The sequence below is a fragment of the Cyphomyrmex costatus genome, unplaced genomic scaffold (assembly GCF_001594065.2).
Source record: "Cyphomyrmex costatus isolate MS0001 unplaced genomic scaffold, Ccosl1.0 scaffold189, whole genome shotgun sequence".
NCBI lineage: Eukaryota > Metazoa > Arthropoda > Insecta > Hymenoptera > Formicidae > Cyphomyrmex > Cyphomyrmex costatus.
This window is the reverse complement of record NW_017275921.1, coordinates 565,954-638,042: the sequence shown is the minus strand read 5'-3', so window position 1 is coordinate 638,042 and position 72,089 is coordinate 565,954. Positions and strand designations below refer to the sequence as shown.

Here is a 72,089-nt window from a genome sequence, read left to right as displayed (position 1 = left end):
TGGTTTTTAAAATTTTAGATTAATTTTTGAATTGAGACCACAAAATTTTGAAGTCTTCGAATTGCGCATCCACGCGAATGTGACACCTGGTATATTTTTATAGATTTCTCTATCAGGAAAATTCTAATGTCACTTTTTTATTTGAATATAGGTATTAAATATTTGGAAAAGTAAACTTTTAAATTTTTTAAATAAATTATACTGAAACGGAACGATATGATCGGATGATTTTTCTTAAGCCAACCCAATAAGAACGCGGAATTAAATTAAATTCAGATGATGATTTACTTTATTTGTTACTCTTGCTTATCCGGCTTTAATCATTCATATTTTACGTTTCATTGTCACGTGCTTGTATTCATGCTAAGCGACATCCGCTTAATGCTCTCGTTTAACGTATTCCGCATTCAATTATTGAGTTTAAGCTTGTCCGCGTCAACATTTTTGTTTCATCTTTGGAAACGCTGAAAGTCGTCCTTTTCGGAGTTACTTTACGATTATGACAGCGCATATAAGACGGGCACAGCCGTAAGACTGTAACAACAGGGGATAAAAAACGGGTGGACATAAAGTAGGCAGTGGGAGACAAGGAACGATTTCCGAGTCTCGGCCTCTGCCTCTACCGCGGACTCGCGTACGTGGAAACCCAGGCGATTAAAAAAATATGACGAGCATTCATTTCCACGATCATAAAATCATTAGCATAAGAATTCCTCTACCTGCTCTCTGGGACGGTCGGTGGTGAGGAGGCGCCTCCCAACACTCGATTTTCGTCGTGTTTTTAGTCGCCGTTCTGGGCTGATTTATAAACATATAATGTGACGAGGGTGTGGTCCCGCTACTACATAATGATAGGCCATCGTTAATTACGTTTGGTTAAGTCATTTATGAGCGCTTCGGGCCGACAGCCCTCTCGCGAAAGTGCTGCGCGAAAAATCTCCGACCCGCCGGCCCACGTTGCAATAAATTAGCGAAAGGTTAAAATGTTCGCTGCGCTTATCGAATTTTAGATAAAAGAAGACCGTGCTTTTATTGTCCTCTAATAAGTATGATAATTCTTGCACGTCATTAGTGCTGGTTTCTAATTCGGTCTTTATAATATATTATCAATCTTTTTTACAGATTAGAGACTTTGTCCTTTGGCCCTTACGTCACGAAACAACGGATCCAGATGCTGATTCAAAGGTACGAATCTTTAATACCCTTTGTAAGAACTCTTTTTATTCTTTTTAATTTCAAAAGGACTGTATTAAAGAAATGACATATATTAAGTTAAGGAATAAAAGTTATAAGGATAAGGAACGTTGCTCTATATTTACTATAATAAAAACAGCTTCTAAGAGTGGAGAGAGCACGTTTGTTTTTTTTATTTTAATTGGAAATATTAATACTCATCAAAGCAAGGAACGTCTACTTATCGATTATTTTCCTGTACACAAAAGCGATTAACTGCTAAATATTTCAGCGTGAGAGCATTGTTCTCTCCCCATCCGTAGGAATTTCTTAGAGTCTCGTAGATGCCTTTTTGTAACAGGAGAAATGATAAAATATCCTTAGCCCGCGCCTTTCTTTCGAGTCGTGTGGAGAGATCAAATACCGTGGCTAGACTCCCACAGTCTAAATGGTGAGGCGAGTTGAAATATCGCGCCAGGCCTCCCTATATGTTAATCTCTGCATTAGCATAATACCGTGATTCTTCAAGGATCATTTGGAAATGCAAATAAATAATTTATAATAATAAGAGCGGACGTCCTGTTGTGGCAGCCACACATTGAAACGTCAGTGTCGTTTTTGTGTGTAGTTGTGTTGGACAGGTCGATCCAGACGTCTAAGTCACTTGCTTTCCACTATCAATAAAGGTCAGCACGTTTTTTCGTTTCTACACGTAGAATATATCGCTGACAAAAAGATTCTTATTTGAAATCTCCGAGACTGCACGTTTTAATATGTATAACTCAAATTGCAAATGTATACGAAAGTGAAATATCGTCCTATATATCTTTGTGGCTTTACAAATATATAAATTTTCTTTGATTTAATATACAACATAACGTGTTTATTGACGAAAGAAAGTAAGAAAAGTTTCGTTAAATTAATATACAGTGATATATTTTGTATAAACAATAAATTTCTAGAACATATTAGGGTTAGAAATATTATGCTTCTATATATGTAAACAATATAATCAATTAATACAGTTAAATAAATTTTTAATAAACTATTTGAGGAAGGTTGGAAGGATCTTATTTTTTATCGACAGCAGGGATTTCTTTGCAATGTACCGTGATGTTAATACGTGAATATGCAAACACAATTTAATAAGCGATACACCCAGACGCGAGTAAAGCTCGCGCCATAGCCGGAAAAGGCAAATAAACTCGAGAACTGGCAAGCGGTCCACCTACGAGACTGTGAATCCCATCGACCTTCCGCGGGACGTACGGATTGACTTTATGATTTTCTGTGCCACGCCACCGGGACCTGCATCTCGGCCATATCATCCTACTTTACGATCTCTAACCAGCCTCGAATTTACGCGGACATTTATAACCGGGCCACGTGAATTCGGTTTCCACTTCGACTCGCGCGTCGAGGATCGAAAAAAGAGAAGGAAACGCGACTTTTACAGGATATAAATAATAAAATGCACGTGTGTATGCGTGGCCCTCTCTGGCGCAGGTGCGCTCGTGTGACGGTTGCTTGATGTGTTACGTGTTAATATACCGAAATGCGCCATTCGCTGAATCCAGTCAGGTCTCTCGGAGTCTAGCTCCTTGGGGGTATCGAGGAAGATGATTTCTGAACGAACGGACGACGTTTTACGAAATTACGTATATTATGGTGATCGTGCAGTCAACGTGTTTGTCTCGTGCGATCGAATCAGGGATTGCTTTTCTTCATTTTATTTCTCTTTTTTATTTTTTCTTTATATAGACAGAAAAAAAACAGACTTAAGTACTTATGACTTTTTAATGTAAAAATTTTGAGAAGAAAATTATGTTCAAATATATGTAGCTCTCTACATAGATCATTTTATAAATTTTTCCGTTTATGCATTGATTTATTTTACGATAGGTTGATTTTGTTGCAATCTATTTTCTTTAATCAGTCCTACGCTCGCGTTATTATTAACGCATCGTGACGAATCTAGCTATGCTTCATCTATCTGTTATCTGGTAAGAATTGTCCTACGAGAATCCAAGATAGGGTCGAGGGGTGTGAGAGAAACGAATAGAAGGAGCGTGCAAGCGACACAGAGAGGGTGGAGAAGGTAAAACCGAAGGACGCGAGGGAGTTACCTACCTACCTAGTGGTGGTAACAGTGGAAGTAGTGGATGGATATAATGTGTGGAAGGAAGAGAAATGGAATCTTTCTCTTTCTCTCACAGAGGAGCCGGGCAAGATGGTAGGTGACTAAGGACGAAGGGGGTGCAGTGGGGGAGACGCGGTGACAAATGAGAGCGACTACAAATTGCGCTCTCCGGCTCTCGTTCTCATTCGATTCTCGTTTCGTCCTTTCTCTCTTTCTCTCTCCTTCTGCTCTCCCGCTGCCTCTCATTCACCGGATCGGAGCGGACGGGTAAACGCTCGCTTGGCCCTCCTCTTTCGCGCCTCTTCCACTCTCGCGGACTCTCTCCATTTATCCTCCTTCGCGATAATACTTCACGCTCACGGATAACGAAAAGTACTCTCTCAGCAGGTTCGCGGACCAACTTCAATTATCGGTGATGACGAGCGCGACGTGCGACGCGCCGTATCTTGTGGGCTTTTACGTACCGAATATTTTGTTAAGCCTTCGCGCCAACTATTTTTGCAAGTGAGACAAATTGTTACATATACGTAATTAATCTCAGAGCGTGCGTCTCTTTTTATCGCGCGAAAACTCGTTCGGAGTTCCATTCTCGCGCGTTAATCTCGCTCGTCGACGTTACGTGCTTCAACGTCCCCGAGATGTGTTCTCGCAGCGAGGAAAGTAAAAAAAAAAAAGAATAAAAATGCGCAAGTACTCGCGACGCTCTGTTACAGCCGGAATGTGCAGCAGTCGGCCGCGACTTGTGTGTTTACTTCGGTAAGGACTCCGGCACCGACGACGGTCAGGCCTGGGATGTTATATCGTGGTAGGGGCCAAAGAGTAGAGAAGAATCGATGGTATCCTCGGTGAGCACTCACGTCGTGCCTCGTTGCCGTTGTAATAACCCCCGTAGATCATACCGGCACACGTACACGCCCACGTAGCTGTCCTATGTACACTACGCGTCGTATACATCTTAACATTTACCAAACCGGCATTTTTTAATTCAAAGCGTTGCGTCTAGTTGCAATGAAATCTGCGTATTTTTAAAATAATATGACGAACTAGGATTATGCAAATCCTTAATATACGTAATAGATATCCTTTTTAGGCTCAGTTTCACAATTTATGGTTAACTCTTAACGAGGTTTAACTTATTCTTTATCTCTTTCTAGAAAATAATTCTGTTTCATCAAATTATTTGACAGCTGGTAAAATATTATATAAATCATACTTTGAAAGTCACGGAATTTTGTACCGGCAGCTATATACAGGAAAGAGTTGACAAGATATGATATATTATACTTGTGTGTGTGTGTGTGTGTGTGAGTGGTGTGTCTCAGATTTCAATTTAATCTAATGAGATATGACAAATTAAAAAGATATTTTATAACTTTATCTGGACATAGAGAAAGCGTTAAGAACTTAAACATTATTCATTAATTTTTTAATTTTGTGTTTAAAATATAGTAAAAAATGTTAGCCATTAATTATCGCTTGCATCGTCTACTTTTTTTATTATGAATAATGCACAAATGTATGTATAGATGGAAAACATTTGTTTAAAAATAATCTTATCTTGTGAAAAGATTCTGTGAAAAGCATTTGTGACGTCTAGTGTACTTAACGCACACTGGTGCGGCTGAGCATTATTCATTGAACAGAGGCTCACGAACGATCCAGCTCCGGAACACGCCCGACACACTTCCACTACTTCACAGTAGAAGAGTAGAACAGCCTTTAACCCTTTGACAGCGATCGTTACATCTGTCTCGCGCGGATAGTGATGACATTAATATTTTCACGCGTTTAATTAAGATATCGAGGCCACTTGCTTCAATTTTTCACAGATATTTCTGTTGCTAATCACCTTGCACGAGTGACTGTAAAATAAATAAAACATCGAATACTTTTAAATGGGATATCGATGGCACAGTAATAACATAGGTACTTTCCAATTAGATATTATATCTAATTACTGATTTATTATGTACGTTAAAAATCTTACATTGTTACATCGAAAATTGTTCTCATAGTATAACATTATAATCGTTTCCCTTTAAAAAGAAATTGTAGAAAAACAAGTTTTATACGTTTTGATATAAAATCATTTGGTTTATCTATTAATGCTATCTAATTAATAGTTAATAGAAGGTTTGTGCACATATATACGATGTTAGAAGCTTTTATTAATACACATGATGTATTAATAAATTATTATGCCTTGGATAAACAAATGATATGACGAAAATTAAAAGTAGTAAAATGCTGCTAATTAATATCCATTAAATAACGGTACATAATCTTGGTACTTGGTATAAAATTTATTAAAGCAACGTAGATAAATTATTTTGCTCTATCATAAATATTATAAAAACAAAATACGAATCGGAAAACGCTCTAATTTGTCAAATAATTTATTTAGCTTTTTTTTTGAGTATGTAATTAATACATGAAAAATGTGCAATTGATAGAAATTTTTTCTCATTGATTCACATGAGTTAGAATTCCACTTAAACGATTAATCGTTTTTTTTTTTTTTTTTTTTAAATAAAGCGGCACTGTAGTAGAAATAAATATATTTTTTTATAATTTATCTCTAATGCTGTACTCTATTGATAAATTACGTGCGAGTGCATATTTATCAATAGCACTGTACAGAATCTACATTCTATGATGCCATCGAAACCGGTAATTTTCCGATAAACGTTTGAATACTACAGAAATTCCTCTTTAGCAAATAATTAACTAGAATTTATAATATATTTCATTGAAATTGTCATCGGTACTCTTGATTAATTACTCGACCATTGACATGAGACTTTGATTGCGCGACTCGATTACATTATCGTATGGTTTGGATTTAAAATTCTACTCGTTGCTAAAGTTTCCGTAAGCACGCAGACTCGCGAAACGATCGTTAAGGCGAGTCGCGCGCCGGCACGAAGTTGTACGTGATTTATCAATGGCTTTATGGAGGATTTACAACCCAGACAGGACCGGTAATGGGAGCCAATCGGTTGAGCCTTTTAATCCTCTTACATCGTTTTACACCGCTTCTGCGGAAGTGCGTCAACGATAGTATTCACGAGCTGCGACTCGATGGATTCTTTTTAATCTAACCGATTTTCACGCCTTCGACTGCGAGAACGTAAATGATAAAGCCAGTTTACCGTTGCATTTTCCAGAATCTGGAATCATCACACGCTATGCTCATTAAGTAATTACTGAGAAACAGTTTTAATATATGACAGTTGCAATACGGAGTTATTTTATGAATCAAATCTCAAAGTCATAAAATCTCATAAAATCATTAGATGCCATGTAGTACAAGAGCTTGTGTGGATTAACGGGTTATATAATTCTTGTCTTTTGCTCGCGAGATTCGTCGACTATTACAGCTGGAAGATACATAAAGGACATGGAAGAAGAGTTATCTAACAGCTTCTACAGAGAAGAGACTGTAATACCGACGGAAATACGTCACGCATTTCGTGCGTTTAATTATTCAGCTATTAATTTAAAGAATTTAATGTAAGCGCTTTTTAGCGGCCGCGCGTACTTCAGCACGCACGTGCGCAAGTCGCGCGGTTCGTCGCGGCACGCGACGCGCATACGTGCCTGTAATACGTGAACACGCGTATATGCGAGCGGAGGAATGTATGTTCTTTATAAATTGGCACGTGTATATGAGAGAAGATATAGGATGCCGGCGTCGCTCCGCATCTTCCGTGACTGTCGGACATTAATTATACGTCGTGCCTTTTTAATACGAATCTCGCTTTTATGAGGGGAGGCAGAAAAAAGACAGACGGGGGCAGCAAGACAAAAGCACCTACCGAGAACAGGAATTATATTATACTTTTCGTATCTACCCTTTTGCTTCGTCGCTTTCGTTTCTACCATCTTGGCATTGCGCATCTACGCTTGTCGCTCGTTGTACATCACAAATTGGGATAAGAAAACGAATGTATATAATACGCAAAGATTAGCATATCCGAAAATCATCGATCATATGAATTCACGCGAGGACACCTGGTCGGACCTCCCTCAGTATCTCGTCTTATCTCTGGTAATCTTCCCGGAGTCCCGTGTCATCTCAATCCTCGACCTGAAGAATTCCGGGGTCTCGTACGGGTTTAGCTAATAAAATCATCTGCATCGGGCCTGGAAATTATCTGACGAATTCATCTGCTTATCGAGCAATAAAACGCCACGGTCGTCCCGATGCCGATGGTATCTCCTCCACTTTTTCTCTTCTCTCTCTTTCTCGCGTAGGTGCCTAGACACGTCGTGGCGCCAACCGAACCCTTCCTGTATATATGTCCCTTTTCTTGTCCACTTTTTTTACCCGTTCAATACGCCCCACGAGATGCTCCTTAAATTCGGGGCCAGTTTAATAAGAATCTTATATCCCCACTATACAATATCTATAATTCACTGAAGAAACGATTTTTATAATCTTGCCTAGGAATCTTGGAAGACCCGACGCATACGCGATTCGTATTCTCTGTCTGCCATCATTCGTATCATACGAAAGGGCGGAGGGAAGAGGGTGCGTATCAAATTAAAAAAGTAAGAACTTCATTCATTTGTCAAAGAAATTTGTTGTTTGAATCGATTCCGTATACGTAATTATTTCATATTTTTAATGAAATTATTTTTACCAGTTATAATAAAACTGATTTCTCTCAAATATTGGTATCGATATTGATATTTACAAATTGAAAAGAAAGATACCGATTATGTATAAAGAACGTACGCATGTAGGATTATTCAGTATCTGAAATAAATAAGATTGCATCTCAATATACTATCTTGTCAATATATTTCAGATTTGCAAAACAAATATAATATGATACAATTCCATACAAGTTCAAATGTGATATTTCTTTTCTCCGCCGATATAATAAGCGCATTTACATAACGAAAATAATTATTACAATAATGTTACTTGCTTATCTACGCTTCAAAATTTACAGGATATCACACATAATAAAAATCGTAAATATTTTACATTGAACACCTACGCCGTCGAGGTTCGATCTTCACATTTAACTTTATGTACAAGGTTTCGCCAAGTCTTGCAAAATATTTATATCTCGCACTTGCCAAAATAAAGCGCGATTAATCGATTTCATTTTCTCTTTCCTCGCTAATATAATGATGCAAGAATAGCAGGTATAACGTTGCTCATAGTAAGTGCTGAATATAATTTGAGGCTAATTTCTGGCTGATAGTAAATTTGTCATAGTAACTTTATATTGCCTCATGAAATTTAGAACGAATTTCTGATTGGTCATTCGATTGCGCATCTACGAGGATGTTATACCTGATATTCTTACATCATAACTAATACTACGAATATGTTCAAGAGTTATTAGATTCGAGAGTATACAAGAAGCCTATATGAGAAGTTGTTTATAATCGAACAAAAGACTTGCATTGATTACTTGGCGATTAATAAATTGAGGCACGAGCGTGGCTTGTATATTCTCTGTTTGATCTGTTATTTCATCTAGCACATTCCACTGATCATATTTGTTTGAAAATTAAATTTATATTGAAAACAACAAAAAAGATCTTGCATTTTCATATATTCGAATGCATAGAATGGTATCTACATTTTGTGAGGACTGGTAAGACCGTAAGTATATCACAAATAATGTTTTGTTATATTAAAGAAATTTACTTATAAATTTCTTTAAAAATTTTATGTGTGATTTAAGATATAAATTATAAGTCATTTAGTTATAAAATAAAATAAAATAAAGAGGTCCAATATTTACAATACAAAAAAATTAAAATGCTCAAATTAAGGAAAGTTTGTAAGTAATTTGAGCTTTTATTTTTTATTTTTTAAATTTAATTATATTTTTATAATTAAAAAAATTGTTTTTGAAAAGTAAATTCGATTAAGTAAATATAAAATAAATTTCGATATTTTAAAATATATGAAGAATTTCTAATAATAATGAACAATTGATATAAATATTACATATAAAAAATATAATCACAGCAATAAAATAAAAAGAGGTACAATAATATGAATTTTTTTTGTACATAACGCGCAGGAAAATTTTTTTGAAGCTTTTCTTACTCAAGTATAGCAATCTTAAAAATAATTTATATTTAGATGACCAGAATTCAGCGGAAAAATATTTTAATCTTCAGTCTTTCATGTTTCGAATCAGCAGCTGTCAAAATAGCAGCTCATCATAATTTACTATCAATGAAAAAACTAATTATCTTATTCATAAAGGGAATTGATAAATTATCGCGATAAATCAATGAAATGAATACGGAATTTTGAGATGCTGTACTTAATTATTTAATTATTAGATATTTGTACAAATGAAATTATTCCTGCCGCTTTTCAATTTTTCTAATTTTGTTAAATTGAGTATTCTCTGCAGAATCGGACTACTTCATATTTTAACAAAATGAATAAAGAGAATAAATGACATAAATAAGCAAAAAGAGTCTTATTCAGTCAAAATGAATCTTAGTGTCTAATAATAACTTTGCGTAAGTCTATATACAAGGAAAGAAAAAAAATAAAGATGATTTATTAGCGTTGTAGACACACGTGAATCTCATTCATTTTGATCGATTTTATATAACAATCCAAAGTAATGTCCACCGTGTTTGAAGGTGCTATATAAAATTATTATCGCAGATATTGCATTCTCCAATGTCTAATGATTTTTTGAACGTATAGAGATCGATCCAGTGCGGATCATTGGTAACCTAAGCTGTGAAATTGTTTTTCTCTCTTACTTGGCACAAGCAGTGCATAGCAAACGAAATTCTGGTTTATATCTGAACAATTCTTGTATAAGCAAATATATTACGAGTTTTGTTAACATCAAGAAACACGGTCATATCTCGTATTGATATCTCGTTTAGAATTGAGTATAAATTAACTTAAAATTATTATGTTGCAATAATTCTATATTATTTCATTAAATGAATCGTGTTTCTAATGGATTTAAGTGATAGCTTGGGTTTCTATTATATCACGCAGATATTTTCATTTTTATTCTACATGTATCTATGAACAGTGATATTACAGTATAAAGTCTAAATCAGTAAATTTATATTTTTCATTATGCAACATGAACTGTATAATTTTGTATGGAATAGTTTCGAAAAGCATTATAGAGACCACAGGTATTCTGTTTCAAAGGACATTTTACGATCAGCGATACGATAATTATTTTAATTTAAATTTTTTTAATCCAAAAATTTGAAAATCATTTCAACTATCTATCTGTTATTTCATTATATGTTTTTTTTTTAAATAAAATTCTCTTAATATTCTGCGTATAAAATAACTATGTTATGATAACACATAAAATGTTAAGAAAATGTTTCATGAAATATTACAATTAATTTTGCTTAATTTTACAAATTAAGCAACACACATGATTTTGCATGATAACTGCATACGTATAATATTATAATAATATTTTTTATCATATTGTTATAATAATTGTATGTTTTATGCACTTAATATTTGAAAAACTATCTTATTTTTCAATTAATTTAGATTAATAATTATATATGCAGAATATCAGAAAGAATCGATTAATTGAAAAATTAGATAAATTTATTAAAAATAATGCAATTATTTCATATAATATTGCCTAGAACAGAAAAATATACTAATCACAAAATGTCCTTTTCGCGCAAAAAACTACATTATGTAAAACGTTTTTTGTTTAATTATCATACACTTTATAAATACTTCGATTGATTGATCGATCAAATCATATATAATTTGGCTTATATCACTCAAAAAATTTGTCCATTCGAACTTTTTTAAATTTATGTAAGATTCACCTCGATGATATTAGTGATGTATACACTCTATAAAATATGGGTGCAGATTTGACACTATGTTAATATTAAATCATTTAAACCATGATGTTAAATCTGCGTCATATCGATAATCAACACCAACACGGTGCTGGTATTAAGTCGACACATTTTTAGAGCGAATGTGTAATTTTTTTTTAACCATTCTAAATATCCATGAGCCTCTTTATATAATGTGCCAATGAAGTCCGATTAGTATATCATTTATATAATGAGTACGGAATTTCGTCGTAGGCATATTCTTGAGTATTTCCTCGAAGGATTTATCTTTGATAAATCGACAGATGATTGTCATTTGTATTTTCTTTGACGAAACTAAAATTCCTCAGTAGGAAATCTTATTCAACATCATCGGATTGAGGTGAGTGGATAGGAACGGAGATTTTAGAAAGACTCTCTTGGTCACACTTCGACCTTTCGATATTTCCTAATAAGCGGCTGCTTGATGGTGTATCAACGGATTGAAATGATGACCAAGATGATGCGGCGGCGGCCCAGGTAGGGGCCCTGGTTGAGGCCCAACTGTCGGTGGCTGACAAACGTACCACTCCGCCACCTCCGACGCTCCGCGGGTCGACGGATCGTGGGTTCGATTCGTAGGAGGAAGATTGGTTGTTCTTGTCGGGACAACCGGAGGTGGTTGGGGCGATTCCGTGTTACCAGTCACCGACAGGCTACCCCCGCTGCTGCTGCTCTCTTCTCCCTCGCTTTCGTATCCTCCTCCTACTTTACCCTCGGGTAATGACATTCCATGTACCTGAAAAGAGAACGTCGAAAAGGATATCGCATTAGACAACGACTGTAACGACGAATTTTGTCACCAGTTTTTTGTGTTACCATTTTAAAAAAGATGTTTATATATCTGAAGTATATAATAAATACGATTTACTAGAGATTTGTATGAAGTTGCATTGAAATATAATCAAGTGTATTGTTGAATTTATACATACTGAAAAAAAAGAGTGATAATAATTACCAAATTTTAAATGAAATAGTTCCACTCAAATGTTCGGTTAATATAACTAAAAATAATTTTACTCTTTTAAATATTTAGTGAGTACTACTAGATAATATAATAATATAACCAATCGTTTGGTGATACTAAATATTTATAGGAGAATTAAATTATTTTTGTATTAATTGAATATTCGATTGAAATTCTTTTTTAATACCAATTTAAATTCGGATCAATCAATAGGTTTTTCTCTAGCATTGTAAATAAATAGCTTATATATAAATTCTTTTAATTTTAAATGCTATTTTACGATCGTTAAAATTTACTTATTATCATTTTCTCTGAAGATAACTTTCGTGTAATATACAGAACATATTTTTGATTTATACGGTACGTTTTGGAGATTTATAACATCGGAGAATTCGAAGTCGATCGTTGAGATCGAGACGGAGATCACAAGGATCAGTGGAGAGAGTAGCACAAGAAGTCCAGAACGAAAGCAACGGGGATCAAAGATCCGTTTCCATCTCTCTGGTCCTTCTTTCATAATTCAGTGAGCAAATCTCTACGACTGCCTTCCGCGAATCACGTCTGCGAAAACCGTAGAGTAGCAAAAGCATTCCCGGTGAAGCTGACCTATCACGCGTGTATCTCGGAAGTTGAATTTTGCGCAGTTTTCTACCTCTCTCCTTCTGCCTTTTGTGCTGAGTGCTGAGATAATTTCTTATTAAGATTCCGCGATCGTCCGTGCGAAAAAATCACTGTAGTCTTAGGAATGGCACACAGTTTTGTTTCATTATTTATGCAGTCAACATCTGAACGAATAAACACACGAAACAGAAATGTATTTTTTTTTATATATACAAAATGTGATTGAAATTGATCGCGATTGATCACCGACCGAAAAAAATGCATATTTTTACTGTTGTCTTTTTTATGTTTAATTCAATATTAATCCATTTAGCAATTTTTAGGTATAAAAGGTGTTCCATATTAATCATAATATTAATTTATCTATCTATAAAGGTTCGATCAATAATCAATCATAAAATTAATGATTTAAACTGAATAATTATAATATTCCGTATTATTGGTTTCATGATTTTTCCAACTCAAGTAGATTCTCGTTTTATTTATTATTACTTATAGATCTTCGTAATTTTATCAGATTTATTTTAATTTTGAAGTTAAAAACAATTTGAAATAATGATAAATTTTAATATAATAAATTCGATTATATATATATATATATATGTATATTGTAAAAAATCATCAATTTAAAAAATCATTTTAAAATTTAAAAGGACTTTAATACGTTAAATCCACGCCGGTCCCTACAGACCAGCACCGGTTTTTTTACTTATGTCATGCTGGTTCCAAAAACTTTCGGAAATATTTGATAGATCTGCTGTAGAGAACAACATTTTACTATCTTTTGTGTAACTGACATTCGTTAATCCTGATATTACTTTGCTTCTCGTTCTTTTACTTTAGCTCACGTGGCATGGCGTTTAAAGTATTTTGTTATTTTTCTTTTGATAATGTTTTATCAGATCACAATAAAGTAAGCAAAAATATTAAAAAAAAATACTAATTTTCAATTTTAAATGTTATTTCAAATATAATTTAGGATAAAAATATGTTGCAGAAATAAAACTGAAAAAACAAATTTACGATTTCATCTCTCCTCTTTAAAAAAATGCATATTAAAAAACTTCTCTACTTCTTTTTTATTGACAGATATTTAAATTTTCGTAAGATTTTGCTCAAGCGTTTTTGAATACATGAACGGTAATGTACATCGTATAATGAGATTATATTATATTTTTTCAAACTGAAATAATTGCTATAGAAAAATAATTCCAGAAGATATTTTTTTATCCAATAATTATCTAATTAATAATTGGATAAGTATTTAATTTTTTATTCTCCTTACACAGTATGTATCGGTTTGTTTTTTATTCTTTCCTATAATACGTTATTTATAAACAAATTTGATGGTTTTTCAAAAACTTTAATATACTAAGTTCATTTTGTAAAATAAAAAAATGTTAAATACTTACATTTTGGATATATCGGATATTTTAATATTTATATATATTATATATATAAATATCATAATATTTTCGAACCTTGCTATCAAAATAATTGGGTATAATTGTAAACTTTTATTCTTTTTGTACTAACACATTCTTTTTTTCGACTTGACGTTATTTCGTAATGTGTCGAAAGTCGAATTCACGACTTACGAAACGCAGGCAACCCGAATGTGTAAACGATAGGTTTGAATTCCTAGTAGTGCATTCTCATCTGCTTGCCAAGCTAGTTTCATTAACTCGATTGGGAGACGTACCTTCATGTGTTTGCGTAGAGAACTAGGGTGGGTATAAGACTTGTCACATCCCGCGATTCGACAATTGTAAGGCTTGTCTGAAGTATGAACATGGCTGTGCTTCTTTCGATCGCTACTATTCGCGAACCTCCTCTCACAGCCACTGAACTCACACCTAAAAGGTTTCTCGCCTGAAAAAAGAAATTGTGATAACATAGAGTCAATAATATTCCAGTTAAACGTATAATACTTTGCAATGCGATTATTGCGTAATAAAAAAAAAAAACACAGAAAAAGGAAGAATCAAATAATTGGCTTAAAATTTTCAAGATTTCTCGCAAATAGCACAGAATAATATCAAGAATAATTGGAGTTAATCACGAATAATCAGACGCTCATCGTGTTACGAACGCATTAGGAAGACGGAATTCACAATTACGTAGGTGTTAGTAATTATAGAGCGATTACGCAAACGCGCTGCAGAGAGTCTCATCTTGATCCCTGTATATCTTGATGAGTGGCGGCGGAACTCCTCTCGATGGCTTCTCTTAGCTTAGGGTGTGAGAGGGGAAGAGAGAGATATCGAAAGATAAGGTCCCCTGCACACGAATGGCCGCCGTTGTCGGGGGCGCAGCGAGATCGCGTGGCGTGACTCTTATTTATTTCCAACGGAAGTTGACTGGAATATATTTTACCGTGTCGGTCCACACCCCCGTATTCTACTCCCTTTTCCGGAGCTTCCTCCTGGCGCTGCGCTCTCGAGGAGAGAGCAGAGACGCGCGAACAGGAAGCGCGAACTTGGCGGATTTTTTATGGGAAAAATGGCGGCTCTCACCCGCGTTCTCACCCTTGGACGAGTTGCGGGGACGAATCGCGGCTAGAATTGGGAATATGTGTTACCGAAACGCATAAAAAACCGAAATGAGTGCTGAGGGGAATGGTTTCGTAAACGGGGTCGAGTTCGCTTATTTTCCTTTCTTTCTTTAGAACATTCTAATGTAAAAAAAAAAAACGTATCAAAAATGCTGAAAATATTTTAAAAAATGTTAAAAAATATAAAATATAGTATACACAAATTTTAAATCTTTGGTTACTTTTATTTTATTTCATACAAATTTTGCAAATGAATGGGACAGATAATTACTACCTACTGAATGAATGGACTCTCTCAAAGCGACGGCAGAAGCCTCGCTTACTTTGCGTTAAAGACGATTTGTTTACGTAGCATAAAGCTACAGCTGATCGTTGAGTAAGTGGCCTTGTATTTCTATAGAAGCTCATTAAATTTTCGAAAGACATCGTTATTCATCTTACGTGCGAATCGTACGATAAGACGCGTATTATTGTTGAAGGGACATATCATCACGATACTAGAGATTAAATTTAACTTATTCTGACGTCGCTGGCCCAGGCATCTGTGGCATCATACGCAAGCAGGCGTCTTAAATATTTATGAAGTTGCGGAGATAACGGTCCCACGTACCGGCGTCACTTCTTATCTCGCGACGCTGCAACTTTGTTTCTTTATTCGCCACCGGAAAGATTTCAATTGTCGGACTTTACGACATTTTCGTTATCTTGATCGCAAAGGCGTATTTACCATTTTGATATTGTATTTTACGATATACAAGATATTTCGTTTTTTTTTTTGCAACGTGAATACCTATTTATGAATCGACTTATACGTATTCAAACAATTTAAACTTCGTTCGACTCTTTTATGATTTGCGCGAGCAAAACGACGCCAAGCGTATTCACATCTCAATCTGCCTCCCTCCTCCGTTCTACGAACGAGTTGACTTGATTTCAACTTTTTGTGGCTTGTCTCCACCTATCGATTCACACCTTCTCGAGGCACCCTTTCGAGCCGATCGAAAGGGGCACGTTCGCTCGCACGGCCAATATGCGCCATCGTCGTCTGGTTAGCAGCTCGCATAAAAGGAGCTCGTTTGGCGATGGGGAGAGGGCCAGAGTGTCGTGGCACTCCTATCCAAAACAGAACGATTAATAACTTTTCAAATCTGTCCCCGGCAGGGTCGTGAGTCGGGGTACCGCGCTTCGGTAGCGCGCGCGTTGGCAAATAAATAGCAGATAAATAAAAGCGCGCGTCTCTCCTACGTCGTGCATTCTGTCGTGCGCGCAGGGTTGCGTGTGCAGATGGCAACAATATGCCGTGAAATATTGCCAGTGGTCGATGTGTGCCACCGCCGCGATACGCACACAGACGCGCGTATATTCATGTGTGTACCATGCGTGCGCCGGTGTCAGCGCGAGACCATGATCGCTAGTGGTTGAATATAGGGTGTCTCAAAAATGCGACCTTTAGCTGCTGTAACAGATCCAGAGTTGCTACTAAAAACCAAAAAATTTATATATATAATTCCCGTATTATAATTAAGGTTAAAGGGAATTTTTTTCTTTCGTGAAATACATATTTTATTCAATATACGAATTAGGTGGACGATGAATATCTTATTGAAATTTACATAAGTTTTGATTCTAATTTGGTATTTAAATAATTTTGTCCAAAGTGCTCAATTCAATATCTCGAAACTCTACATAGAAACTAGCAACAGTTATACGAGTATATATAAAGAATTTGTCATTAAGATTACAGAACAGTTTTACTGGAGTGTCTATAAAAATTTAGCTAGATACAGATTTGAAAATCTCGTTGAATAATTTCGAGACAACCTATGTATAGGATAATGCAAGTTTCCGTGCACATTTCGTTCACTGTACTTATGTACATTTAGAAGATAATCGCCTTCGTGTGCGTGTCGCCACGCACACGCATATAATACTTGCATCCGCATATACAATCACACAATACATTTGCGTGTTTGAGGTATGCATACATATGCACGACACGTGTTGTTGCAGAAGGGTCTGACTGTGTCGGTCGTCGTGTTCGCATCCTTGGGCATACATATCTATCTATGCGTGTGTGTGTGTGTGTGTGTGTGTGTGCGTGTGTGTGTGTATATATGTGTTTGAAATTCATGGTGCACCAGGTTACACCGTGGTATGGCACAGCCAAAAGGGGAACACAGTCGAGGCAGTTCCTGAAGGGCAGTACAGGCATCGTGTTATGACTTTCAGAATGGAGAGGCACAATGGCCCAGATCCGCGCCGGATAAAATAGTTATTATAATCGTTTTGGCTATGGCTGAAATCGAAGAACGATACACGCGCGAGCTTGTACGTGTATGTGTAATACACCGGCGACGTCATGAAGGAATGTGCGGGTTCGATGGCTAGATTTAGATCGTGAGTCCGTACTATTATCTATTGGGGGACGAAGCATCTAAACAGAAAATGCACTTATCTCTTATTATTCATTAACTTATAAAAATATTGATTTTAATATACAAATTCAAATAAATTCACACCTATGCCATGTATAATTTTAAGAATAAGTTGTATAGGGCCTGCGTAAATTTTGAATAATCAAAGATGCTGTTGTTATATATTGATTTTTAATCATACGTTCTTTTTAATAATCTTTTACCCATCATAACATTATTTCTATTATTCTTATCTAATAGTGAAATTTTTATTTTTAAAATGTTTGTAAATTATTGCTATTTCTAAGTTTCCAAACATCTTAAATCTCGTAAAGTTTTGTAAAGTATCCAAACGGTCGCACTTCCGCTAAGAATTAGAAGCTAGAGTAAGAAATTTTCGTCTTGCATAATGGTCGAAATCGCGATCGGAAGTGTTCCATCGGTTCGAAAAGGTGACTGGAATCCCAGCTTTTCTTGCACCTTCGAGGAAGACTCATTGATTCCATTTTTCGGGAAAATCAGTCGAGTGATATATGGGCGTACGCCATTGTCCGTGGGCCCGAACTTACAACCTCACCATCTTCTTTCCATCTTTCTCTCGTCATCTCCCTTCTATACATGGATCTCGCGCGGATAATGGATGATTTTTCGCGGCCATTGTATTCGTGAAGGACACCAGTCTTGGGACCACCGGACATTGTTGCGAACCTTACCGGATCGAGAAAACTATCCTCTCCACCTTTACGGTAACCTTTCAACCTCCCTTCTCTTCTACGCATTCCCGTTTTCATTTTTAGAGGCCCCTCAAGTGGATAATTTTCTTGTTATACGTTCGGCATTAGAAAATTCCGAAGGTTCTCCTGTGAAATGTATATCGATTTCAGTCATCGCGATCGACTAAGGAGATACAAAAGTCACGGTAGAATCGCTGATCTCACCGCGATTTAGGATCTCTAAATATTGGATCTACTCGTGAGCTCAAGGCACCTCATGTTGCACAAATAATAATCTACGATGGGTAGAATCGGCTTTTTTTTTTTACGGCGCGCAAATTGTTGTTTATTCTCCGTCGAACAATTCGAGAGAGAGGGATTCGGAGATTGGTGATTTTTTTCCACGTTAGGAAAGAATTGAAAACGAGGAAACGAATTGAATTGCGAGTGATTTAATGATCGATGGATGGATACACGAACAATACATTCAAGAGGAATTAAAATCCCGAAATTCACCATGGGAGGGTGATTTCATCAGTGGCGCTCGGAAAATGAAATCAGTCGTTGTGCACGTTAGTCATTGTCCAACGTTTATTCGGATTGGAAGAGGTTCAAAAAATATTGTTCCATTTGCGCACTTCCGAGATTGCAGAACTGAACATTGATTCAATCTCTGGTCGCTTCTGCCGTTGCGGGTCATTCCGGGAGTTCAGATGGCGGCATGTTTGCGTAGCACCTGCTATGTTTGGTATATTCACAGATTTGTTTGCGATACTATGATCACAACGGGACAAGAGCCCGAATCTGTATTATCGAGGAAAAAGCGTTTCCTCTTTCCGCACGAGCGCCCGGCTGCGAATGCAAGAAGGATGAAATAGGGAGCGAAGTAGACAGACAGACGTTTGGGGTTTTCCTGCGAAAACGCAACTGGACTTTTTTTGCCAAAGATGATCGCGCGCGCGCGCGCGAGGAAGAGCAAAGAACGAGGGGAGGAGATCAGCCTAAGGGAGAAGAGCACAGGAAAAAAAGAACCGCAGATCCGTGGGTAAACGTAACTACCGGTTGATGCGCCGATCATTCCGCCATGTTGGCTTTGAAAGGGAGAGCGCCATCGGCAGATGTTTCTTTGCTGAAGTAATTCGAGTGTCTACTCGTTCCCTCTCTTCTCTATCGTCTCTCTTTTTCTCTCATTCGCGCGCTTGCTCCAATGCTATCTTTTTCACTCGTGCCCCACGAGGCCCTCCATGATACATCCACCTTCCGACGTCTATTGGAAAGCATGTTAGGCTTACTACCTCCAGATCGCGTTAGGATAAGATAATAGTTGACCCAAATAACGTTCTGACGATGTGCTACGCAGAATCTCGTTCCCATCTAAGCTGTTTCGGAATTTATCACACCGTTTCACATTTTGTTTGCGTATTGGATTCTTGCGAGCATGATGTCAGAAATTTGCATTTTCCACTTTTCGGTCCATAATATATTTGTGTAGTTGCTAATAAAAACATTTATCTCTCAGTGGCAGGAAATATTTAGTGATTAAATATCTAGCAACCAGAAGCTGTCCGGTTTCTTCAGCGCGACATTTGTCGGTTCTTACCGAGAATCGCCAGTCAACCGGACACTTCTCATCCTTGATCCGGTTCCTCGTGCATCCTTGCAGTCGCTATCTCGACATTCTGTCGCGGCTCCTTGAAAATTCGGTAGCCCAAGAACGTCCTCGCACGTAGATGCAGTTTAGAGTCGTATATATTCTCGCCGGTTATCTGAGCCCGGGGATGCTACCGTCGCTGGACCCTCTCACGGACGCGCGTTGAGCCGTACGCACACGCGCAACCTCTAGAATGCGGGGGACTGGTGTCGCGCCGGGGTTTACACGACGTTTATACGTGTTTATGTAAACGCCGCCAGGTCCAGCGCTCGCACACGTGTTGCTGCCGCTGCGGTTGCTGCTGTCGCTGACAACCAATCTCTCTCCCAGCTTCCCTCACCGAGCTCGCTCGTCGTGCGACCTCCACGATCTGACCACCTCTCTCCTCCTTTCCTTCCTTCTGTCTCTTTCACTCTCATCTGTTGTAATCCGGGGTAGAGAGATCAAGCTCAGAGATTTTCAGAAACTACCGGCATAAAAGATAGGGGCGCCACGGACTCGGTATGCCCGGTTGTCCGTCTAGAGTTACCAGGGTCGGTATCCGGCCGACCTATCATTTCCAAGGAAACCGGTACGAGGACAATCGGTACAGTTCTCACAGAATTCTTTGCGGTATTTTTGTTGGTTGAGCTTTGGGACGACGCGACCGGTGGATGATTGCCAGATTATATCGGATAATCCGATGACCGTTTCGTGCAGCTAATTATCCTGGCATTTATATTAAAAGTTTCTTTTTTCTTAAATAATTTTCAAAAATTATAGTGTGACCATTTGTGACGCTATTGATTAAGTCGACGAATTACAATTGATTACAATTTTATCGTGCATCTCATTTGAAAATGAAAGAAAGGGAGATCGTGAAATTTTTTTAGACAATCCGACCCTGGACGTGCGGAGAGATTTTTCGCATATATCGTACCCACTCGTGGCATTTTTCAAAAGTTAACTTGTGTACATATAGTTATCACAGTATAGAATATCTTTTGCATTTATCTAACTCATAATTGTATATCTTCACTACGTAATAACCATTACTCTACGTTTTACGCGTCTCTGAAAATCATTTGACCACACTTAAAACTTGCTCGTTTCGGTTTAGATTGTGAAATTAAGATTGCAGTATGCATATATTGTACTTCCTCGACGAGGCAATGAAATAGAAAGTTTGTGTCGATCCAGCAAATATGAAATATGTTCAAAGCTCTTGATTTTATTACTTTAGTTTAATTTAATATTTAATTCTTTCAAGATATCTTTTCGAAAAGTGATACTGAAGATAATCAGAATTTTTACATTTATAACTGGCACACTTTTTAATATTACAACATAATACAGAACTACGTTGCATAGTTTTCTGTGCTGTAATTTCACTTAACTGAAAGTAGCATATCGATAAGATTCTGACTTGCATGTTTTTCTAAACGCAAGTTACACCATCGTTCGAGGACCCTTAAGAGGGATCAAAGATTCTCATTGAGGCGAAAAGTACACAAGCGCTCTTATGCCTTACTTCGAGGGCTACTGAAAGTCTCGTCAACTTTTACGTAGTGGCACTCTCCGGAGAAAACGTGCAAACAGACGCCTAGTCCGGCGTGCTTCAGCACGGTTCGAGATTTTTAAAGGAAAACCAAAATAGGTCCCGGTGGGCTTACGCATGGGACAGAACTCAGCGGTGCATTGTTGTAGCTTTGTGCACCGGTGCTAAACGGCACCGCAAAAGGCAGGAAGGAAAAGGAAGGAATGTACGTGTGGATGCACGTAGACGCGACAGAGGGCTTGTTAGAGATCCATTGTCCGATCTGGGAGCTTTTCCACGTCGAATCCGCCGATGAACCCTAAAGGCGCTTTCCACGACAGCCTCGAATTGCCGAGAGATCGTCTGCGTTTGTAATATTTTCACGACAGTCGACGAAACAGGAAAGCGGAGGAGTGTCAAGGGAAAGGTAAAGATGGAAAGGGAAAGAAAATGTTTGGTCGAAAGGAAACGTCGGGGATTAACATTTTTGGGTATCGAGAATCGGCACGAATTGTGTTTCGAGTAGCACTATATATACACTGCTATTTTTAGGTACCGCCCCTTCTATCTTCGCCTCTTCTTTTTCTTGTCCAATAGTATTCAGGTTATTCGTGCCTTTAGACCATTCTTTGCGATATCCCGTGCTCCTTTGTATCTTGTATTTAATATACCGCTTTTTCCTCTTTCGGGCACACCTCACTCCTTAAGGATCGATTTTTGTGGGTATAAATCGAAGAAGTGTTTCGATTACATTGTTTTGTGTAACTTTCACTTAGTGCGCCTTTCATAGAAAGACAAATCATGAACAAGTTTCAGTTTCTTACAAGGAAAGTAGCTTTCTAGAAAAATTTCGATCTGCTTTCGTCTGCATTCTCATGTCTCACCCTTTCCTCCTTTCTTTCGTGGATAGTCCTGCCAAGTACCCTTGCAGGCGTCGAGAAGGAAGTTCATGATTTACGTACGGACAGGATTAAGTGGGGAAACCTCGCGCGACGGATACTTGAGAGAATATAAGGATGAGGGGATAGCAGAGGAAAGGGAGAATACTGGGGAAAGAGCAAGTAAGAAGATACATTAACCTTGCTACAATAATAACAAGTAATCTTGGAGGAATTTCATTAGACATCACACAGAAAAAAGATCTTTTTTCGATCACATAAAAAATTCTTTTCCGTTTAGAGATTATTTCGTTTATTAAACGAATGCGAAATATTGATAAAATTAACGCCGGTATTCTTAGCCAATCATGATTTGACGAAGAAGCACAGTTTTATTCTTTGATTTATTAATATATATTTAACTTTTTTTACAAGGATTGGTATCCAAATGTTCTTTAATTTATAAAATATTGATTCATGAATCATGTGTTCGACAATCTTAGATCAATGAATCGTAGATTTTAATTGGTATTTATTCATGTGATAAACTCTATGTACATAGAGTATATTTTACGAATATTTATCATGTCGTTATCATTCCTTCTAATTATCCGCAATCATATAATAGTTATAGTCCATAACAATTCTTAAATAATTATTGAATAATTATATTTTGGGTAGATATATTATATATATTTTTAAGATAATTATTACATTTGAGATTATGTATATTATATAAATGTCGAACAGAAAAACTCATTAATTATGGTCAAGATCTTACTTAATGAATCTGATTATTCGAGCTAATAATTGAAGATTAGGGACTATGAATTGTAAATAATAATATATTTTTTAAATACAAATTCGTAAAATAAAGATCTGTAAAATATTAATCTAAAATATAAATGTGCAGAAGATTCAACACAAAAATAAAGAAACAAAAATTCTCATATTTTTAGAATACTATATTTCTGTTAAGAGATAGTGATTTTCTTTTAATTTTATTATTGCGTGTAATGTCGTTTATTTAGTTTCGACATGAAGCTACGTTGCAAATTGAATAAATCGTTGTATCAGTCAATGTATCAAAGATTAACGTAGCGTTAATCTTTTTATCAACATAATAAGTTTGTGTTAAAGAATACCATTATAGGGTTGCAAAATCATTGAGGAAATCACGCGTACACGATCGTGATTTATCGTGCGATAACCAGGGCGGTTTAAACAATGTTACGCGAGTACAAGGAATGCCGAGTTAAACGCACTTTAGTCACGGTTAATTTGGTTAGCCGACGTTTAGTCATTAATAGACGCTGGTGCGGGATCGATCGGTATTTATTGATGGCCGATGATTCGACGGTTTCTCGCGTCGATACACTATGTATCATCGATGGATCTTTCATCTCCAGCTCTCCTCTCGCGGGACGGAACGTCCCGAGAGAAGATCGAGAGAGAGAGAGAAAGAGATATCTCTCTCTCTCTCTCTCTCTCTCTCTCTCGGGCACGACGGAGCACTCTCTTTGAAACTCGCTCTCGTGTGTGGGCCAGTTTTAGGCTTATTAATGAACCAAAATCTCTCTTTCTCTCTCTCTCTCGTCTAGCGATTAGACGTGAGGCGTGGCGGAAAGATCGCTAAATCAGATCAGGTCAAAGTGAGTCGCAGGTATGTTACGCTTCGGCTATTGGACGGATATATATGACGACATTGCAGCTCTTCTCAAAGTATCTAATTTTTAAAGTTGAAGTGTCGTACGCGTTTGTAAAAAGCATATCATAATTGAATAAACGTACGATTTGTACTTTTTCGAGATAATTAAGAAAAATGGAATTAAAATTATCTTCAAATATTCCTGATATAATCGCAGTCATTTATTATGAAACAATAAAATCTTCCCAATAATCTGAACATTATCGTATCTAATAATAATTCTCAAGTTGATGAAATATATTATTACAAAGAATATTTTTATTGAAGATCTGAAAATAATTATGCTAAATTTTTAAATATTTCTTTCTGCGTAATCGATATTACAATACTATTCAATTTGGTATGTCAGTCATCACACGTCGCAATAATTTTACGTATCGTCCATTTCACAACTAACTTAAGCGTAATCTAATTATTCTAACAGTCCAATCAGAATTATTTTCAGATCTGTATTTACCTAAATTTTTGTACGTATAATATAATGGTTTCACCATTACATCGAGGTGACATTATGTCGCGGCCGACGGAAAAAATGAATTTCCGGAAGCGAGCGCCGAAACCGTCTCGACGTTAATACGACTGCGGTGCGCCGCGTGAATTTATTTGCGAATCATGACGGCCGCGCGGGGGTGAGAAACGAGGACGGGAATATGAAAAGAGGGAGAAGGACTCGTGGGAGGGTGGATGGTGGGGACACCGGGTGGCTGAAGGTGGAATGGCCAGGGGGGAGCGAGAAGAGGACCGGGAGAGAACATAATGTTTCCCACAGCGCGCGGAGTTGTATATTTTATGATATGGCGAGCAATTTGACATCTCGCGCGAGGCATAATTCACGCCCGTGCGGCCCGTGCGTGTATATGTGTGTGAATCCTCCCTCGTCTTCCCTATGCGTTGTATCATGCATCGCGGGATCGGGACGTGCACGCGTGTGCACACCGAGCACGCACGCGCGCATGAGGAATCGCTCCACACATGCATGGCGTGCACACGCACTCCGCACGGGACAGGTACGCGTTGCGTCCGAGAGCGCATCGAAACCATTAGAGGTAGAGGCTCTTCGTAAATATAACGCGGACTGGCGAAACTTACCTCTCTCCGTATACGTACGCACGGGACGACGTATACACGTATGCAACAAGAGCGAGGGGAGAGACACGAAAGAAATGAAAAGTAGAGAATGCAGAAGAAAAAAAAGGAGACGAGATGAAACAACGCGAGCGAGAAAGAGAGGAGAACAGGCCAAAGGATGAGACGAGAGAACAACTTTTACGGCGTCCCATCTAATATACACAACACATACTTGACCCTTCCTCCTTTTATTTTATATTTCGTTATTGCATTATCAACGCAAACCAAGCACGCGGTTTTCCAGCCGCAATTTTATGCACTCGTTTTAAGCACGCAATTAGATCCTTATGCGCGCACGTTTAATACCCTCGCAGTTTTTAAGTTTCTCATTTTGTATCCATGTTCCGAACGTTTTCTTTTTGTCTCGCGCACTTATTTAATACCCCTTCATGCAAAATTTCATATTTTATACATATAATTCTTATTTATACAATCGTCCACGCGACGCTGACGCAGGCCCCCCCTTTTTTTTTTATCGCTGATACGCCGTTAGCGTGCATACACGTCGTTTCACGGTGCGATTTTATTTATTACGACTTTTCACACTTACGTCTCGCAAAAGATAATTTTGTTAGATTCGCGTAAAAACTTAGGTAACACCTTTTTGCGATAGCGATGATCGATAGGTTGCGTTAAATCTTCATGCGAATACATATGGGATAATACAGAATGTTTTTCCACATGCAACGTTCGCACATTCTATTGTTGGCTGTTATATAAAAGCCATAACATAATAAATGCCAGGTATATAACATACACTGTATATTATATTCGGAATTACTATTCGTTCTTTTAATATTGGAATGCGTAGCCATGATTTTTTTTCTCTTAGTAATGACTATTATTTAAAGAAATTTCAGTTATAATTAAAATATAATTAACATTTTAATTGTTCTGTTTGTTTGTATTTGAAAATTAAAGCTTAATTATATAGAATATTACGATTTTGCATACATGCGTTAGAATCAGTTATTAAAAATTTATTGTTATTTGGTTGCAATAACATTCTTATTGTACATATACGATGCATCTATTAAATGGCAATTAAATACTCTGTAGAGAAAGTCCAGCAATTCTGGAGTGTGCGATGCGTATATTGTCACAATTTTCAAAGAAAATGTTGCCTGTTATCTGTTATTTATTATTCATCAAAATACTATCGTTAAAATTATTTGTACAGCAGGTTGCATATTGTACTCTGTTTAATTACTGAGCAACTCGTAGTGATAGAGCAATTCCGTGTTCAATCAAAACGCGATATATAGCGATAGTATAATTGTGGGATGTAAATTTATATTATTACACCGCGCTTAATACTTGACGTTTATCGTTGCGATTTACACAATTATTACTTTTGTAAGTATTACTCGCTACAAACTTTCGCGCAATATTAATTGTATCTTTTTTTTTCATCAAAAAGAGAAATTCGTATCCCTATAGATGAGAAAGCTTTTGGCGAATCATTTGATTCGCGTGCATTTGGTGTGAAAAGGTCTTGACTCTTAGCTCTTCTTCAAGAGAAACGTTCGCTTATGACATTCTTGAGTTCGAAACTCAATTCGTCAGAGCTTCTTATGAGAAAATTATAACGTGCCACACGGACCCCCGATAATTTCCCTGGCCGTAGGTACACGGCGTCGGGTTACGAAATTAAATTACAATAAAGAAATAGGGCTGGTGTGCCCCGACGTCAAAACGGCCTGAAACATGTATCCGTATGATTTTTGACGTGGCCCTTTAGGTCAATCCGACATGAGTCCGTGGGACAGGAGGTTTGCCCGATCTTGCCGGTAGATTAGAAGAGAAATTCGAATGATTCACACCTATATTTATAACAGTAAACAAAATGTTAAGATTTATCTGTTAAAACAGAATTTTGACAGGTATTATGTATTAAAGCAAAACTTTTAAACATTGTGCGACGGACGCTTGAATAAAATTTATACTGTTATATAAATACTGTGCCACGTATTATGCAGTAATAATACGTCTTTCGGTATTAACTACGAATATTCCAAAGTGAGGTACGATAAAAATTTTAGAGCAAACGACAAACGTGAAAGAGACAGGATATCCGCCGATAAATCGTGCCACACGTATTGCCAGCATTAGCAGATATGTGTTGGCTGAATCTTGGCTTCCATCCATTTCTTGAAAAGAGAAAAATTGCCCGTGCATCAAGTCCCGTGTTGATTACATATATAATCAATGCGAAATTAATATAGGCATCAATGACAGTATCTCTATATATGTATTAATATAATACTCTTCTAATCTAGAGAGAATGAAATGCCGTCTTTCCTCATATCGGTGCGTGAGTTACGGGCGCGTTTATTCGCGACGGCCGTTAACGAAACGAAACGGTGACAAATTCGAGCGACAATAGGAAGTCGATCTCGCCGTACGAAGTTGGAGTGTCTCACGGTCAGGAACCGGAGGCACAAGGTGGGCACGCGGTCACTGTTAGGTATACGCGAACGCGTCCCTACATCTGCCCGCACTAACGACCTATGTAAATGTTCTATCTGTTATCCTTGTCTCTTATCATCTTTTCCTCCTCCTCCTCCCGCATCTCCACGACGACGACGATTTCACCGTGGACGAAATGGCAGAGAGATACAAAGTGGGAGTGAATGCGTGAGAGGGAGAGAGCGTTGCGAGGAAGAGACGAGGGGACCGCGAGAGAGAAGAGGACCGAAGAGGAGAAGAAGAAGAAGGTCCAGCATTCCAGAGCCCGGTCTCGACCCGCGACCCTCGCCCCCTAAATCATCCACCGCAGCTAGGCCGCAATTCCGTTTTGTTTTCTCCGCTCCTCTCTGCTCGTTCCTCCTTTTTTCCTCCCTCCGCGTTTCTCTCTCTCTCTCTCTCTCTTTTTTTTTATTTATTTATCTCCCCTCCCTTTTTCGACCTTTTCTACCGGACCACGGAGACAACCGACTGACCCTCTGCCTTCTCCTCCTTCTTCGTCTTCTTCTCCTACGTCCGCCGATGTTCCTCCGGCGCGTTTTGACGGGAGAGAACTGTGGGAAAAACGTCGTAGACCTGCGCGACGAGGGTGACGGGCCATGATAATGAGCTCTTCGTGAAGATTCGACTTGATCTCTGGACTCGGTCGACGTATCATTCGTGGAGAAGTCTCGTCACGTGCTCATCAGTTTTTGCGAAATTTTGGGCGTTCGGTAGCATTCAAAATTGAAGTAACAGAGTTACAAAAAGAATTAGTGATGAAGATTGGCAGTGATGATCATAATGATCTTCCGAATTTTATTTTTCCATTTTCCAATTTCAATTATAGATGTGTATGTTTTTTAAACATACATTATTCAACATTAAAAGAGACATGGTCATTTAAACGATTGTCTTATAACATTTTTTTTCAAACAAGAAAATTGGTTCCAGATCACTTAAATAATGTTGTTAGATATTTTTTTGATGTTGCAACAATTATCTGTATCTTTTCATTAACTATATTTATATTATAAAAGCATATATATATATATATATATATTAATTATTATATATATTATCGTTTAGCGAAATAAAATTCCTAAAGTGAGGAAAATGGAAGAAGATTATCATTACAATTAGAAAGCGAGAAAGCAATGACACAGACAAGATTGTAAAATAGGAAAGATAAAGCTGCAGAAAATGGAGAAAGCGTGAGTAGCCAATTAGTTAACGTGGACCGGCTAATTAGCGCCGAGTGAATATATGTTTATTCGTATATGCGCGCGCGTTTGCATTATAAAACCCATTTCGTGGATGCGACATAAACTACGTGTACACAACTACAACCAGAATTGAATATTCTGTGATAACCAATATTTGGTGATTTGAAATTATACTAACACATTCGGCATGTTCAGCGAATTGCGATCAATCAAGATTATCAATAATGTTCTAAAACAGTCTCGTTTCTTCTGCACGCAAAAATGTAGGTAACAAATTAACAAATGCAAGTTTTATTCAACGATTATATTAGAATTTATCCTAAGTCGCAATGACTTTAAATCTTCAGTGATGACGCAGGTTCGCGAAAAAAGGGATCGCGGAAACGCAGATTATTCGTCGCGACGAGCTCAATCATGTGTATTCGATAAACTCCTGATGAACTTGAGATCATATGGCGAACGAGGAGCACACACGAGACATCGCCAGTTTCACTCGCTCGCCACTCGTTGACACGCAACAAGCCGAGAGTAGTGTACGCGCGCGTACGCCCCGACACCGACGCCGGCATTTAAACGCACGAAAGTATAATGTTACGGACACTCGATATTTTCTCGATGATCGTCATTGTACGACGGCATCTTTAACGTACGCGGCGCAGAGGGGAGGAGCACCCAGTATTATTTCGACGGGGGCTACCGTACCAATGACGGCAGCCAGCGGCAAAACTCGGAGTGATTTACCCCGTCTTCGGTTACCCGCTTGCATTGATGCGCAACAAGAAGCGCATCGTGAGATGCCAGCTCCCGTATAAAGAGCTTTCTACTGGTGATCTCTAACCGTTGAGGAGCGTAGGGCCGCGAGCAGACTTTAATGACCGCGCTCCACACGCGGTTTGACCCTCCGGCACTTATTGCGACATAAAGTCGGGAATTGAATCCGGGAAATTCCTGAGATAATTAAATATGCGAGGTATTCCAGATACATATACTTCTCACTTCCTTCCCACGCTACGGCTTCTTTAACCGACATGAAATTCTTCTTTCTCTAATACAGAATTCATTTTAAAACAAGCAAAATTGATCTGTGTTTTGAAAAAAATTTCTAAGTGGTTAAATAATCTCTCTTCCAAATTCAAATTATAAATTATAGAAAAGCTAACGATATGTTTACAAAAAACATCTTTTTATTTTGTATGTCAAGCGAAAAATAATTTATACAATTTTATATCATTAGAATGTTTCTTCTACAAATATAAAGATTATATCTTAGCAAAATAGACTTTCTGTCTTTTAGATTCTACCTCGACATTTAGGGGTTGATAAAATAAACTACAAAATGCAAGCTAAAGTTAAACGCGATTTGCTAGAAAAACATCTTAGTCCAATCAAGTTTAGTTTGTTGAAATAGATCCGAGTACTGGATGTCTCAATCTTCCGAAAGTTTAATAAATCAGCCAAACCGCGACTGTGTAATCGCTTAGAGAATACCACGTGCGCACGAGAAAGAGAGAGAGAGAGAGAGAGAGAGAGGTATTTAAATCATCCGGCGAATATATACACGCATTCTGCAGCATTCAGCGCTTCGCGTTAAACGATAAATTCGATTCCGATTAGACGGCCCAGCGGTCGAAAAAATATCACGTGCGAGCGGAGGCGCCAATAAACGCCGGGGCGCAGCGGACTTTTTCAAGAATGGCAACATTAGCTCGCGGACGTCTGGCTACAAACAGAATAATATACAGTCGCTTAGCGGTGCGCTTAATGCCCCCGTACTATTTTATAACAGCGCCGGTTTGCCCGGTCCGCGAGCCGTATCTTCCAATCTATATCCAGTCGAAGAACGGAAAAGGAGGGACGGGGTGGCAGTAAGAACAGAACGAAAAGGAGCGTTTATTCCGAACAGAAGAGTGGAGCGGAGTTATTTTCTTGTCGAACAGCTCATCCCCCGGTCGAAGATAACCAGAAATGTTTGATTTCTTTTAGCGCCCGGTGCACGCGGGATATCTCATCCCGCTTTTGCACCTACGCATTTACGTCAACTGGCGCGAAACTGAATGCTCCTGGTGAGGGAACACCTCGAAGGATCTCGGAATGCTTGATCGTAATTTATCCGGAAGGACAGGTACATACGCTACGTTCGCGCCGATCGAATTCATCGAAGGCAATGCGAGGGTAATTTCTATAATTATTCGTAACAGACAGTTGGTTTGCATTTGTATATAAACAAACATGGAATTCGATTAAACTCTTTATATCAAATGTCTTTCTCGTGAATTCCACGCATAGCGTCGCTTCTTCACTAAAAAAGCAACAATAATCCAATCCTTTGAATCAAATAACATTTTATTATTTTTAACTTTTATATGCGTTAAAAGGTATAAATCAATCCATTCCTGTGGTTAGTTTCAATCTTGGTTTCAATGTACTTATTAACGTATGTACTTAGTAAATAATAAACTAAATTTGAGTCAAATTAAATACATTTTTTTAAATTAAATTTAACTCCAATGTTTTAGTTAAATTAATGATGTGTAAAAGCAGATCTACAGATGTAATTAAAAGTAGCTCAAATTGGATATAATTGGACATAATGAAACAGATATATTACTTAACTATAGTATATAGATATAATAAAATTTGTACGTTTTTTTACGAGCATTATAATTGGAAACACGAGAAGTTTGTCATCGATCAATCATCTTCTGTCGCGAAATGTGCATTGCTTAATTATGATGAAGTTACTTGACTATCTATTATTTGCTGGATTGCATCGTGTGTTGCATGATTGATTCACAACGATTCCCGAGGGACGTGACTATCATCACGAGAAAATAATCAGTACGTTAATGAGCGTTAATACAGCCGGGAGGTGTCATCCGCGATGAAGGCAGACGCTTTTAATTGCTGCGAATGTGTGTGGCGAATATTTCATTGCGAACGAGGTACTGCGACATTCTGGGCCTGTTAATCGCGACATTAACGTTAGTTGGCAATTACGTTTCCAAAAGGGTTTCCATCAAACTACAACGTTAACGAGAAACCTGTTTATTACGTTGTGAATTCTTCAGAGAAGCATATTGTTATATGCGTACATGAACATATAATATGAAATTGCCAGTTGAAATGTAAATAAATTAGTATCAATCACAGTTAATCTAGAATATCTATTCAATAATGTCGTAAATTCACAAAATTTTTTCTATTCTTAGAACAATATAAACTTTTAGGCATCTCGAGTGAAAAGCGAGTACAAAAAATAATATTAATTTATAAATTTTCTTATTGTATGTTGCAAAATAAACGATGTTAAATTATCGAATTTAGATATATACATGAAACATTAATGATGGAAGCAATTTTGTGCATGCATCAATAACCGTTGAGGGAAAGGATAGGAAGCGCGGCGCCTCGTTATTTTTTCAGCTGAGTGATCAAGAGACCAGCCATTACCAGCGTCTGTCGCCAAAGAGTAGGCACGCGTACGTTTAGGAGAGGTAATTAACCGGTCCTGTTTTTGGGGAAGCCACTCGTGTGCCGTTCGATTTTTACTAGTGTTAGACTACACTAAGAAATATGTCTAATTAAAAATGGAAGTACTACAACATAATTCTAATTATAATCAGAATTTCTGTTATTCCAACTAGAATTTTTGTAGATTTAATTAGAAAATTCTGGTTTGTTCCATTTTCAACCAAATATTCAATTAATTGACAACCAGACAGTTTTCTCAATGTATTAAACGTTAAAGGAGTGATGGTAATCTAATCCTTTGAGTTAAATAACATTTTGTTATATAGCGACCTATATAAATGATCAAAATAACTAAATTGGATATAATTTTTGACATTATAAATTTAACAGTTTATTAGCTACATGTATCTATATACATTTTGATCCTCGAATAGCCACATTGATAATATCAATTTCTATTTACCAACAGGTTTTATTACGGCTTTTATGTTTAATGGTAGTGTTCGGTTTTCATTCTTCAAGCTAACTCTGTTGTTCCGATCTTTATTGACTATCTGTCAAAGTCAAGGTATACTATTAATCGTAACAACACTCGTTATATCGAATTAGAGACCGACTTTGTCTGTGTATACACATCGCGCGTCATCTCTTAACTTTCAATGTTTAATATTCTATTAGAATACATAAATCTATATTTATTTTAAATAATTAACTATCTATCTACACTTGGAAATACAGTAATTTAACAGACAAATCGAAGAAACTGATATTTTAAATAATTGTTTTAATACATATATGAAATACTAAAATATAAAAAATAATTATATAAAAAATTAATTTATGTAGAAAATTTCTTAATAAAATATGAGAACTTTAATATAAGACAATTTTTTTTTTTTTTTTTAATGTACGTTTCTCATTACATCTTACTTGTTTAAAAATATTCTGCATAATTGTACGGTTTTAGTAATAATAACAACAAATAAACAAATGACGATTATTGTGTATCTATCACAATTAGTTTAAGAATCCATATGCAAAATTCTTAAGTTAAAATCTTCATTACTTTGAAAGTGGTTCAAATTTTATTAGTAAGATATGCAAACCGCTGGCATATCTATGTTATACGATTACTTTTTTTATTTTTCTAATTTTCTCTGCGCACGTAGAAAATGAGTTATACAATTTTTATAGACCGTTGCGAACTAAATTAACGGGTTAAGGGCGCGCTTTCGGCACCCTCGTTGGACCGTATAGCCGAGGATCGTTAGAGCTTTCGTAGGTGAGAGAATGCCGGGGGCTACGACTAAAAGACGGCCTGACGACCGGACACCCGCCACTTTTGCAACAAATCTTTCTGTCTAAATCAGTTTCGCGAGTGAGATAAGTGTTTCAGCATCGAACCCTCGTAATTTGAGGTGAGAGAGAAAATGCTCGTAAATTAGGCCTACTGATTCAATACACTGAATTATCTTTGCGATAAAACTTCGGATATGGTCACAGTGATGTCTAGATTCAGAGGATTCATTAAATCTAATAGAATATTTTAACATGCAAAATATATATGTAGAGATATTTTATTATTATATATAGATTTATATCGAAAAGATTCTTCAAACTTTTACTGAGTGAGAGACAATAAAGACATTAACGTTACTATCATACAATTTACTTCCCTTACAAAAATCTATAACTGGTCAATTTTTTACTATAAGGCAGTAATTAATTACATTACTTGATGTGCACTAAAACAATAGTGCTTTTAATATTATAAAATAAGTAATTAATTACTGTCTTTAAATATTGGTCAGTATTAGATTTTAGTAAAGAATATTTATGAGAAGCTCATATTGTAGTTTCCTCGACTGATATAAGATTAGTCGATCTCCAACATTTATAAATAACACTTTATGCATATTCATTCTTATGGTTTTGTTCTGAACTTTGATCAGGCTATTTGTCCCCCGAACTTTCTTAGATTTGTTTAAAAACAATGAATGTTTCATGATATATATATATAGTATATATATCATATATATATACTTGTCGCGAATTTGAGTAAACAGTTTTTGTCAATATATGTATCATAATAAATAGATTCGTCTCAAATAAAGAATGAGTTCTATAGAAACATAAACAAAATTTGCGAACAAATAAATTAGATCTTTTAGCAACAGTCTATATGTATACGGATCTCATAAATAATTATAATAATTAAAATTAATAAATATACGAAATATTATGCAAAGAGCAATTTTTTAATATTTTTAACATTTATGATACTTCAACTATCTCGAAATAATCGCGTGTTACCCAAATACTATGTATTCAGTATCCTAAATTATCGTGTATCTGTTCTTATTTATACCGCGTAAACCGCTGTTCTAATAATACAACTATTTTGACATGAGAAATGAGAGGTAGTTTCAATTTTCACCGATTAATTCTCCGTATTGTGCGCGCGTGGCGAATAACGTCGATTTATCGTGATCCGTTCAATTACTATCTCCAATGGCGATTCGTTCCTTGATATAAAAATAACGGGAATATTCCGAGTTTCGTCTTCGCGCCTCTCGCCTTATATTTCACGCTGTCAAAAGATGAGCGAGCGCGTCGTGTCGAGCAATCGATGAAGGTGTGGGCGGTCAAGTAACAAAGCGCGCGGTATAAACAGGAACGTGGGGTGGTTTTTTATTGGCGGCTGCTTTTCGAGGTGCAGGCGCGAAGGACTGTCTCGCCCTTATCGACCCACGAACTTGTCCATGGACTTTTCCACGTTGTTTGCCGTACGGCCGGCGATACTTTACGATTCACTTTGCAATGCGTGAAAAAATATGATATTACAACGATCGAGCATGAGATAATAATCCTATCTGGCAGCATCAACATTTTTTACTACATCTTTCTTTAAAAAAAAAAAAAAAAAACACCACGTTCTTGCTATTGTAAATGAAATTTTTCAAAAAATTATCACAGATTTTAATTCAAAGAGTTCATTAATACAGCAGGTTTTTACACGGATGAGAGATATGAGGATGGCACGATTTTTAGTTCAAATCGATACGCCTTATCGAATTTTCGATGTTTTTTTATTTGGAGCTTTCGTTGGCGATGGCGTTGGAGATACGAGACGATCTATCGATCTTCGTCGGGCATTCTCGAGAAATATCGCAGAATTGTATATATCTGTCAACCGCAGCCGTCCGGAGGATTGCGGTCTGATTTCACGATGCGCGTTATCTCCAAATCGAATTTCTCGATTTGATCGAGGTGTGCGTTGGCTGGTCGTTCCGATCGATCTTCCCGACAGAAAGATTCCGATAAGTCGTCGATACGATAATCTCGCGCCCGCATCGTTTCTCTGTCTGACCTCATCGGCGCAATGCTGCTGTCATCGTTCCTAGAAGTATCGATCTTGGTATTGTTACGCAAAATACATAAATTCCGAATGGTTTCCTTCGCAAAATCACACTTAAAAAGGTTTACAGTTCATTAATTTTGTGCACATAACATAGTATTATGAATTGACTCATGCGTTTGTTGGTATTCCATAAACATCTCGTTGAGGTCGAAGCGAAATTCACATTCAAGCGAAATTAATCCATTGTATAATCAGTTTTTTCGACGCTGATCACGCTGTCGTTTCAAGGCGAAATAGAACTGAGATCTATGTGTAGAGAAATGCCTCCAAACTTGGTTTTGCAGGATGGTTGTAGTTTGATGGTTTTGTAGTAAATCCAGAGTCAGACATAGTGATATACTGGCACCGCTTAACCCGTCATTAAGTTTCCTCGATCTCATTCTTAACTTCATTAAGTTCTTAAGAAGAGGGGAAACTTAAGCTAAAAAACTTAATTTAAAGAAACTTAAACTAAATTTCTGTAGCTCAAGGTCTCTATTAACTTCCTACACTGAGAGAAATGATTAGAATGAATAATTATTTATTTTGTTGGTATGCTAATCAAATTTTGATTAGAACAACACAATTTTTAAGTTAAGAAATAAGGAGAGAAGTGTAGAAGTCATATAATATTAACAAAATTAATGGGAATTTATACAAAATATTTCTTTTAATATGAGAACTCCTATACGAACTTAATGAAGTTACATTAAGAATTATATTAAGTTTCTCTTAAAATTAAGTTCGTTTTAGTTTGTTTTCTTCCTTCATTAAATTTCTTGATCTTTTTGCTGTTGGCTATAAATTTACAATAAAAAAATGTTCTGTACATATTTAATTGCTTTTCCACATTTTGACTTTTGTAGAAAAATTTCGATATTGAATTAGCAATTTTCAATTTCTGATGTTTATTCGATTTCAAAGCTTAGATATCATGATTGCATCAAGATGTGATCTTGTGTGATGCGATCAGTGGATGCTTGCGTTTGTCTCGACAAATTTCCACTGTTCCTCGCTCCGACGTGAATTCGTTCGATCTTACAAGTCATCATTTGTCGAAAACTTCCGAGCCTTCGTCGTTGGTTACCACACGACAAATACACTCGGCATACACCAGCGTTGTCGATCGCCGTCAATTTCCAGCCGGCGGCGGCCTTCCGCTTGAGCAAATATCGTCTCGTGCTTCGGACAATGCTCCTCGTGTGGCCCTATACTTCTCATAATTTCTCTTGGCCTCTTTATCCGATCCGGCTTTTTCGCTTTACTATCCCGTCGTCTCTTCTCCGTCCTTCCACCGTCTTCGTCGAGAGACGTATCCTTCGTACTCTCGGCATTCCGCGAGGCGGACACGAGCGAATCCACGAGCTTCCACTTTTCCGACGTCGCGTCTTACACTCTCTCTGTCGTGCCCCGATGACGCAAAAATATGGAAGTATACTGGCTTCTCCGCGTCTGAAAGTAATTGCCTGATGGCTAACTCACGGCGTGGCAACGATCGGCAACTCCTCCGGATCGGTAACTTCGCTGAAGCCATTTCAGAGACGACGTGACTTCCGGCAAAATAGTAGTGGTTCTTGATGATATCGTAAATCGTGCTAAGGTATACGCGTGCGTATAAAATAAAAGCAATCCTGACGTTTTCACAAACATTTGAGCAATACAATGATTAATGATTTCAACATCATTCAGATGTACGCGTCAGTATTACACACGTGAATTCAAGGATTCGAAGACAGCGAGAAAAATTAAAAGACGCTCCGCCTGCAATATTTTTACTTCTTCCGTTTGGAATTTCTTTTCTGTCCAGTAAAAAATTTTTTTATTATTTTAGATTTAAAAAAGATATAGAAGAATTCATAGTTACTTTTCAACATCTCTGTTACATTTCCAATTTTTTTAAACTCAAATGTTAAAATCTTCAAATTTTTTGAAATTTAAGTAAAAATGAAAAAAAAATGTAAGAATAAAATTTTGCTTTTATTAGAAAAAGGTTGCAGACGGAGGATTAATTATACACAATTGGAAAATTTATATTTTTAATATTTTATGTTCCAAACGGTCTACTTAAATTTTTGTGTTAATAACACAGGATGAATATGTTACATAAATATAATGTAAAAGAATTAACATAAAAATGATACTACTGATACAATTTGTAAGCAAACTATGGAACCATATTTTTTCAATAAAATTAATATTTATGATATATTAAATTAACACATTTTTACGTTTTAAAATATAATTTTTATGTTATTTATCCACTTGCTCACAAATTAATAATCAAATGTGTTGAAAATTCTGCACAAAATTAACAAGGACTTGAATGGATTATTTTCAACATAAATACACAAAAACGTTATTTATTGTAGAAGATACACTGACATATTTTCGATAATAAAATATTTCAAAGGAACACTCGTCGTATTTGCACTAAAAAAGTTGAAACGTTCGAAAAGTTTACCCCAGAAAAATCGGTGATTGGTACGAGCGAGCTTTTTGCCACTCTGTTTATCATCACTGGCAATTAAGGGATTAGAGGAACCGGTTCGCGTATTTTCTTTCATAAGCGAGTTTTGTCGCAGCTTGAATAAGTAGCCATTTACTCGCCTGCACGTATGGCTCTTTCTCGACACGGTGGTTTGCCCCCTACTTAACGCTTATTCCCCACGTCCCTTCGTGGACGACTCATCCCGTATCATCCCCCTATTCTTTGCCGTCTAACCCTCCGAAAATCCTGACCAATGGCATACAAGCCATAGGATCCATTGTCGATTTGACCAATCGTCGCTGCCCGTTTCACACACACGCAAAATCGGTTTCACGCGTAACAGACTATTCTTCGCATTTTTTTTCCACCCTCTCCTCTTCCGCCTGTTTGCCATATTTTCTGCCGCGGGAAAGAGGGGAGAACTATAAGCTGCTTTAAAATGCATATCGATTTAGCCTAATGACCGACGCCGTTCCATCAGGTCGCATCTGCGGATTAATAGAACGTATCGTCCACGGGAAGAGAATGATTTGACAGCGTGCGCTTTATTTTCCAATCGCGCGGCGAACGGATTGTGACCGGTTACCACAGTTGCTTACTTTTTCTATATTCGTTCTTCACGTTCACGTGTGTCCACAATAAAAGCGACGATATTTTCAGTCTGCCTCAATTCGCCTTATTGTCGTACAGTTACGATAGATTGACGTTCCGATGCCGCGACTCGAAATCATTTCTATGCTAATGGATGCTGCGTTCCATCGATCATCGTTAAATGCAACGTCACCAAGTCCCGTACTTGCAGGCTATTTGCGCTTGGGATCTTTATGACGCTGAAGCACGATATTGACACATTATGATAATATAATTATAATATAATGCTCATTATATGCAAAAACGATTATTTCCGAATGTTATACAAGAGTAATGTATTATTGTACAAAGGATAAATTGAAGCCGATTATTAGATAGTTAAAAATATTTTTTTGTCTGGAGAAAAAATTGATAATAATGAATAATTGAAAGGAATAAAATTATAAGAAAAATATGAATTATGAATTAATGCTAGTAATGTAACAGTTGAAGCAGATATAAATGAAAATATATAATTATTTGTGGTGGGTGTACCTATAATATTCATTTCAAGTATATATGTAATAAATATTATTTATTGACAACTGTTGAATATTGTAAACGTTTTTAGTGCTGTATTGAGAGCATCTTTTTGTTCCAAGTTATATATTGAATTGTATTTCTCTATTGTGACAATTAATGAGTTACTTCTGATCATAAAAAGAAAACACATCTAGTGCATGTTTCCTAAGAATAATACATATTATATTATATTTTCGTTTAGCTCTAACAATAAAAAATATATAATTATTTGCTAGCAATTTATATTAAGTAAATAGAAAAAAAGAAATAAAGAAATCTCAGTTTAAAAAAAATTTTATTTTATATTATTGTTTATATAATACATATATTATGTATGTTATTTATGCATGAATGCACAATTTACATTTCATAATGTCAAGCAATAATTTTCCGGATAATTCCAAATTATGTGCATTTAAATTCGTTTCACTTCGATTGAACAAAACAATAGAGGAATATGTGTGGAATATACACAAGAGAAAAATATTTACGGTACCGTTCGTGAGAATGACAGAATGGTGCTGCCAAATCGCATTTACGTATTCCAAATAGAAGAAGCGAGAAGAGCAGGGGAAAAAGGAGGCGTAATAAAGAGGCGTGATGCGTGTATACGCGCGCGTTCACAAGCAATGTGCGAAAACAATGCGTGAAGCCGTGCATGGATCGAGGATCATTTCTTGAAAAAGCTAATTTATCTCGACGAGGGAGTCGCATGAGGGTTGTCGTTGCCGTGTACGCATATAGAAATGAGTTTTCATTCATTTCGGCGTTTTTAATCGTTTCGAATAAAGGTTTATATATGTTTACTCAGAGAGAGAGAGAGAGAGAGAATATATAATTAATTGAAATAGCAAATATGGCATGTTTTTGAAAATTAAAACATTGAAATTTCATGAAATGGGTTGCTATTATTTTATTGATAAAATAAAACTAAATATTTATTTTATGCAAAGAAACATTATATAATTAAATAGAGTATTTAACAATATGCACACAAATTTGTAACAATTTGATTGCAAAATGTCTTATATTGATTAGACTCATCGTTTCTGAAAAGTATAGTTGCGAGAAAAACTTGATTATACAGTTTGCATTGAAAAGCATATCATATGAAAAATTTTATAACTTTTTATTACTTATTGATGTTAGTTTTGTGTTAGTTTGATTTAGATTTTGTGTTAGTTTATGTAATTATTTGGAAATCGCTGTATTCCTCTTCTCGGCAATTCTAATTTTTTTTCGTTAAAAGTGTTATTCTTTTTTAATATCTCCAACATTATAATTTATTATTTTGAGAAAAACTCGTGTATATAATGGATTGTATATTAGTCATTTTTTCTAAATTGATATACTTATATTAATTTAATTATTTCTTATTTAGAAAAAGGCTTTCTTGTTAATTAGTTGATTTGTCGATGGTCTTTTTTAGAATTTATTTCATTTTAGTGAATTGATTTTTTATTTTTCTTCATTATTATATTATAAAGTGCAATTAGAAAATCCATCATCCATAAAAGTATGGTAGAGTTCTCGGTAGATCTTTACGAAAAATGGAAATAAAGTATATATTGTTGATTTATAATTTTTCAAATAAAAAATATACCATAAAATAAATGAAACATATGTACATATCTAATATAAAATTTACCGTTATATTAGTATTGTTCTCTTCTTATTCCGGAAATATTTCACAAATATATTATAGATCTAAAATTTTAAGATACTATTTCCAAGAGATAAATCTTTAGAAAAATACAAATAAAACTTGATTTTATCGAATGTTTAGTCTGGCATGAACTCCTAAGCTTTCAACTTTCAGAGGACAATAGTTGTTATAACAATATATATCCCAATCTGCGACAGAGGGTGGCACAATGTCGATCTGGGCGTCCCAAAGTGTCAACTGTACCGTTGAGAGAGGGGGCCACGGGAGAGAGAGCTCACATTCTACAATGGCGTCGGAAGGGTGGCGTTTGTTGTAAATGAAAACGAAATTTAATCACACGTGATATACTGCTCCCAGCACACGGGGTGGGTATGACGATGAGCGCACGAATTCGCATCGTGTGAACGAAAATACGGGCACCTGCGACTAGTGGGATCCCGGATACGTACACCCCCTTTGCGATTTCATTATTAAAAGTCATTAAGAGCGGATGGCTGCGCGCAAAATAATATACATATACGACATATTACCGCACGTGTTCCTAAATTACGCGAAGGGGTTGATAGATTTCTCTGAGTTAGCCAAGAATTATGACTGATAATTACTGATATTTTATAAATATACTCGTATTTTATTTATTTATATATATATTATTTATAATTTAAAAAAATTTTAATCAAGGACATAAATTAAATTAAATAGATTGAATTAAAGTTTTATGTATAAATTGTATCTAGATAAATATGAAAGGAGCAACGAACAAAACATATTGTGATATTCATGCAGATATCTGTAATAAATTTATGAATTTATATCTCTTTTAATATGTACATGAAAGATAGATAAAAAGTAAGCAAATAGAATATAAAATAGAATAATCTGTTCTCTTAATCAGTGACTTTAGTGTTACACTTACAACTGATGTAATCATCAGCGAATATTTACCGTTTTTCAGTAATAATACACTGATTCACTTTTAGAGAGTATATTGTCGGTTGAAAGCTTGTTAATTATTATAATTTTTATACCAATTTAGAAAAAATATAGATATAATATATTCTTATTTTTTGTAGGTTATCTTAGATAAGATTACTATCATATATTGAATTAGTAATTATTATAATAAAATGTTTTATTGGCTATTAATGAAGACAACGTAATTCTTTTTTCGATGTGTTTTTTAAAAATGAATAATAATATAATATAAACTCTTCAGATTTATTTAGACATTTTAATCACTAAATATTCTCCGGTTATAACTTGTCTAACAAAAAATAAACAAGAATATGACCAGAAAATTATCAGCAACTGGATATTCCTTATTTATCTCCTACTTAGGTTACTGTAAAATAATTATAATAGAAAAAAGACTAACTCATGAAAAATAAACTACACAACGGAATTAATAACTTGAGAAAGGAATTTGCTAACAGCAGCAGGTCCAACGACACGGTTAACGCCTAGCGTTTAGCCGTCGCATCGGCCAATGGGACGCTCACCTGACGAATAAATATGTAAATACAATGTCCACCGTGCCGTAGGCATAAAACGACACGATATATGGCTCGGTAATTTCTTAATTGCGCTCCGAAAAATTCTTGTCATCATAAACAGCCGGTTGATTATATTGAAACGACTCAAGGCGCCGGGGGCGTCTCGTGGATGAGAGAAGCGAACGGGAAAAAAGGTAAAAAGACCGCAGGATAAAGAGTAGAAGACACGGCGATACTAATTTCCTTCGCACGATTATTTATGTGACTCTAACGGTAAGCTCCGCGCACGATCTGGCTTGACGGAAATCAAAACTAAGCTAATGACATAGAAAATATCCCCTCTTTGTTCGAGTAGTCTTCTTCGCGACGTAATAAACGGTCGGTTCCCGTATTAATCATTCTCACGCTCGGCCGAGTTCCGGCGAGATTTGAAAGTGACTCACGCCACGAAGAAGAAGCTGGCTTACACGGATATAATTTATGCGATTTGGCGGTTTGTGGCAGATCTCGAAAACGGAGCTAATACGGCTCTCTGGACGGCAAGAAGAATCGGTTCGTGGAAAGGTCATCCGAGATTCCGATTCAAATCTGTGAGAGTAACCTGCGCATCTAGATCGTGAACGCGTCACGCTGATGGGATCCGAAAAATTCTCGGGGTCCGAGAGAACGAAAACGAAAACTATTTTATGCTGCGTTTTTTTTGATGTCTCGCGCAGATAGAGAATCTGTGAGACTAATTATATCTCGACATATTCGACATCAACATTGCGGACATCAGTCAGTTTCTACTGTACAATTTGTACAAAAGTCGTTGTACGCGCCATAAAGCTGTGATGATGATAAAACTGAGTTAACGAGGTCAATAAAATCTGCTGAGGAAAAGGGACTGTAGTTTAAGCGAGAGAGAAGAAAAAAGAGGTAGTAAAGGATAATAACAGTACTCACCAGTGTGTGTTCTCTTGTGTATCTTAAGATTCTCCGACCTAGCGAAGACTTTGCCGCAGTTTTGAAACGGACACGAGAACGGTTTCTCCCCGGTGTGCACTCGTATATGATTCACGAGTTTGTACTTGGCCTTGAAGGCCTTACCGTTACGCGCGCAACCCTGCCAGAAGCACGCGTGCGTTGTGCACTCGGGCCCGCCCACGTGGTCCACTGTCAGATGCGACACGATGTCGTTAAGGTTATTAAAGATTTTGCCGCAGAGTTTTCTTCCACTTTCTGGTAAGCCTGGATCTTGATCTATCCACATACAAGTAGTCTCGCGGAGCTGCCCGCCGCTTCCGATGGTGCCCGCGTGGCTGCCGCCGACGCCGCCGGCGCCGTTAGGCCTCGGAATGAATTTGTAGAAGGCGCTGTGATGACTTGGATGGTTCATAGCCGGATGTTGCTGGTGGTGGATAGCGGCCGGCGTCATGTGCGGCGAGCCGATAAATTGGTGATGAGAAGGTAGCGGTCTGGTGTCCTGAGGATAGTGCCCAGGATAATGAGTAGCGGCTAGTGGATGTTGACTGGGATGATGAGGAAATTGCTGCATCGTCGCAGCTGTACCATCGTGATGCAGCGGCGTGAAGAGGCCTAGTCCACCACTTTCGGGAGTGGTAGGACTGGCCGTTGCTATTTCATGTTCTCGTCGAAGGAGAAACTCACGGGTGTAACTAGGATGATGCCCCATGTGATGGCCCATGTGAGGGGCCATATGAGGAGCCGTGTGAGGATGATGCGGCGGGTAGCTTTGAGGATGGAAATGATGATGTTGCTGGGACGGTGCTTCGGTCCCTGGAGGTGGCTGAACGTTCGCACCGGGATCTGTTAATCCGCCGGTTGCTCCGCCACTTCCGGGTGATAGCTTGATGCCCAGATTGACAATATGATGCGGGTGGGATGGCATACCCTCTAGGAAACTCATTATCGCCAAAGGTGTACGTTGATTTCAAAAGTAGTACCAAGAACTATTTGTTTACGACGACACGACTCAAGTTGCGTTGTCAGGCGAGGGAGATGTTTGATACATCTTCGACGTCGTTGAATTTGATTTCCTATTTTAAAAACTATGGACCGGGATATTTTTGAACTATAAATGAACAGTGCAGAAACGTATGTTTGACGTAGAAAGTATGCAAGCCACAGTACACTTCATTCTAGAATCACTGATCTTATCAAACTGCCTATTTTAAGCTTTCGTAAAATCCATATCTCGTAATATTCATATCTCCATGTCAAAACAAGTCCCATTCTGTCCCGATTAACGAGCGATCTCACGTTTCACGTACAGTATCACGAACCCACGTAGAAATACATTTATTACATGCGAATTATAACACTTTTAGATGACTCGCCGAATATACGGTGATTGTTAACGATCAATCATCTGTTTTCCGTCACTTGCGCGCAACTGTGTTACGCGTTTTTCGGAAATAAACACAATATCTGTCTCAGACAACGTGGCGGTTACAACAACGCGATGACAATCGACGGCGTCCCGGGTACGTCGTGCGGTGAGGGTGAACACACGTAGTGCTCCTCGCTGCGTTCACAGCGGGACTGAAAGTAAAGGACTCCCACCGAGGCAACGCGCGTCTGATTTCGAACTCCAGTAGAACTTCCCCTTCTTTCTCTACGAGTCGCGCGCGTTTCTCGTTCCCTCCTGATTCTACCGTAGCTTAACCACCGTGTATTGTCCAACCTGATGTTTCGCCGCCCCACCGTGGTTAAGACCGCCTTCTACCCCTACTGGACCGTTCTGACGGCACGAGTGTGTAAACCGTGGTCCCTACTACTGGAACTTATCCTGGCGGTACCAGCGTACCATTGGCGCCGAGGACTTCGCTATTCATTGGAGGCCACCGAATAAGGAGGGGCCCGTTAATTTACCACGGACGGATAGGCGTTGCTCCTACCAAGGCGCATGTCGAGATTCTGCACGCGGTTCACGCCCTGCAGTTTGAAAACGTCGCGCAGTGACGTTCCGCAATTTTATGCACGTTGTACGGAGAACTACCCTCTTGTCTTTTGATACATAAATGTCATGTGAAACATATAACTATATAGAGATTTTATGCATCGATTTCTCCGAGATTTTTTTCTATTTTAGCTGTTAAAATCTTGGATTATCGTGCGATAGTCGATGATAATTCATGACGTGATCGAGGCCTGAGAATATAGATGCCATGTATACGAGCGAAATCTTATTAGACGACAGCCATATTTGCAATAATAATGATTTACCGTTGTCGTAAAAACAAATCGAATACAAATTTTATAATGATTGAGTTTACAAATATTCTTTAAACTGTCAAATATTAAAATTATATATTAAACTTGTTAAAATTCATTAAGCTATAATTTCGGACGGAACCATCCTCTATTTTTTTCTTACTTATTAAAGAAAATTCACACGTAGACAGAAACAACATCCAGTTAGCTCTCTATATTCGGTATATTATTATTCACTTTAAATTATACTCTCGCGTGTGCACGCATGTAATTTAATCGTCGCGTTTTCAGCAAAGTCATCTATCACTTTTTTTTTATTTTCGTCAAACTGTCAATTATAATAAAATTCGCTCTTCTAGTAATCATCATTAATTATCGTTGAATATTTCTATGTTCTTCGCATAAAGCGGATATCGAATATAATCAAATGTAAATGTTCGATTCGAACGCAAAAGGAAATGAGCAGGAAAAAACATCTCGGCAGAAATTGAATCTAATTAGCATTTAATCACGAACTAGGATTATATATATAGTAGATTGTTACTGTTTGGCCCTTTTTGCAATGGTTATTTAGCTAGCAGCTCTAAGTAAAAACAAAATAAATGTCTTCAATTTTTTTAATTCTTATTTTTTTAGTGGAAACTAATAATGAAATGCAATTACTTGAGTACAAAATGAAATTTAAAAACCGCTATCGTTAATTTATACTTATCATATTATACTAGACTGGTTGCAACAAACTAGAAAGATTTTTTGCATTTGTTAAAATTAAATAAAATTTTTAGATTATATAAATAAAGCTAATTATTAGCTTATTTCTAGACAAAATTTATAATCAGTCTTATGAATTAGCAAGTTGTTAGTTATTACACTCAGTAATAAATATGGTGCTGTATTATTTTGAAAATTTAGTTAATATTTTGCTACGAATATTCTATTTTAAGTTGGTTAATAAATAAAAAATATTTTTGTTATTTGAAAAAATCTTTCTAGTCTATTATAGCCAATCAAGCATAATCGGTAAAAACCAAAAACTCACATTTTTTTTAAAAACCGTTTTCGAAATTGATACTCGTGTGTGACATCTTAAAATTAGATTATTTAATTAACTTCAAACGTTGTTAAAGTATAAGATATAGATGTTTTTATATTGACATTTCTTTTATAATCTATTTAATTCTTTAAATTCTTTAAGATTTATTTTTGATTACGAAAAAAGAAAATAGAAAAGTATTGCAAGTTTTCGAAGTATTGTGCAATTTTATTTTATATTATTTTGTTTATTCTAGATAGAAAGGGTAAATCTTTTATTTTAGAAGACTACATAAAACAGAATCATACATAATTTCAAATAAGATTTTTTTGAACTTGTCACATTTTGAATATTATTAATTCTATACTAATAAAAAATTTTATAATATTGTTTAATATTTTGGTTTCAAAAATGTCTTTAATATAAAAAATTATCAATTTATTTTTTAAAAACGGAAGTATATTAACAATCGTCTATAAGTAAAAAAACATGAGGAAAAAACTAGCTGGTTCAATAACTTTGAACAAATAATGAGCATGAAAAAAGGTTGACTTTTCTTAACATTTTTTTGTGCACAGAATATGTAGTTAAAGATAAATGCGTTTTTTCGTTTGTAAATTATTTGTCTCTTTTGTAAGTTTTTATTCTGCCCGACAAATCTGTTAGAATATTTATTCTGTAGGAAACTACTTTATCTTCAATTCTTTCGTATACATCAAATAAGTTTTGTTACATGCCGGAGAAAAATAGTTATAAAATATTTATAAAGACTATTCATACATATTTGAATTTTGAAATGGCATTTATCAAGTATGGTTTAATACAAAAATTCTCCTGGAAAAATTCAGATATAGGAAATGATTTGGACAAAGTCATTTGTCACGGTGGTCACATGTAGTGTGACTATAGAAATTATAACAAAGTGGCCAAACTTTTGGTTGACTCGTCGTTTTGTCAACTTCAATAAGTTAGAATGAATAAAATAGTATAAGTCGGAGAATGAGATAGCATGTTTAAAAAGAGAGACAGTATATGCATATCCTTCTTTGTCACTCTTGTAATTTAACAAAGAACTCTTGTTTTTTTACTCTATCATAGGGCTTTAGTCATGACGTGGCGTAAAATTTTTCCCGATAGTTTTATATTCTTTTAAATTATTTAGAAAAAAAAAGTGTTTACTAACATTTAATTAAACATATTATTTTTATCAGTATTAAAATACTTGCATTCTAATGTCGTCGGAACTTATGTTTTTACTTATGTAAAATTTACAGGACATATTTAATGACATGGAAATCAATACCCAAGAAGACGAAGTAAAAGCGGAGTTTTCATTTTTTATTCAAATATATGCTGCTTTGCACTTTAGTAAATAAGAAAAGCGTCGAACGAATGATTAACGATATTTTACATCACATGGAATAGTAATTAATCAAATAAGGAAGTAGAACATATGCATATCCTTCACAGCACTACGGCAACTTCGGTATATGCAACTGAGATGATTTATGCTCTCTCACAGAAAAGGAAAAATGATTCCAACAGTTCCAACTTCAGACCAGGGTTCAATTTTGCTTTATATTAGCGTGTATACCTATGCGGATCTAATCTTTCACGAGCCTTTACATTTTGGTGCATATATATATGCTATTTATATGCGATCTTTGTCTAACATCATTTTGTTCTACGCCGTGCCGTTGAATATATTAACGCAGCTTAATCATCCGCATAAATAATGCAAATACATCGAGCATTTTAACGGGGTGCCTCATTGTCGCGGCAAAAAATGGTGTCCCATTATGTCTGTAATGGGCACGGTGGCTGACTATTTGATATTAATAACTACCATAAAGGTGGACTCGCGGTTCTTTCGTGTACTTAGGAGGCACGGACTGAATGATGCTTTCCATCCACCTTCTGTTGCTTACTAACAGCGCGAGACATCGAGCGAAGACAAATCTATGCGTATATAACGCGTGAGCGAGTTTATAAACTCACCAGGTGCTCCGAAGGTCTTCTTTTCTCGTGAAATACATATACGATCTTACAGAAATTTTAAAAACGCTTACGGCGGTCCATTGTCTTGCTATATTATATATTAATTGATGCAACGAGAATTTTTTACACGCAATTAAATTTGCGTACTTTTTTTTTGGTATATAATATTATATTTATATCCCGTACGTTAAACATATTAATTTGTGCAAACGTTGTCATTAAATAAAAATAAAATTATTTTAATAAAAAAGTTTTTTATTAAAAATTAAGTAACACTATGTGTAGCATGACATATTATTTACAGCGTATGTGTTACTATATAAGCTTCATAATTTCTCTCGATTTTCAGTTTGCATAAACTGATCACTTCATTACATTCTAAAAAAATTAACGACTAATAATCCAGTGTGACATATACATACATAGAGTTTCTCGTGTGATCACAATGTTCCGAGCGTGGTCATGTATCTATGTCTGCATTCGGTTTAAGGTTCACAAGACAGATATTGTCTTAGCCAGTTCATCAGTCATGACCGGGGGCGGGGACGGGAGGAGATGAGGGGTGCAGTCATTATATTTAATTAATCATTAAGCTGAATGGCTCGATTTATTGCATGGTCATGGCCAATGGTACGAAAGGATTTGAGAAGGCGGTATTGCCCGTCTAGCTTTCTGACTGGTCTTTTCATTTTCTTCGTTTTTCTTACTTGCATACGAACAAATGTATAAATATAAGTGGCACTGAATCAATATCAAAACAATGCAGATATAAGAATAAATTTTTTTTTAAAACGGATTTCTGTCTAACTACATTAGAATATAAATCTTGTGTTCTTATTGTATAGGTATTATGCACTGTAAAAATAAAATGTTAATTTTAACTTAAAGACATATAGTGGACTTTTAGAATGAACATCTGAGACGTGTCAAAATGTTGAAACTCACACAAACAAGTTAAATAATATACTGCCTTTCACTTTAACTTCACTCTGATTCTTTTTCGCGATCATGTTTTGCTTCGCAAATTGTTAGATGAAGCTTAAACGCTTCCTCAATATGTGAAAACAAAATATGAATAGATTAGTAGTCGTAGCATCCTGCGCGAAAACCAACATAATTAGGAATGTCGGCGAAATTTACGGTCCACTAAAATTCCGTTACGATTCACTAAAAGTGCATGTTTCTTCTCTGAAAACGCCACTTGTAAGGCACCGAAAGCAGCCGCCACGAATGCGATCCGACACGCAAAAGTTTGTAGATTCCGCGGCGAGATTGGACGGTAGAAATAGATTATGCCGTTACCGAAGGCGAGGAAAGAGAAGGGAAGCGGCGATCTGGATCCGAGATCTTGTCTCGGAGTCATTAGTGAAATGACAAACTCTGTGCCAGTGAGCCGCACTGGTGGGATCTTTCCTCTGGTTGCTCCTGCCGACATACACGCAGGTTGATGAGAAATTTAATAAATCGTTATGTACTGAATGAGCACATTCCATGCGCGTGTAAAGTTGCACATGTAGGAAGGCGTTGCTATTTATTAAACGTCACTATATCATTAACGATACTTTTATTTTTACAAATGAGACCTCGAAGTTTAAAGATTGTGCAGTGGGAAAAATTGTTTTAATGTAATACTTTAACCTTGTAGGTAATCGAAAAAGTCGACGTTTTTATATATTCTTTTTTTTAACTCTTTATACACATACAAATGATTCTTTTATAATTTTCAAATTTTGAATAATAGTTTTATAATAATTGATGTACAGCTGCTTCATATGACCCAGGATTGTTTTATCATATTTCACACACACACACACACACACACACACATATATATACATTGATGCGTTAAAAACGAGCGTGTTTTTACCTGCATTTATGTTTAGTTTGATACGTGTGGTGTGCATATATAATCTACACGGCTAATTTCTCTCGAAGTTAAGTTCCAAGTGCTTGTGTCAGTCCCCTGTCCTGATTGTCCTGTGGTAAACTCGAAGCGAGGGATCAAAGCAGAATCCGGCATCGGGAGATGACGGAGCGGTGAGCGGCTGAAGTGGCTCTGAGATAAGATTTCTACGAGCGATGCATGAGCAGATAAGGGTCGATAGGTATCTTTAAGAGCGATCGCCGACAAAAATATTGCAGGCTTATATCCGTATCCCTTCTAAAAGTCACAAGAAGAGGTTCTATACGTAAAATATGAAAAATCCTCGAAATATGATAATGAAATTAAAAATTTTATTTGTTTCCCTCGGACATTGGACACCAGTCATTTTGAAATTCAAAATATTAAAGCTATATAAACTAGTTGCCGTATTATATCTATGCATTATCTTTCTTCTTTCTAAACACTGAATGTTAATCGATACTTTTCTAAATATTTTGAATTTATTTGTGGTTATTTTACAAAATTTTTAATATAAAAATATCAGAAAGATAATTAATTACAATTACAAAAGAATAAAAAACGTTTTTATTATTATGATCATATTTCCATTGTTCTGATAAAATGATAAAATGAATACATTTTATTAGAGATGTTCTTTTAGGATTATTCTCTCCATTAAATCGAATATTTTTCACGGGAGGGATATATTTCTTGATCTATACGCGAATTTTTCGGGAAAGCGTATAATAGAAAACGACTGATGGATCATGTGAATCCTCGGTACTTGAAGAAAGTCGCGACCACCGAAAGCAATGTTTCTCGCCGAGTAAAAGGGGTTCTGGCATCTAAAACAAACTCTTACCCCCGGTCGCCTTTATCCGCCGTATTTTTCGCTGACAACCTCCTTCTAGCGGCTTGATTTACGGCGCCATTGCGAGGAAGCGAGAAGGAGAGAAATAAAAAAAAGGAGGAACGGAGCCAAAGAGAAGAACTATTTTTGGGAAGCATTAATATTTATAGTTTTGCATACGTACGTCGCGACCGGCATAATTTTACGATGGGGTTTACAGCTCCGCTCGTTGTCACTGCACGGCGCTTTACGACATATTAGTCAGCCGAAAATCAAATCGCCGCCGTTTTGTCGTAACAAGTATGATAGCTCTTCTCGAAGATGCATCGAGGTTAAAAATCGCGATATGTATTTGAGAAAGACAGCAAACGATACACTCCATTTCTCGATAAATTGTTGGACGGTGGTATCTCACCATACGAAGTTTCTGATCAAATCTTTGTGTAATATACGACGTTTCGGAACCATCTCGGATATCCTTCCGATGAACATCCCTCTAGAAAATCTACGGAAGATTCGTGTAAATCCAGAGAAAATGGAAACTGCTGAAATATCGCACAGTAAAAATAACCCCAGCGCAACTATCACTATATAGTCATCGAATTATTGGCTACTTTTCTTTTAGGAGATACAGTCGACACAAACGTTTACTCTTCTCGGCATTCAATGAATAACAAAGACGGAATGATACTTGTGTCTCCTAAAAGGAAAGCAGTCGTTTAATTTAATTTTCTAAGCCATATTAATTATATTAAATTATACATTTCATTAACGATGACCGGGCAGTCGATTAGTCGAAAGTCTATCTGAGATCTCATATCATAATGCGACTACGAGCCGACAGAAATAAATTATACGCCGTTTCTCGAATGACGGTACGAAAACGTATTAAAATTAACTATTACGGATACACAGACAATGCGTTGTAATAGCGTCATCCACAATAAGTGTCTCGACGCGCGCGCGAACGTGCTTTTTTATCTATATACATCGATGTCTCTCTTCGACCCTTCGAAGAAAAACTATTCGTTAACCGACTTACCCCCATGAACACGGGGGCTTACCCCTAAAAAATGATCGCATACCCCCCGTTGTGCAGGCGAATGCAACTTTCCTGTGTATTCCCATACTCACGAATACACGACGGCGAAGTGTGCGGGTGTGAATATATGTATGTATTCGAGGAACCCTCCCGAGATCTTTTTTGGGAAATATTATATCATTAGGCATTATTGAAAGGCGTCTGTTATATCGATATTTGCCGTATTGAACAAATGTGTGTCCCGACTGCGTGATGTCTCGTCGCAAGATATTATTACCGATAGCAATTTTGTGCATCCGTTAATATCAATTGCAGTTGCGTCATCAAGGCGCTGTTCCGAGGCTATTCCCTCGCGATTGTCTTCAATTATCCGATTTTCCTTAAACCGCAATTTAACCGTGTCGCAAAAATTACAAATATATATTTTGATAATAAATATTATTATTGACATTTCGTTTTGGAAAATTGTGGGAGGGTCTTGAGAGAAATATTACGAGTTTCCAAGCATAAGCAGAGGGTGAATCGTGCCACGCCCTAAACTCATTTTCGACATATTGGTCACGCAGGTTTGTCCTGTGCACGCCCCTGTCGTCAACGGGACTCTTTCCACTTTGTAACGAAAAGGCAAAACCTTCTATATATAAATGAACATTTATTTCCAAAAGTTCGGACGCACTACTTAACCTTTTCCTTTTATCTTCACGTTTATGTTGATTTTTGCCGATGTTTATTTTAGTGCACATATACGAATATGTCTTTTGCCGATTGTATCAGTCCGTTAATTTCAATTTTAGTTTCATTGAAGCATTGTTCAAACACTGTGAATTGTGCCGTCGATATTGTGAACGTCATATAAGATTGCGTAACAAAGGCGCGTAAGTGCACTTCCTTTATGTCTGCGTCCTCAATTCAGAGAACGTTCTAATTTGAATGACGTTTAATGAAGATCAATGATACTTCATTACTCTCCGTTTCGATAGGTAAATCGATAGCACTTTATTACTGTCCGTTTTGTACGAGTAACAATGGCTTTGTATCGATCTATTTAGTAGTCAATTGACAAGTTAAAAAATTGTCTCTTTTTTAGAAAAGAAATTAACATTTCTTTACTTTATGCATGCTTTTTTCTTTAAATAATATGTGAGACATTTTATCGAGAGATTGAGTATAATTAACGTATATTTACGAAGAAAATATCGCCAATTCAGAAATATATTAATTTTATATGAAACTTTGTATATATGTGGGTAAATAGATGTAGAAATAAATAGAAATTTAGAAACTTTTTTTTTGTTATTACGAAAAAGCAGTTTTATCCACTTCATGTGATAGCGGCTTTTAATTTTTTTTTATATATATATATACCTCTGAAAATATTCGAAATATAAAAAATGCTTTAAGATAAAATCATTTTTGATACTAATACACTAATTTTTTTAACATTTAAAAATTAATCATTTTAAAAACTTTTTCTACCGCTTGTGTGAAATAGTATAACTATGTTATAATGTTAAAATAAAAATTACATCAAAGTGAAAATAACAAGCGTTTAATAAATTTGGCGATTGCGCAATTTTTCGTTGTTGATTGATGGTATTCGGACTATAAGCCGATAAGAGAACAAAAATCAGTTGTTTAAAGATACAATATTGAAAACGTTTATGTACAATTGTTTGCAAATACAATGTTCATAATTTACTAATTCTCTAATATTTATGAAAGCCGCTATTACATCTTATTCATTAAAAGTTGACTCTACTCATATAATACAACTTAATTTTTTAATTTTATTTCTGCTTTCCTCCTTCGAATAAAAATAAAATATCACAATATTCCAAATAAACGCAAATTAGTGTGATACACTTATCGCGACACATTAAAACGTATTCAATCAGACAGAAAACGAACAACTAGAACAGCAACATAGAAGCCATCCGCCTTCACATTCGTTCTACATCGAGGAGCAATTGAATCCTATAGACGGAAACGAGCGCTAATTTTCTTAGGAAGAATCTCGTTCTGATTCTCGGGGTCACCGGAAAGAACACTAATGAGAGAACAGTGGAGCAAGGGTAGATGGTGAATCGGAGATAAAAATGAATTGAGTGAATGGACTCGAAGTGCTCCCGAGTGGCGGGAAGTGAGCAACTTCCACGAGAGCGACTTAGGCCCCTCTATCGCGTTCGTCCTACGTTTCGGAATAACTAACGTAATCAAGCTAATGTGTATGCATGTATGCGTGCGTATGCAGTAGATCGGTCAGCAATTGATCCATGTCTGCGTATCCATTATTTTCTAATTGCTATAGATACAAAATAATCTTGTACGAGATCTAATGAAAATTGCAATATTTGCGCTTTTCATTCTGAAGCCTTATTTTGATTTTTTACGGAAAATATATCTATAACTTCATTATTAATCCTGAAGTATCTGTCATGATAAAAAATCGTGTTAGTCATTTTGTGTTTGTTCTCGCGTTGATAAGATAAAAATTGGATCGCTCATTACTGATTTAGGTCAGTCTTATATTTGCAGTCTTTACGATCACATACTATCAATTCATTACGATTAGCATAATTGAATCTGTTACACACACGATATTCGTGCACTCTCTCGTTTTGTTTATCATTCTGGATCCCAATGGATCGCAATCCTCCATGAACCTATCAACGTTCCATTCGGAAAAAATGCATCACGATTGGCGAGGTACAATGGCATCGATTCGAGTTACCTGTCCGCGCCGACAAGAGAGAAAGAGAGAAAGGGAGAGTCTCGGTATCGTGTGGGTGATGACTAATAGATTTCGAGGCCCAGCCCATCCATCTCGCCCTCTCTCGAGCCCCCTCGATACAAATCGATCTTGCCGCGGTCACGTTCGTGCGCGCGTCGAGGATATCGTATCTATCGATAGATCCCTAAGCGGTTCGTGCCGCTTTTTTTCGACGATGCATTTATAACATTGGCCACGGCCCTGAACCGCCCAGTGTCCGCTCGCGAGAGACCAAAGCGGTTTGTCATTATAGATGTTCCTTGCTCGTTGAACTGTCAGAGACGAGCTAGAGAGACCTCGTCGTCGATGCACTCTCCCTCAGCTGCAGCGGAATCGTATATGTCGTTCGTATCGCTTGTGCATAAATCATTTGCGCGCCGAGAAGTAAGACTCGAAGTAAAACTCGACGCCTACAAGTCCACGGTTTAATATAATACGTAAGCTAATTACAGAATCTTTCGCAATACGCGCGTCGCAACGTACGTTCAAAATACGCTCCGAAGTTTGGCTTCGGGAAGGTTTCAATCAATACATATGAGATTTATGCAGTTCGGATTTAGAAAGCAATTATTGCAAATTTTTTTAACTATACACGGAAAAACTGCTTTGTTAAAGTATCTAATTTATCTAAATACAAATCTAAAAATAATTTTCTTCAACTGTCAAAATAATTATGTAAAACATTTAAGTTAATTGGTAGAACATCAACATTTTTTTTGCAGCATTGCACATATTCAGTTTTCTACATAATTGTTTTGATAATCCAACAAAATTATTTTTAGATTTGTATTCAGAATTTTTGAATATTTTAGCAAAATTGTTTTTTCTCTGAAAATATTTAATAAATATATATTTAATTTAAATATTTTATATATTTAATTTATAAATTGTGAATATTTCTTTGATAAATAAGCATAATTATGGAATCCTTTAGAAGAAAGATATTATGAGTATAAAGATTTCAAATAATAAATGCATTTTGCGAAACAATTAAGATATGTTTTATGGTTATTAAAAAATTTTATTAGAATAGTTGAATGAGTGTTACAAAACTTACAAATGTTAAAAAAAAATCTTTGAATAGAAATCATAGGATAAGAGCACAAACTTTTACAATTAGTAAATATTACGAAGTATTGTGTAGCTTTGTAAAATCTGCGGTACATAACGACAAATACACGCGCGTAATATCGCAGCCGACGGGCAGCTTCATACGGCTTGTAATAATTAATGTGAGTTATGTAATTTCATTAATACCACGAACTCCTTATCCGTCTTAAGAAACATTAAACGTGCATGTGTAAAACGTGCGTGTTTCTAGGTATTTATATTACTATCCCGTGGAGAGCTCTTCAAAATACACACACTTTTGCATGCCTTACATTTCTTGTACACCCATCGTACGCTGATACGATATAAAATCGGAAGCTTTTCGTACATAAATTCTCATTAAGAATGCAAAATATTTGCGAGACGTACAACTATCTTCGTGCGTTCTTCAGCTGATGCCAATACGCTTACAATTAGACAAGCACTTAAACTTACACAGCGTCATTAAAGGCTTCTCTTTGTCATCGCCATTAGCATGGTCTCGTCCGAATTGACGATTCTCGCAGGAAAGGAGGGAGAAAGATTGGACAGATGAAGCGAAGAGTAGAGTCGCGCGCGATTAAGAGAGGAATAAAAATACCAGTAATTTTTTTTACGGACTGTCCGCTTCCCGCAGAATAATTGTCATCGGCGATATTTCGTGGCGTCGTGGCGCCACTCGGGGCCAATTAGCCGGAGCAATTAAAGAATTACATCGTGTCTCGTATTCGTGAGTATTTCTCTTTAGTCCTGAATTCTGCGATCGACCGACCCGGTTCAAGGTAAACCGTTCGCAATCTCTATCACGAAGGTCAACGCGCCTTTATAAGATGCATCTGGATTTACACTTTTTATTTGTTTTGTGAAAAATTTGAACTTCTTAAATAATAGATTATATATATATATTTTTTTTTTGAAAGCTAACTCATAGTTTTCCTGCAGAAGTTACTATATTTTTTGCACTTCATTATTTTTTTGAGATAATTTTATTAATGTATAATAGTTACTGCATTATCGGATTAAGATATCTAAAATTCTGTACCGTGAAATAAACTTGCAGGAAATGAATATAACGAAACAGTTTGTCTATCGATCTGATCAATAAGTAACGCGTACGCACTTTTTATTTTTTTACACTTTGTATTTGTTCCTTCTTACGTGCTGTTATTTTCGGATGTGTCTTAAAACAGTGGATAGCCGACGGCTGCCGGGACACGAGGGGATCCCCAACATTCGTAAAATCGTTCCTTTACGATTTCGCTCCGCGCATAATGTCGTAGACGTCTCCATAGCTTGTCGCCGAAGTAACGACAATCGCAGTTCAACGTAGCTGCCGCAAAAGATTTTCCGGCGGCGACATCGAATAATACAGCGGTTTTATATCGCAGTGGGGCGGTCAAAATCGTCAGAAAAAGACTTTTGAAATCACCTGGTTGTTATTCTGAAACTTTTTAATTCTCCATCGATCATGAAGAAAACTCACAAACTGTATATAATATAGATATCATGTATGTGTGTGATAGTTCTTTGAATAAATTATTTTACAAAGGATATATATTACAAAGGAAATGCATTACAAAGGATTTTATATATTAAAAATTTTTCTATATTATATAAAAAAAGTAACGTATAATAAGTAGAAGTATGTGGTTTAATCTTATATTAAAATTATTAATCGTTGTTTGATTATTATAGAGTAGTCTAACGAAAAAGTTACGCGATTGAAGATAGATTTCTGTATAAATATCCAAGTGTAGATTCCTTATAGATAATAATACAATTAATGTCTGTATGATCGCTTTTTTGAAAATGAAATTGAATTAATAGTAATAATTACAGATAAAAATACAAATTTCGATATTCGCAAATTTATAAATCTGAAAATATCAATGTGTGTGGTCGATTTTGATGTGACCGACAGCGTAAAATTTTTTTCATGAAAAACCATGGGTACAAATGATTTATTGAGCAAGAGATCTTTTTATCTCGATGACTATAAAATATAACGGGTTATAAATATTTTCCAATAAGTGTTTTGTCATTTTTATTGCTCTATGTGAGTTTCTCACTCTTTCGTAAGACCGGTAGCGGTTCGTAGTATTCGTTGTGGGTTACGGGATGTTTCTGCATAGGCCTATGTGAAGAACAGATGATAATGTGTCGCTTAGGGCTTTAGAAATATATTTTCTATAACTTATTTTTATAATTTTTTATAATTTACTGTAATATGGAATAATTTTAATCGTTATACTTTGGGAGATTTTATTTAAGAAAATATAGATTTTCCTTATTATATAAAGATCTTCTCTTGTGGAGTGCTTCTTGGAATTCATGTGTTTTATATACATTCTGGACTTTTATTTATATTTAAAATACAAAAATGTAGATAATATTAAAAAAGAAATACATGTCACTTTGTTTATTATCTTAATTTCTTACAATTTTAATGTCATCTCAAATATCATTGTTAATAAGCTATAATTACGCAGTAAGTACTTTTTATGATCTAGTTTAATAATGAAATATATATATATAGTCACATACATGTACATACACACATATGCTATATGATATACGTAGAGATCCTTTCGTGTATCATTTCATTCTTGTTTATTAAATGTCAAACAAAGATGAAATGATGCTTACAAATGTTACGAATATTAAGTGAAATGCACTTTTAAATAAAATGCATCGACTTGGCAAAGATATTCGTATTCCAGCCAATGGAAAATTAGAATGGTCTATCAGTCATGATGAATTGGCAAGGTTTTTTTTTTTTGAAAAGTCTTTGAATACATTCAGGAGCAAACAAAAGAAATAAAGTTGAAAAAAATTTTATGAAGTATTATTTGTTTTACAAAAATATATTTTCATGCAATGTGAGCAATGTCCTTCCATGTAATTTGTCCTTCCATGAAATAAATGTCTTCCAGGAAAAATTCGCAAGAAACATGAGTGTGTATTTAAATTGGAGCAAAAGAAGTTGCAAACATAGAAATACCGAAACATATTGTCATGATTTTCTAAACGAAAATCTTAGGTCGTTTCCCAACTTTTCGGACTTTAAAAGTACTTTACAATTAATCAATCTTGTTAATAAATCATTCTTGATTTATTATTATTTTTTTCTTCAATGCACTATAAGTTACAGAAATTACTCGGTAGAGATTTATTTTGCTAAGTATTTGTACTACAAAATATTCAACGCACTATCCAGCAAATAACTGTAAAATGTAAAAATATACGTTTTTACATTTATATTATATTGCAATTATATTCGAAAGAAAAAGGAAGAAAGATGAACCGTGTCAAAAGTTCAACAAAAGGAACAGATCTAAAGGTTGTAAAGACAACTAACAATGAAAAAAAGAATATTTCTCTAAGAGACTAACATATGTGAAAATCACATCAAAATCATTAGCTAATAGTTACTATTTGAAGATCCACATTGTGGATCGCATAACAAGAGAAATAGGAGTAGAGACTGCAGAACAAGACTGCAAATGATATGCTAATAGCATGTGGAGATTGGAGAGAATATACTGATAAGATGTTTGTATCAGTAGTATCAGAATTTATGTGGCTCCATCGAAAAGGAAATGGAAGAAATACCCACACTAAAAAGGAACCTCACTCAGCGGTGCTGATCGCACACAGATGACACACGGACATAGCTCTTGTCCATGTAAGTATCTCTTCTATCTCTTATTGAATGGGGCCGCATCTCAATTGTTAGCATCACTATAAGTCTAGACGTGAGCTCGTTCCTATAGCGAATTCCATTGGACGCACTAGTATGCATAAAAACATTGTACATTTAATCCGTAAATGTAAAATGCAAATATTTCGAATTAAAAATATAGATTCTACTTAGCAACATAATAAATTGTATGGAGATTTCATGGTTTAATCTGTTTTTATATTTATATTAAATATACATTTTTGTGTATGACGGTTTTAACTTCTTGAGGACCGAATCGGGACACGTAGGTTTCTTACACTTTTTGGCTTTACACCTGGTTCAACATCGCGGTCGTTTTGAGAATATAGAACTAGAAGCATCAAGCTTACTCGGACGCCAACAACCTCTGGCGAAGGCACAATATAGCGGAAAATTTAAATTGAAATTTGTCCGGATTTTGGTGACGCACTCTGTACATATAACTTATACATAAGTGTTATTTTATTTTTACAATATTTTTCATGACATCTTGAAAGATTATCCGATGTCATTTTTTTTAATGATGGCCTATTCCAAAATTTTTGATATTGCATTGGAATGATTTTTCGTTTTAGGAGGCAGTTTAAAATTTGAATTTATATAGCGTTTTTTATTCAGCACATGACGGAAGTGTGTTCGTGCCATTATTCGTTTCTATGTACGTGCCATTTAAAAAAGTCTGTAAGAGAACCTTCTCTCAGAATTTAAAAAGTGAGAGATGGGTGGTCTATTGTTAGTAGGTAGACACTAACATATAAGAGGTATCATAACACTAAAAATATATGATATATTATTTTTGAGCAGATCATCAATTAGTACGCACTCAGTATATTATGCCATTTTATTTTAAAGCTATTGTACACTAATCTCATCTGAATGTAAAAGTGAGATATCTTAAATATCATATTGATATAAAATGTTCAATATATATTTTATCAAGTAACACATAATAAAACGCTATTAGTCTATCTCGTCTACTTACAACTGATTAGTACGACATAAAATCTGTTCACGTTGCTTATGCATTTTTTGCACTAAACATTTTTGCTTTCTTTCTCTTCCATGCTCGAATATATATTTACTTCATTTTAAGTACACAAATTTGTGGACATTTCAAACAACGCGAACAGATCTAGATTTATTCCGTTGCTAAAAAATTTCTTAGAGAATATTTATTCCCAATAGTATTATCCTTCCCATTTCCATGTGACTCCCTTCTTTGAATTAAATATCTTTTCTGATTTTATAATATTATTATATTATTGTATCTCTCACACTCGAGGTGGTCAATTAAAATGAGAAATAGTATAATTTCTGACAGTATATCCGAAAAACAAGTGCATTATTGCTAATTCTGGAAAATACTGAGAATACGCATAAATAACTTCTGGTAGAAACTATTAATTTGTGCTACGCATAAATCTTAAAACTTCATCTGAAATTTCTGAAAATATAAATAACTTCCGGTAGAAATCGGTTTGTTAAGCATCGGGTGCAATATTATTTGCATTACAGTAAAATGGTTCTTCTGTTTCGAACGCGTATGTTGAGCACATGGCGGAAATGTGATCGTGCCATCATTCGTTTCTATGTACGTGCTATTTAAAAAAATATGTAAGAGAACCTTCTCTCAGATTTTAAAAGTGAGAGATGGGTGGTCTATTGTTAGCAGACACTAACATATAAGGGGTATCATAACATTAAAAATATAAGATATATTATTTTTGGGCAAATCATCAATTAACAAGCTGATTGACTTTTTGGGCCAATAAAAAATTTGTCTCAAATTATAAAAGGCAACATATAATTATCTTGAAGCAATGTGATGGATTGTTTTTCTTATTCTGCCATTATGTGCAACATACGTCTTATATTCTTACATCTTGATAGATACATGAAAAGTGTTAACCAGAATAGTCATAAAATATTATGTGTGAATATATTACGTGTATATAAAATTCTGTCTTTCAATGCTCTTATAACGCAGTATCATTTCAATCCTCAGTGTTCAGTCTGAAAAGGACGTTCAGATAAATGGACACTGTTGAAATGAAACGAAGGAGCATTAAATAAATTTTTTATTGACGATTACGTAGTCCGGCGAGATCTAATAGTAAATCAGACCGAGATGTTTATGAGCGTAAAATAAAACTGAAGAAAAGCGCGAGAAGATGAAATCTCTCGAAAAAAAAAATGCGTTTTACTGCAGTCCTCTTCGAGGTCCACGAAATGGTCACTTCGATGGGCTTCATCGTCTTGTAAGGGAAGACCAAAAGAAAAAAGAAAGATCATACATACAGGGCAGCGAGTTCTCGGAAATACATACACGCGTCGTAAAAGTATCCGCTAATTGAGAGAAGAGTGCGGACTGTGTGGTCATTACGTTGGAGTAACTTCATGTTAATTATCAGAATTACCAATATATTGCAATATTATTTAATCGCAAGCATTGATTGCATTTATGTGCATAATTCTGTTCGCAAGTTATTTTTCCGTGCTACGAAACAGTGCAAATATATGCAGACACTTAGACATATAATACATGAAAAATTTGATTTTATTTTCACACGTTCTAAATATATATCTAATCTAATTTGTATATAAATTGTATTGATTTTTCTCTTCCAAGTTTATGTCACTTTTTACTACTTTATTCATTGGTTCTCAAATTTAAAGGATCAATGTAGAAAATATAAAATATACTTCGTTCCAAATATTTTATACAATCTCAATATTCTAAAAACTATTCAAAATATTATTATAAATATTTTATAACAAGATACATCGATTCTCCAAAATTCTACGAATAAAAATAACTTTACTAAAAAATTTCCGAAAAATGACAGAGCTAATAAAATATTTAGACAGCAAATATATCCTCGGGCATAGATATTATTTTCTTTTACAATTCTTCCATTTCACATAAGAATCAAGTATTTGAAATATATTTGTTATCAATTGTTTTTAATAAAATAAAAATAAAATAAATAAAATAGTAGTTTTCCTGATGACTGGAACGGTTATTCTTACGCGAAAGGTAGTTTTATATTGAAAGTCCGTATGAAAAGGCATGACAAACACGATCCAAACAAATTCGTCAAGGATACAGGGAGTCCGTTATAACCAATGTCGCGCTCTGAATAAATGTACCGCCATCAATTCTAGAAAAATCACTTAAGAAACATTGACTACCTGTAATACCGGGTGTCCCGAAACTGATGTCGGCATAAGTTGCATTGAACAAACGATGCCATATTCAAACGAAATTATGTCGTCTTTGAAAATTTCAGTAGAAAACAAGAGAGACCACCAACGCTTTATTATAAATGACTTTGAAGGTGACAAATAAATGCTAACAATAAGAACCGTGACATTTGCAAAGGAAATATTTCCGCCTGAATGCCAAAGAGATACAGGTTCCTTTTTTATTTTTTATTGTGCTAGCGGTGAGCGTAGCAAATTTTTCATAGTTTTTTTAACAGTTGTCTTGTTTTTGGAATTATTCAATCTTTTCATAAATACACACGGAAAAATACATATTGTATGGAAATAATAATTATTTGTTTCAATTATTTCAAAAGTTCACATATTCGTAAATTTATCATAAATTCATCACAAGCATCAAAATTCAAAATATATTCTGAATCTTATAATAAGTTTAATACTTCAATCAAGATTATTAAATTAAAACAAATTCTTCCATATGATTGGAAACAGATTCTATCCATATGATTGGTTAATAATTCACTTAAGATTCACTTCTTCCATTAGAGCATTTCCTAATGCGTGATATTATCGTTAGATTTTATACTTTTTAAATAAAGAAATAATTATTCTTTGCTTTTTTTATTTATTCTCGTATAATCGTATACATCTCGTTTTGTTGAATACATCAAGGATCAATCATTGAATTTCCAATTCTCCAATTATAAATTAATAATATTTGCTGAAATTTATTCGCGACAAGCGTTAGTCATACTAAATTACGTCGTACCAATCTTTTTTCTTCTCACCGAACTCTGATGCGAATGTTAGCGCGAAAGCTGCGAGTCGCTTCGTAATAATAACCCCTAGAAAGATCAGCATCGGTTCTCGAGGCAAACAAGTGAATGGCATTAACGTGATGTTATCGATATGGCGCGCCATAGAAAATCACTTTTGCTTGAACGACAGACCTTCGACAAAACGTGGCCCCGAGTGCGCCCTACTGTGGGTACATGAAAACTATTTCAGCTTCTCTGTATCGAATACACACTCATTTCAGATAAAATCCACGCGCGTGTGTTTCATCCATTCGCGCTGTTATCGGATAAGAGCAGTCTCGGAGTTTTCCATCGTGAGATGGAATAGTTTTATTACGAAGTTCTAGTTTCCCCTTTTAGTCGCAAAAAATCGATTTTCACAAGACAATTTCTCGTTATAACGAAAAATTATCGTTTGCTGATTATCCTTATACGTGTATCCTTATATGTATAAAGAAATGAATTTTAAAAAAATTTATTTTCGATTCTTTGGAATGGTACCTCATTTGAAAGAGTGAGCCAGTTTTGAAAAAGAGAGTGGTTCAATTTTCAATGTTTAAGAGTGGGATTTTTCTTTGGAGTGACAATTCACCCTAAAAATTTTAGGAAGTAGATTTTTCGATGTAACGCAGAATCGTTCTCTGCTCCGTAGAGAGAAGTAGTAAACGAAATTCTCAAATGATTATTTCCCCTCCAACAATGCATTCGTTTTATACGAATGTGTTCTATACGTATGTACGCATGGGAAGACGAATTGGACCGGCAGCTGTGGCAACGCGTTTTCTTTCAACGGATTCACTGCGTGTTATTTTCCGTCGGGGTTAACAGATTATGAAGATGTCTCCAGATTAAATATATCGCACCTGTAAGCGATCCATTTTCCCAAACACCCTCGCGACCCGCGGCCCCTTCCAGGGCGTGACTCTGAAAAACCACCAGCATCCAAACAATCTATCGAATAGAGGGACAGGGGGGAGAAGAGGCTCTTGTACACAATCTACTGACTGTATAGACTTATACGGACAGTATCCGTGCGGGAATCGAGTTTACCTGACTTACAAAGGTCCCTGTTTATCGTTATTTATAGCTGAATATCCACCTTAAAAAGGGCCTGAAAATACCCCCCAAAAGAAACTGCCTCTTTCTCGCTCTCATCGCTCCCTCTCAAGCTTTGTTAAACTCGCGTACCACTAATATCTCAAGAATTAGCTCAAAGAAGACGACATGTGATGAATTTTTTGAAAGTGATGTTCGCATACAATAGTAACGGACGAACTTGTGAGACAATATACGTTTTACTAGCAATTGAAATAAACTTCTTTTTTGTAAATAAAATGGCTTTGAAATGAAAGTATTTAAAATAAAATAAAGCCGGATATTTATGTGAGTTCCTCGTAATAAGAAAAAGTCAAAATTCTTTTAAAAAATGACACAATGAATTTTTACTCCGACCATTAGAAAAATTTTCTACAATAAAAGCCTTTCAATTGCCATGTACTGCAATGTTATAAATTGAAGAGTTAAATAAGTGACAATATATATCTGTGTGTAAATATATATGTGTATGTCTAACGCAGTAAATTATTTCCCATTCACAATTTTCACCTTCAAAGATATGAGAGAAATATTGTAGGCAAAGACAAATTTATTATACCTTCGAAAATCGATGGGAAGAATGTCACTATAAAAGATATCAACGCGAATTAAATCACAGATAAGGAATAATGATTTGTCAATGATTAAGGAATAATGATTAAATTAATAATACGCAACTTTTTCTTATCTTTCATTCCGTTGAAATTTATGATGCAATTTAAACTGAGAAAAATTGTTTAAGAGTATTTGTAAATTTATATATCTTTGCGAATATTGTGTGCGGTTACGTCAAACAAGACGCTTTCCAGGGGAGATGTATATCGCTCTATAGAGTTACTGTCACATGATACGAGACATAAAGCGAAGTGTATCATAAAGATAATCGAAACAAGTACTGACGAGACAACACGCGATGATAATTGCCCCAACGACAATCACCAGATCGATCCGGTTATTACGCTCGAAGAGATAAAAATCGATTGTCTCGATAAGCGCATAACATCGGTTCGTTTACGTTCTCGACACTCGATATTACGCTCGAAAATGAGAGTAATTGTTTCTTTAATTATAATCGATCGCTGGAGAGCTATTCACGCACTTCGAAGGCAACCGGTTCCCCGCGCGAGTTATGTCGCGGTTATCTATTGAATTATTTCCAAAGCGAAATATATATCGGTATGCCCGCGAGGCGGCATAAGTCTTCGAAAATGATTACTGAGGTATCTGAGGTATCCGTGGGCCGACGGCGGCCCTGACCGAGTGCCTTCGACGCAGAATCCCAAAAACGAACGCTTCCGAGATGAGAACGACGAGGATGGTCCGGAGCCAGGTAAACCTATAACGATCTTTCCGATCCTTCTCCCATTCTACCGCCCGGAATATAAACTATTTCTAGGAACCGGGAGTCGTATATCTTGCCGAACGACAATGCCGGAGTCACTCACCCACTCACCTGGCCGGACCTATCTCGATATAGACGCGGACGACGAAATCTGCTCCAGGAAGAGAAGATCGGATTGACGTTTAGTTTTCTTTTTTTTTTAATTTTATTTTAGACAGTTTCACGATCCTTTTGGCTTCGCCAAGGAAGGTGTGCGGTAAATCTTTTTTTTCGGAGTCTTGTCCTAGATCTAGTATACCACCTATTTCATCTCTTTCGACACGCGATCTGCCGTTAGTTTTTAATAGCTAATCGTTCATCGAAATGAAAAAAAGAAACTCCCGGTTACGCAGTCGAGAATGAGTTACCCTTACCATCTTTCTCGATGATCGATATTATGAGACCTGATGCATTGTTTTTTTTTTTTTTTATAACTAATATATTTTTGCCATTTTTGTGATTTTACCGTTCCAGCATGACCTATCATTCATTACGTACAAAGCTTTAATTGAATTTCTAATTGTTTTTTTTATCTTCGCGTTTTGAAATTGCGCTCTCAGATTTCATAATCGTTTCGACTTACAATTAGCATCGCCCATTCTTACATTGGTGGCGCGCAATTTGTTTTGGGAGAAGTAGATAGATGATTTCTCTCTGACATCACCTAACCATTACACAGAAAGATACAATCGCGCAGTGAGTCATTAAATTGCAAATCTCTCGAGGTGTATACAGGAAGCGGAGCCTCGGACGTGCGTTCCTCCTTAAACTATCGCGTCATTATTCAAGTACCGCCGGTGCGAAATGTTTTGGTTTCCTTTAGTCGGCGAATGTCAGCGAACGGAGGTGGTACGACTGCGATTGTGTCGCAGCATCGGGAATGATTGGGCAAATTTCCTGGCATTTTATCTGGTAGTAAGTATCTTGTCGCCCGGTATTAGTATACCAGCCAGTCACCGGGGTGACAGATTCTTATCTAGGACCGAGGAGACACGCTGTCTCACCCGTGCCAGTTTCTCGGTCACACCTCCGTTCGGGATCTATAGATCGCGTTACTACCGCAAGATCGGCCGCGCCAAGATCTTTCATTCGATTGCGTGTTCTTCTTCTTGCTTCGGTTCATTCGTAACTAATGCGGGCAGCGGGAAGATTCTTTTTGGCAGGTAGCCAACGGGACACCGTGATCGTTGCGTCCGCACGCCGTAGTTTTTATTGTAAACGAGCCTCGCGGCTGCAACATTTTAAACGTCAGTCGCTTGTTTTGCATTCACCGGAGAAATCTTGGGATCGGAGATGCCTCAAGGACACCACGAGGCATCGCACATCCGCGCATATATCGAGAACCGATGGGATCGTCTTGTAAGCTAATGAGGCTTGTATCGGCCTTCTTTTTGACAAGTCTGTCACTACACGTTAATTTGCTACTCAAAAAACATCCCGTAGCGTCGCCTCCATCCCTTGGGTGTTGCTAATCCTTTTGCGTTCAATGGACAAGTTATCTCGCGAACCAACGTCATTCTTCTGACGCTTCGAACGAGTTATCTCGGCGATCTAACGTCTGTCACTTTGAATGCGAAACATCGTGTATTGTCGATAAAATACAGTCTAGCTTTAATATTGTTCGATAGCATAGAGATCGAATTGCTATGTAGATAAGCAATATAATAAAAGAAAGAGTATCAACTTGCATTTAGAAGAAATGAATACGAGAAACGCTTACAGATTTTTTTGAATTGGCATTATTAATATTTCTTCTCTTTTACGTATTGCACCTAAAAAAGAAAATGAAACACTTAAGATTTATTACTATTAAATTTTCTACTCTCTAAAACTTTTGAAAAGAAAGCTCACTTTGAAGAGTGAAATCTCATTCTTAAAAATTGAAATTTGAATACACTGTTTTCAAGGCTGACTCAATTTTTATTCTTTAGAGGGAGATTCCACTTCAAAGAATTTAGAGAATATCCATGTGGAAAATATCGCACAAACAATATCTAAGGTAATGAGATCTTTACAGTTTATATATTATAACGATAGATTCTTTCTCGCGCGAGGCATAAATTAGCACGCACATATTAAACAAGATGCCGAAACGATATTAAATAAGCAATTCGATTGAAGAGTCGTTACAACGTTCGTAATACGGGTCACGTTCGCCACGAATTCGATCACAATGATTCGTACGAATCGAGGGAGAAGAGAAGAATGAAAATATGATCGCGCCGCGATCTTAATGACCGTCGAGCCAATCGTACCTCCGATACGGCAGCCGGCCGTTTGAATGGAATAATTAGATGATTATCTTTTATTTATCCGCGGCTTTGATCAGCCGCCCTAGCGGTATAAAAGGACGCCATTTGCAATTATCCAAGAGAAGAGGAAGAGCGTATCGTCTGCGGGAATGATACCTCTATTATAATCAAGCTTCCCATTACAAGCCACCCTCTCTATTTCGCGTGATCCCGACGTTCCCGGAAGGAAAATAAGTAAGACTTTACGTTTTTCTGTTATTATCTTTTTTTCCTTCGCAAATTCTGTAGAGAAAAAATACTGCTGCATTTCATTCTTATAAGAATAATATTTTAAAGTAATTGGAAGATAGAATTTTCGATTGTTTATCGCAAACATATAGAAAAGACTAATAATAATAGGAATTTTTATAATAAAAATAGGATCATTATGATGAAATTTTTTTTGCACTATTTAAATCTTTTCTGTGTTAATAAATTAAATTTGTATTGCATGGACGAAAGAGCTGACGTGCAATTCGCATCACCATTGATTACAATTTTCACGGACACCGCGCCAGTCATCAATGACCGGTGCTAACCAGCGCAAATTTGAATAATACATTAAATTAATAAAAAGTAATATTTATAATTGTGTAAATATAATTAATATTTAAGTAATAGTCTAAAGTAATAAACGTACTACATAATGCAGTAATATACATAATAATACAATATTTTGCGTAATTTAATTATATAATACATATTTTATCGAAATGTGGATCTCTGTATGTGAAAATTTCACTTCAGCATAATTGGAGAAGCAAACGAATTGGATGGTTTATAACGTGTTAAAATTACCTATTCTAAAAATTCATTATAATATAGACAATTCTCAATCATTTTTCAATAATCGGATTTGTATATAAAATTACTGATATATATTTACGATATAAATAAAAGCTTATAAGCTATAGATTATCGTATCTCATAAGTCAAATCATACAATATGATAATATTTCATTCTGGTCCAAAGGTAAAAGATCCTTACATCATTAGCGTTGCTGACAGCGGAGTCATATTTTCCCGTCACACTCATTGATCTCGCTATAAGCAAAATCTTCCTTTTGCATCGAAAATGTCTAAATCAGGGGACCGGCTGCATCGATCCCATTGATCGGATCACGGAACGCGGCGCGCGAGAATCCATTATGCGGCTGTTAAAACGAGAAATTGAGCAGCTTTTGGTGTAATTTTCTGGAACCCCTAGTGTGGTCTAAACATGAGGAGACAAACTCGTGGAAAAGAGGAGGCCGTGTCGAGTAGGTGGGCTATTGGATGTTGCCCTTTCGATCGAACCACATCCACGAGCGAAGATGGCGAAGTCATCTGTAACGAGAAGAAAAGTCAAGAATATAGAAGGACCCGCTCAGATACCTGAGTCGAGAATCATCGTCGTATGTCCTTTCGTAAAAAGAAGCGCAAAGGATCGACAACGGATAACAATGAATTTGGTAGCTTCGGAAATTGTCATTGTCGGAAGGAGGGGAACAGGAGGATGAAAATGTGGACCAGTCCTTCGAGTTAGTAGAATAATGCCACCCAGGATGTTGGTCAAAAATCATCTGCACGAAATCATTGGCCATTGCTGAAGAATTGACCATTAATGGTCCGTGCAGCAATGGAAAGCGACTTTCGTCATTTATTGTTGCATACCTGCCATGAGTTTTCGAACACCATGGACGTGCCATAAACTAGTTTATCTCTCTTTGAAAATATTACTTCCCGAATGGAACAAAATTTCATGAGATAAATCAATATTTATAATTAGATCGTGGATTTTTCTATAGATAATTTTTTTAGAAAAAAAAATTGATAATCATTTAGTTTATCTACAATTTTTACAAAACCTTTCTATAACATTCGCATTCATTATAAATACAGTAAGTAGAGATAGATGGAAAAAAGTGAGAAAAACGGAATGATTATCGAAGATTATTTTGTTTAGCTACTTAAGAAATATACCAGTGATGTGAACAGCTGTGCCACTTGAATTATCTTGAAACTGCAGGCGTTTATGACTCCAATAAATACTTTAAAGGAAGCGTGACCAACAAGAATACCCGCAACTTTCTTGCGAATGATTCTACTCGACATGAGGTAAATCGAAGAAAAATATAACGCAGCATGCAATTATGAGCAGCTGGTTAAAGAAAGCAAGCATGTTGGAATAATCTATCATTGTGAAATCGTCGCTCATCGCGGAAATAAAAAATTTCCATATATGACATAGAAAATTTCACCAAAATGATGTCAATATAATTTCTCTGAGGATAATATTTCACACTGAATAAGATCATTTTCGTAAACAGCACTTTTATATTCAAATATGAATACAAACAAAATTCCCAAAAAGTTTTATATTTTTTCCTGTGTAACTTTTAAAGCATCACAGTTTTTTTAAAAATTATATTTTGATGGGATGCGATAATCAAAATTGATACCCTCGAGTATCGTTTTTTTTATTATAATATAATATTGCAAAAAAGATTATTGCCAGAAAAAATTGAAACTTTTTTGAAATATTGATAAAGTAGTATTTTCACACGTACCATTTTCTTAAAATGTTAAAAAAGAAATTTAAATAATTATTAATTATTAAATATCTAATAGAAAATGATATTGAAATTCTCAGAAATAACTATACGAAAAGAATAGCTATAAAAAAAATTTAAGCATGAAGATCGGCGAGAAAAAAAGAAATTGAAGAAATATACTTGCGTATTTTTTATCCCAACTAAGCAGCGATGGATATGTGCGAGAGCGTAAATCATAATGGCGGAAATCGCAAAAAAACTATTACTCGTTATAAAATTTTATGGTTGACCCTACAGCCACTAACTACTATGACATACGACAAAAAAATATGGTGGAAGTGAAACTTATGATACTCTCTGCTCTCTTTACAAACAGAAGATGATGGAAGATCAAACGCTAACCGAGACGCAAATCTAGCAATGAATAGTAAAGGGATGACAACGGAAGGCTTTCTTTGATCATCGCTTCAACAATATGGT

General features: G+C 35.9%; 1 protein-coding gene across 1 annotated transcript; it reads right to left on the bottom strand.

Annotated features, from left to right (window-relative positions):
* Positions 1–11,600: 11,600 nt before the first annotated feature.
* LOC108772405 (pair-rule protein odd-paired) lies at positions 11,601–44,591 on the bottom strand. Its single transcript, XM_018537926.1, has 3 exons — positions 43,628–44,591; positions 14,482–14,651; positions 11,601–11,930 (listed from the first exon to the last, which is right to left on the bottom strand). Exons 1-3 carry the CDS (start codon positions 44,589–44,591, stop codon positions 11,601–11,603), a joined length of 1,464 nt encoding a protein of 487 aa, XP_018393428.1.
* Positions 44,592–72,089: the final 27,498 nt, after the last annotated feature.

Excerpts from the sequence above, each read along its gene's own strand:
- LOC108772405 (XM_018537926.1), bottom strand. The coding sequence starts at position 44,591 with ATGAGTTTCCTAGAGGGTATGCCATCCCACCCGCATCATATTGTCAAT. Across the intron at positions 14,652-43,627 it reads ACACAAGAGAACACACACTG|GCGAGAAACCTTTTAGGTGT; the intron begins GTGAGTACTGTT and ends TTCTTTTTTCAG. Across the intron at positions 11,931-14,481 it reads CTCTACGCAAACACATGAAG|GTACATGGAATGTCATTACC; the intron begins GTACGTCTCCCA and ends TTCTCTTTTCAG.